Here is a 71,648-nt window from a genome sequence, read left to right as displayed (position 1 = left end):
GGTTTGTCCTTTCGACGTCGGTCTTCGACTCAGCTCTGGTCAGTTTAGACAGGTTTGTTGTGGGTGGATGTGTCCCATTATCTGCTTCAGGCTTGGGCTTGCTATTGCTATGTTGGAATTCCGCTAAGCTTGCAGGTGGATGCCATGTTCTGAAACTGTCTTGTGATTCTGCACGGTCTACAGATTTAACAGGTGGGACAGATACTGGTGCAAAGGTAGACTGATTCTGATCATTTTGAGAGCAAACATATTCACTAATACGTTGCAATCTAAGCCTGTCTTCTGACTCAGATTTCACATTTTCTACATTTCCATGCATTTCTGCTACATCTTCTAACACCTTCAGCGATGGCTGCGTCTGCTTCACGATTAAATGTTAGCACTTCCATCTCTGTATCAATTCTAGCGGCTTCCAACTGATTTTGAGCTTCTCTAGTTTTCCTTTCTGCTTCTCTAGCAGCCTTTTCCAGTTTTAATTTAGCCTCCTGGCTAGCATATGATGCTCGTACCTTAGCAGCTTCTGCTTTAGCCCTGGCACGAGCCGCACTTACAGATGATGCTGATGTCACGTTGCTCCTGGTATTTGATACCGATGACTTGTTGCTTGCTGCCATCACGAACACGTAGGACCATTGAGTGCCGCCTTTTCACTGTAGTGTTCTGTTGCAGAGTGTAGCAACTCTGATCAAACACCAAGCTAAACCTCTGTCAATGAATACATGAGTCCAAGTAGAGTTGACTTTTTCCTCAGAATCTTCATTTGACAAACGGTGAAAACTGTAGTTGAAAAGAAATACAGAATAGAAAAAATGATCGTTTACATAAATATTGCATCACGAAATAACTCAAAATGTGACCTTACACCTTCGTGTTAGCTTTAGCAATAGTAATGATCATCAAAACTGCCTTTTTTTTAACATGTACAAATCATCCTCCATGAATCACAAATAAAATATAATTTTTAACAAATACCGCTATTTATGCCTTTTTAACACCTTCATCATGAAATATATACACTTACGGCGTTGCCTGAACAATGTTCCCAAGTGGATGGCTGTGGATAAGCCTCAGAGCAAGACTGCATGTCACTCTCCCTCTTAGAGCAACCAGGAAGAGGAATTAAAAAGGAAATGAAGCAATACAGGTAACCCACCAGGAAGTGAGGTTATTAGCAAGTTCACCTTCAAAATTAAAGCTTCTTAACATTTTTAACTCTTTTTACTGTTCTTTTTAACTTAAATACATACAAAAGAATTATTTTGAAGCAAACATTAAAGATAAATGACATAAATGCCTTTGAGGCATCACAAACAGAGATTGGAAAAACTTTAAGACTTTAGAATTGAAAGTTAAGAAAAAACAAAAACTTTACCACAAATTAAACAATACAAATGGATGAGTCTAAAAAACACTGTCTTGGAGGGAGTTGTACTATAGACAAAGTCGACTATTAAGAGACACCTTCATGAAAGAAAACTCTTGCTAATTGCAAACGACTGGTTACACTCAAGGACTTGAAGACTGGATAACACTTTACCAGAAAAAGACTTAAAAGGCACAGTTCCGATGAAGCTTTATCAGTATGATGAAATATGAAATGTGCACAGCTTTACTCTCTGCTCACATTCAACCAAGTGCTGCAACACTGATTAGACTGCACTTCACAGTTCAAATGGATAATGGCCCAAAGAAAACTCTAAAAACCACCCAAGACTTTCTCATGCAAAGAAGTAGAAACTTCTTCAATGGTCAAGTCACCTTATTTCATCTCAACAGAGCATGCTCTCCTGTTATTAAATACTAAACTGAATGCAGACAGACACACAAACAAGCAGAAACTGAATTTGGACTCAGTAAAGGCCTAGTGGAGCATCTCAAGGGAAGGCACAGAGAATTTGGTGCTCTCCATGTCTTCAAGGCATTAGGTAGTGATGGTCTACAGAGGGTTTCCATCCAAATATTTTTTTTTAAATTACCACATTTAAAGTTATTTTGGCTTTTCCAAATAAATGTGGGAATCTGAAAATGAGGGACAATCTCTAAATATAACTGTGTTTTGTAAATAGCTGATACATAATTGAACCATCACTATATCGTATGCCCTTCAAAGATAAGGAGTTATGTGGGCCTTAAGGGTCACTTCAGTCACAACTATTTTTTTAGTGGAAATGTGTCCATTTAGTCCAGCGCATGGTGTTGTTTGTCATTGATCTTTAATATTTTTTTTAATATCTCCTATTTTGCAGAACTTTGAATGTGAACATATAAAGCTTAAAAATCATTATTCAAAATTGTTGTACTTTCTATGCACAGGTTTAATTAAGTTTAGGTCAGCAGGGACGAAAAGGAGACGACCACAATAATCATAGAAGATGGCCCTCCCCAGAGGGCGACGTCGCGGAGCGCTCCGAGTCAAATTACTAATTATTACTTTTCTTTTCCTCACTACTCTATTGTGTTGAGTTAAGACAAACACTGTAAAAGCTTTCTACAATTGGGCATCGTTGCCCAATTTCAGAAATGGGCAAGGACACGTTTGCGATCTCTCTACTTGAGCAAAGCATCCCGTGGACCCTCCAGGGATGCTGCTAGAAGTTCGGTGTTGTACGGCCCAACAGTAACAGACTGTGGAGATCCCCATAGCTGCTGATGGCAGCACAGATAGGTACGTTTCCACCACGCTGACCAGGCAGTTCAATAATGGCATGCTGACCTATGACATTGCAACCTTTTTTTTCCTTTTTGCTAGATTCAACATGTATGTTGTCTTCTATAATCCACTGCTGTATTTCATGCAGTCGAACTGCATTATTCTGACGGACCATATCCACAATAAGTGTCTCTTTCCTCATTGCCTTGCCAAACAAAAAGTGGGCACATCTTTTTTTCTTCTTCTTCTTCTTTTCCAGAATTCTAAGAAAAAAGTCAGAATTCTGAATTTTTCTCAGAATTAAGGAAAATAAGGAAAAAAAGAAAAGATGTGCCCACTTTTTTTTTTTTTTTTCCAGGGTTCAATCTTTAAAAACATGATTTTTTTGTAAGGATGCATTAGGAAATTTCCTCTTTTTTGGACATATCCTCATTTAAATAAAGAAGCATTATTGACATTTTCACTCTATCACAACTCTGCGTGTGTGTGTGTGTGTGTGTGTGTGTGTGTGTGTGTGTCCTCAGTGAACTGTATCAGTCTCTGCAGTATCTTCCAGCTGCAGCAGTCACTTCAGTTTCTGTTCAGTCTGACTGAGGGAGGTTTTTGTACGACTGTTTTTCACTGTGTGATCACCCACTGACTGTTAGGATAGTGCTGACCTACACAGTAATAAACTGCTGCATCTTCAGCCTGGACTCCACTGATGGTCAGAGTGAAGTCAGAGTTTGATCCACTGCCTGTAAAACGAGCTGGAATCCCTGATTCTCGAATGCTAGCATGGTAAATGAGCAGTTTAGGAACTCCTCCATCTTTCTGTTGGTACCAGGCTAAAAGATGAGAACTGCCAGAAACATAAACATTCTGACTGGTCCTACACTTGATGTTCACAGTTCCTCCCACAGCAGAGCTCACTGCTCCAGGCTGAGTCACTGTGATCTGTCCTCTGGACTCTGAGGACACAGAGACAAAAACATAAAGCAGCTTCATGGTTTTGTGGGCTTCATTTCAGAGGGACAGATGTTGATAGAGGAGAGGAGTTTGATTCTCTGGACTTTACCTGTGAAGCAGCAGCAGAGGAGAGTCCAGATGAGGACGCAGATCAAAGTCATGTTTTTGATGAGGAGGATTTCTGTGGCTTCTGTTGTGATGAAGGACAGCTGTCAGTCATCCAGTGTTCATCTCTCAGGACTATAAACTCTCCCAGAGCACTGGAGCATGGTGCTGCTGATGCAAAGTGCCTCTATGGAAATCATCTGACTCTCCAACAGGACTGCATAATTAGTCTTTGCAATGTGAATTCACAGGTTTTCAACATGTTTTGAGATGTAACTGGGTTGGTAGTTTTTTTGTTTGTTATTATTTTATTTATTAATTCATATATTATCTCTAAGTCTGCTCAATCTGGTAATGTGGATTAAAAGCAGAATTAAACATTCATTCAGCTACTGCTATAAAAGTGATCAATGACACCATTGAGGCAATGAACCTTTTGGTGTGACTTTTTTCCTAGACTGACTCCAACACAGACTTGGACCAGGCTCATAATGCTGTTTAATAATGGATCAATCAAATTAACATACCACTGAATAAAGGTCTCAAAGTCAGTTTTCTAAAATCTGGAATGTATTTGAACAGACTGCCACAAGGATACGTCTTTGTTTTTTAAAGCCATTTCATGGACAGATAAGACCTGTTAATTAAACACATGATTGATTGATTTTAAGTAAAATAATTGCATGTATTGTTAATTAATTACTATCCATATGAGGTCCAAAGAGATCATCACCACAGGAAATAACAAAATAAACATAAGAGCAGAAACTTTAGGACTGTCCGAATCAACCACCTGGTTCATTCGTAAAAGGAATAAATGCATTGGACAGCACGATACTAAAAAGGCCTGAAAAACCACAGAAGAAAACTAAAACTGATAATGACAGAATGCTTAGTTAAGAAAAAAAAAACATTCCCTTGGAGAACTTGGATGCAGTTCTCCTTGGTCGCTCAGCACTCAGTGACGCTGACACTGCTTTGCACCTAACAGCTTAAAGGCCAGGGTCCTCAGTTCCCCCTTGGGACCTGGACCTTGTCCTTGGCGCCCTCCATTTGAGCCCCTGGAAAGTGCTGAGTTGAAGTGGCTATCGCTTAAGACTGCCTTCTTTCTGGCCCTAACTTCCACCAGATGAATTAGTGAGCTGGAGGCGCTGTCGGTCCACAGTGACTGTTGTAGGTGGCTGCCAGATGGGAAGGGGGTGGTCCTCCGGCCCAACCCTGCCTTCTTGAAGAAAGCCCTCTCGGACTTCCACCTCTCTCATTCAGTTGAGCTGCACTCAGCTCCCACTGAAGGTTTGGACTAAGAGGCTGCTGGCTCTGTGGCCCGTCCGAGCTGCGGCACTGTATGTTGCATGTACCCACTCGATTCGGACAACGGACCAGCTGTTAGTTTCATTCCATCCCGGGATTCTGGGAAGCCCCCAGTCCAAGTCATCAGCTGTGTCAGCCTGACTGTACTGAGAGTAATTAATAGTAATTAATACTGTTGGATTTGAAGGTAAAATCCACAGACTGAACTTGTGGCCTTCACGTTTCTACCCCTCTTATGATCGAAAATCATGTGGGTCATATGTGTGTGTGTTTATTTGGGTGACTCTGTCATGGTCCTGGGTCATGTGACCCAGGATTCTGAGTTTCTTGATGTTTTCTTATTCCTTTCAGTCTAGTTTCATTTCAGTTTATCGAGTTACATTCTGTCACGCCTGGGTTACAGTTTTAATTCATGATTTTTCAAGCTCCCCATTTGTCTCATCCCTGTGTGAAGTTTTCTGTGTTAAGTCTTCGTGTGTTTATCTGTCATGTTTCATGTCCAAGTTTTCTTTGTTTGTCTAGTTCCAGTCATGTCTGGGTCTCGTTATGTTTCCCGTTTTATTTTGAAGGATCCTTGTGTTTTGTGTTTATTGTATTTAGCTTCACGTCCCCTGTCCTGTCATTATGTTAATTGTTGTCAGCTGTTTCCCATGTGATTCCGCTTCCCCTGATCATTCCTTATGTGTACTTAATCCGTGTGTTTCTGCTCAGTCGGTGTCAGATCGTCTGTTAACCTCACCACAGTCTTCATAGGTTTACCTCATTGTTTCGCTGTGTGTCCTAGTTTACTCAGTGTTCATAGTTTTGTTGTAGTTCTTTCACTGAGTGTCACAGCCTTCTGTTAACACAGTGTTCATCGTCTCCTTAGTTTCCCTAGTTTTATGTTTTTTCTTCTGCAATAAAGGCTCGCTTTATTTTTGAAACTACGTTTTGTCTCCACCGTGTCTGCATCTGGGTCTACCTCATTCTTCACACCGGCGCACCCCTCCGTGACAGACTCTTCCCATCAGAGGATGTATGTGTGGGTGTTTCTCTCTCGTCCCTCACAGGTGCCTGCTGAGTGGTTGGGTTGACTGATTCCTGTTCCCAAACTGTGTACAGAAATCTGTACATTACAGAGAGTGCAAGCATGCACATTTTTTGTTTTCATCAGCCAAAAAGTTTACTGATCCTTGAGAAAATTATGTAACTTTAATAAATATATGTTATAACTAGGGACCGAAAGTGCTTAAAATCTCAGAGAAGCGGTGTAGGTGAGGTAGAAAGTCATTAGGATTACATGTTACATATCACACATTGACTCACTTTGTCTTAGATAAGTGTATGTGTGTGTGTGTGTGTGTGTGTGTGTGTGTGTGTGTGTGTGTGTGTGTGTGTGTCCTCAGTGAACTGTATCAGTCTCTGCAGTATCTTCCAGCTGCAGCAGTCACTTCAGTTTCTGTTCAGTCTGACTGAGGGAGGTTTTTGTACGACTGTTTTTCACTGTGTGAACACATGCTGACTGTTAGGATAGTGAAAACTCTGACAGTAATAAACTGCTGCATCTTCAGCCTGGACTCCACTGATGGTCAGAGTGAAGTCAGAGTTTGATCCACTGCCTGTAAAACGAGCTGGAATCCCTGATATTCTCTCATGAGCACGCTTAATGAGCAGTTTAGGAACGTCTCCATCTTTCTGTTGGTACCAGGCTAAATGGTGATAGTTGCTAGAAACATAAACATTCTGACTGGTCCTACACTTGATGCTCACAGATCCTCCCACAGCAGAGCTCACTGCTCCAGGCTGAGTCACTGTATATTGTCCTCTGGACTCTGAGGACACAGAGACAAAAACATAAAGCAGCTTCATGGTTTTGTGGGCTTCATTTCAGAGGGACAGATGTTGATAGAGGAGAGGAGTTTGATTCTCTGGACTTTACCTGTGAAGCAGCAGCAGAGGAGAGTCCAGATGAGGACGCAGATCAAAGTCATGTTTTTGATGAGGAGGATTTCTGTGGCTTCTGTTGTGATGAAGGACAGCTGTCAGTCATCCAGTGTTCAACTCTCAGGACTATAAACTCTCCCAGAGCACTGGAGCATGGTGCTGCTGATGCAAAGTGCCTCTATGGAAATGATCTGACTGAAAACAACAAGTAGTTGGATCAAATAGTCGATGCTGTTTATCAATTAATCAGTCAGTTTATGAAAATGTTTTCTTTCTTGTGTTTTAGGACACATCCAGACATTGATGGATGTGTGGGATTTTTAAATTTGGGTATTTTCTGCAATCTTTTACAAAAACATGTCCATTGACTGAGAAAGGCAAGAAAATGTTTCATGATCAAACCAGAGCAGTACTTTGTGATATAACCCCAAGTGTTGCCAAATGCCAACAAAACATGCAAACAATGTCTGAAGATAAAGGCTCAGACATTCGTCCTTGTAAGACAAAATCTGATTTCCTCTTGTTCACTTAAAAAAAAAGAAGAAAAGAAATGTTGTACTTGTCTACTCAAACACATGAACAGAGTGTGCTGCCACTGCTGGGGTGCAGTAGCTCCACCACCCCACTAGGGGGAGGAAGCGGGTTTGTGTACTCAAGTTTCTCTAGTAAATATAGGAAAAGTTCATGGAGTCTGGCCAAGTTGATACCAGCACACAAAATATTAGCTCTGAAGTTGGCTGTACTGGAGCATGAGAAATATATGCTTGTAAGTACGATTATATTCTGTGTTCATGTTAAGCATGTGATGTAAAATGGGTTGTTGACTCTCATATTTGAAGCCGGCATGTTAGCTGCACTGCCGATGCTAATTGTGTTAGCATGTCAATAGGAAATTCCATTGTGTGTAAGCATCAAGCTAGCGGGATTTGGAGTTAACATGTTTTCATTTATTTTTCTTGGTTATACCAGCTATAGTTCAAGTTGCTAAGTCTTCAGTCTGTACTTTGTAATGTGAGAAATATATTATGTTCCAGATGTATGTTTTAATATGCTTTTCTTATGTTTGTAGTTTTACAGTGCCTTCATTAGGGAGACAAATAAACCCTGCAATGAGAACTGGAAGCCTTTGCCTCTCCTTTTGAAGAACTGTTTATCTATCTGCCAAACTGGGCATCAACGTACAGGGAGGGCAGAACAGTAAAAAAGCATCATTCTCATCAGCCAGATAGTTCTCTAAAAGAAAGGATGGATGAGACACTGGAAACAAGGTCAAAAGTGTCCAGTTCTTTACGTTCCAGCCAGCTTACATCATCATCTACTGCTGCCGCCAGAGCACGAGCAAAAGCAGAAGCTGCCCGTGCTCAGCTCTCCTTTGCTAAGCAGGAAGCCAGCATCCTAAAACAACAGGCCGAGCAGCTTAAAAAGAAAGCAGATCTGGATGCAGAGCTACACGTACTCAAATCGCAGAAGGCAGCTGCAGCAGCCCTAGCTGAGGCTCAAGCTTGGGAAGCATCTGTGCAAGAGAGTGAGCACCCACAACAGCCCCAGCTGGACGGCATGCAGCAAATCAGCCCATTAGAACGAGTCCAAGAGTATGTGCAGCAACAGTCAGAACTCGGCGACGATCTGCAGACTCCACAAGTTAATCATCCAGAACTCCTATCTTCTCTGGTGGCACAGCCAGCCACGGCCATCGATGCAACACCAAAAGCTCACAAGGAACCAAGTATCCATCAGCCCAGTAGGAGCAACAACCAAGAATTCACACCTTTGCCAGTCTTCCATGCTTTGAGCCCAAAGAGAGAATCTTGCAACTGGAGCTATGGAGGCGAGCCAGCAAACTATGATCGATATCACCATCCTCAGTCTAAGGTATGGACACCCACACCTGTAAGGAGTAGTCATGCTGACACGTCTGATCTAACGAGATACCTGATACGGAAAGAGATGATCAGCTCAGGCCTGCTGAGGTTTGATGATCGACCAGAAAATTACTGGGCTTGGAAGGCTTCCTTTCTAAGTTCAATTCAAGATCTGGGTGTAACACCTCAAGAAGAGCTAGACCTGCTATCCAAATGGCTCGGGCCACAATCAGCAGCACAAGCCAAGCGAGTCAGGGCTGCGTACATAAACAATCCCACTGCAGGTCTTCAGATGGTGTGGCAGAGACTCGAAGAGTGTTTTGGCGCACCAGAAGTCATTGAACATGCACTTTTAAAGAAAATCCAGGATTTACCGAAGCTGACGAACAGAGACAACCAGCGTTTGAGAGAGTTGGGGGATCTTCTGCTAGAACTTCATGCTGCAAAGACAAGCGGTCATCTCCCAGGCCTTTCACACCTCGATACAGCCCACGGGGTGAATCCGATTCTGGAAAAACTCCCATACAACCTTCAGGAGAAGTGGGTTGCAGCTGCCTCGAGGTTCAAGAGAGAGAATGCAGTGTCTTATCCTCCATTTTCCTTTTTTGTGAAACTTGTGAACGAAGAAGCTAAAATTCGTAATGACCCGAGTTTTTCGTGTGTAACCGGTGCCAACGCCAACAATCCTAGAATCGAGACAATGACACAACAGAAGTATCGTTCACATGTCTCTGCTAAGAGGACGGAGATAGCAAGTAATCTGGCAGCCAGCCCAAACGTTCCTACAGGCAAGAACAACTTGGACCCCGATAAACAGTGTCCACTACACTGCAAGCCTTACCCTCTCAGAAAATGCCGTCTTTTCAAAAGTAAGACCCTGGAAGAAAGAAAGGCATACTTAAAGGACAAGAACATTTGTTTCAAGTGTTGTTCTTCTGTGCAGCACATGGCCAAAGATTGTCCTAAATCAGTGCAGTGCACAGATTGTGGTAGTGAAAGACATATCACCGCACTACACCCCAATCCTCGTCCTCAAAATGCAGAGAGCCTGGTGGCTAGTGAAGGGTATGGCGGGGAGGAAAGAGAAGGAGAAGCAAGTGTGGCTGACGTGACATCAAAATGCACAGAAGTATGCGGAGACTCAGTTGGTTCAAGGTCATGCTCTAAGATATGTTTGGTCAGAGTGTATCCTGCTGGGCAACCAGAGAAAGCTGTCAAGGTGTATGCTGTTCTAGACGAACAAAGCAATCGCTCCTTGGCTAAAACATACTTTTTTGACATCTTCAGCATTGAAGGACAGCTTGAGCCGTATACACTGAAAACATGCTCAGGTGTTGTGGAGATAGCAGGGAGACGAGCCCGTGACTTCATTTTGGAGTCCCTTGATGGCACCACTCAGCTTCCCCTGCCTACTCTCATTGAGTGCGATATGATACCTGATGATAGGACGGAAATCCCATCCCCAGAAGTCACTCATTTCTACCCACATCTGAAGGCAATCAAGGGAAAAATCTCAGAAATTGATCCAGAAGCGGACATCCTCCTTCTCCTTGGCAGAGACATTCTGCGTGTGCACAAAGTCAGAGAACAGCATAATGGTCTCCATAATGAACCATATGCTCAACGACTCGACCTTGGTTGGGTGATCGTAGGGGAAGTGTGTCTGGGAGAAGTGCATAAGACATCCAACATCTGTGTATACAAGACCAACATTCTACCAAATGGACGAGCTTCACTCTTGAGTGCATGTCCAAACAATATGCTAGTCAAAGAAAAGCTTGGTTGTCACACCTCGAACCTAAGTCTTCAAAGCTCTGCACAACACTTGAAAAGTAAGGAAAGTGAGTTTGCCAGTCAGGTGTTTCAAAGGACACAACATGATGACGTCCCGGCAATGTCAATCGATGACGAGAGTTTCTTGAAGACATTGATGAACAAGTCTATAAAGACAGTTACAATACTTGGGTTTCCCCATTACCCTTTCGGTCACCACGAAACCACCTTCCCAATAACAGACCTCAAGCTTTAAAGCGTCTTGCATCTCTTCGGAGAACTCTGGAGAAAAAACCACAAATGAGGAAACACTTCATCGATTTCATGCAAAGAATGTTTGTTGAAAAGCAAGCAGAGCCGGCCCCTCCATTAAAAGAAGGTGAGGAAAGGTGGTATCTACCAATATTTGGGGTTTACCACCCACAAAAACCTGACCAGATAAGGGTAGTGTTCGATTCAAGTGCCAAACATGAAGGGGTTTCCCTCAATGATGTGCTCCTGAGTGGACCCGACTTGAACAACACTCTCCTTGGGGTTCTGATCCGCTTCCGCAGAGAACCTATAGCAGTTACAGCGGATGTGCAGCAGATGTTCTACTGCTTCAAGGTGTGCGAGGAACATCGCAACTTTCTGAGGTTCTTATGGTATGAAAACAATGATCTCCAGAAAGCAGTGAAAGAGTTTCGAATGACAGTACATGTATTTGGCAACAGTCCATCACCAGCAGTTGCCATTTACTGCCTCAGACGAGCTGCTAAGCAAGCAGATGACTCCACTACCAGTGCAAGGGAGTTCATCACACGCAATTTTTATGTGGATGATGGACTTGCATCTTTTCCTAATGAAGCAGAAGCCACTGGTGTCCTGCGCACTGCCCAAGCGATGCTAGCTAAATCAAACATTAAGCTACACAAGATTGCATCGAACAGCAGCAGTGTTATGCAAGCATTCCCACCAGAAGACTTGGCCAAGGATTTGAAAGATCTAGACTTAGGAGTGGAGTCACTACCTCTTCAGAGGAGTCTAGGTCTAATTTGGAATCTGGAAACAGACAACTTCACCTTCTGTGTGTCGAAGGAGGAGAAACCCTTGACAAAAATAGGGATTTTGTCTGCAGTGAACAGTTTGTTTGACCCTTTGGGATTTGTAGTGCCAGTCACAGTGGGAGGAAGACATTTAGTGAGAAACCTCTCCATTGAACAGTATGACTGGGACACACCATTGCCAGCTTCAAAACAAGAACACTGGAAACTCTGGAAAGACTCTATGAAAGACTTAGATCAGCTCCAGATCCCAAGACTATATGTTCCAGTGTCTTTGTCTACACAGACTCAGCACAGAGAGTTGTGCGTGTTTTCAGATGCATCAGTCATGGCTATAGCTGCTGTGGCTTACTTGAAAACAATTTCTGCAACAGGAGAGATCCACGTGGGATTTGTTATGGCAAAGGCAAAGCTGGCCCCACACCCAGCGCACACCGTGCCCCGTCTTGAGCTTTGTGCTGCGGTTTTGGCAACTGAAATGGCAGTCTTCATCCAAGATGAAATGGATATTGACATTCATTCTGTGACGTACTATACTGACAGCAAGATAGTACTGGGCTACATATATAACACCTCACGCAGGTTTTATGTCTATGTGTGAAACAGGATAGCACAGATCAGAAAGTCGTCTTGTCCAGATCAGTGGCATTACATCACCACTGAAGAAAACCCAGCAGACCATGGAACTCGGCCAACAACTGCTGCAGCTCTCAAAGGCACCAATTGGTTCACTGGACCATCATTTCTATTGGGCCCTTCAAAACAACTCCTTCCCCAGAGTGATGACTTTGAGCTGATACATCCGGAGGTGGATCCAGAAGTTCGCCCTGAAGTAACGACCTTCAGCTCAATGGTTAAAGAAAGCTCGCTTGGAGCTCAAAGGTTTCTTACATTTTCCACTTGGAGAGCTTTGACTCGTGCAGTCTCCACACTAATCAAAAAGGCAAGGAGTATTGCAGATACACATGGTGGCAACACTGGGGATGAAGAAGAACAAGCAGTAAAAGTGATCATTAAAACTGCACAACAAGATGCCTTTGCAAGGGTGTTGCAGTGTCTAGCCAAAGGGGACCGAATCCCAAAACAAAGTCCACTGCGAAAGCTGACACCATTTCTGGACAAAGATGGGCTATTAAGAGTTGGCGGCCGTATGTCCTCAGCCGATATGTCTTTTGATGATAAACATCCTCTGGTCATTCCCAAGACGCACATTGCTACATTATTGGTCAGAAGATATCACGAACAAGCTGCGCACCAAGGACGCCATTTCACGGAGGGAGCTATTAGGTTGGCAGGACTTTGGCTGATTGGGGGGAAAAGGCTTGTATCTAGTGTGATACACAAATGTGTAACCTGCAAAAGGCTGAGAGGTAAATTGGAGGACCAGAAGATGTCAGACTTGCCATCTGAAAGACTTTCACCAGATCCACCATTTACTCATGTAGGGTTGGATGTTTTTGGACCTTGGATGGTGACTGCCCGAAGAACAAGAGGAGGGCATGCAGGAAGTAAACGATGGGCAGTAATGTTCACTTGTTTGACTACCAGAGCTGTTCACATTGAGGTTATAGAGACTATGACCACTACAAGCTTCATCAATGGGCTCAGACGTTTCATTGCCATAAGAGGGCCGATCAAAACAATCAGATCAGATCGGGGAACAAATTTCACTGGAGCCTATAAAGAACTCAGACTTGACACATCAGATTCTGAGGTGAGGAATTACCTTAAAAGCAACAAGTGTACTTGGATATTCAATCCTCCCCACTCTTCCCACATGGGTGGGGTGTGGGAGAGGATGATTGGTATCGCTCGGCGAATCTTAGATGCTCTTCTTCTGAGGCTGAATCCATCGTACCTCACACATGAGACACTTGTCACCCTGATGGCAGAGGTTACCGCCATTATAAATTCAAGACCATTGGTCTCAGTGTCTTCTGACCCAGAAGCACCGGCAGTTCTCACCCCATCAATGTTGTTGACACAGAAACGAGATACGTTGACTGCTCCCTCTGGGAATTTTGATGTTAATGATCTGTCCAACAAACACTGGAAAAGGGTCCAAGCACTCGCTGATGCATTTTGGAAGAGGTGGAAAACGGAGTATCTGACCACGCTTCAAACACAGAGAAAGTGGACAACAGAGAAGCCAAACCTTCAAGTGGGAGATGTTGTACTGATGAAGGATTCGCAAGTAAAAAGGACTGAGTGGCCTGTTGGACTTGTGATTAAAGCCTTTCCTAGCCAAGATCATAGAGTACGTAAGGTGGAAGTGAAGGTAGTCAAGAATGGCACTCCTAAAGTGTATTTGCGGCCAGTGTCGGAGGTTGTTTTACTACTACATCCAGGGAATGGGTAGTGGTATAATTCATTATACCAGACGGGGAGTGTGCTGCCACTGCTGGGGTGCAGTAGCTCCACCACCCCACTAGGGGGAGGAAGCGGGTTTGTGTACTCAAGTTTCTCTAGTAAATATAGGAAAAGTTCATGGAGTCTGGCCAAGTTGATACCAGCACACAAAATATTAGCTCTGAAGTTGGCTGTACTGGAGCATGAGAAATATATGCTTGTAAGTACGATTATATTCTGTGTTCATGTTAAGCATGTGATGTAAAATGGGTTGTTGACTCTCATATTTGAAGCCGGCATGTTAGCTGCACTGCCGATGCTAATTGTGTTAGCATGTCAATAGGAAATTCCATTGTGTGTTAGCATCAAGCTAGCGGGATTTGGAGTTAACATGTTTTCATTTATTTTTCTTGGTTATACCAGCTATAGTTCAAGTTGCTAAGTCTTCAGTCTGTACTTTGTAATGTGAGAAATATATTATGTTCCAGATGTATGTTTTAATATGCTTTTCTTATGTTTGTAGTTTTACAGTGCCTTCATTAGGGAGACAAATAAACCCTGCAATGAGAACTGGAAGCCTTTGCCTCTGCTTTTGAAGAACTGTTTATCTATCTGCCAAACTGGGCATCAACGTACAGGGAGGGCAGAACACAGAGTTTCAGAGAATCTTCACCCTGAAAGAAGTTTTAGAAAGTTACCTGTCAGCAAATCAAAGAACCGCTTACATGTAAGCAACAGGACAGAATAGAAAAATTTCCCCCAAAAAAGAACCTGCACATTTGAACATGGCGTCAAAAATGAAAGACATTAAAAAATCAGAGGAAAGGTACAATTTGCAAAACCTATTTTAGAGTTTTGTAAAACTCAGTACAAAAAAACTTGCAGTGATTCACATTGATGCATGATGCTGACCACAGGATGCAAAAGTTAAACATGACCACAGCGCAGAATCATTCATCTCTGTTTTAATTTGATATTTTTATAACAGGACAACCTGTGAGGCTGGAAAGACTTCGGTTTCATGCCCTGAACAGGTCACTTTCTGTTTGGTGATGTAGTGTCTGCAGTGTTGGGAAGGTTACTTTTAAAATGTATTCCACTACAGATTACATGCCCCAAAATGTATTTTGTAACGTATTCTGAATACTTTGGATTACTTAATATATGATCATGCTTTTTACAACTACATGAATGCACTATTGCTGTGTGATTTATTAGTGTTACTGAAGGCTACTTGCCGTACCAATAACAACTCGATTTTTACATCTTAATATAAATGAGTAACAGTAGGTGGACATTAGGTAAGTCTGCACTTTTTGCAGTGATCTGCAAACGCATATATAAAACAGGTCCGCAGCTCCAAACTGTAGTAAAGGGACCTCTGGCTAATCCGTCGGGTTCGTGTCGGGCTCGTAGCTGAAAACTAGCTTTACTTTGTTGTCTGGGTCAAGTTTGTAAGAGACAGAGAGAGGCGTTGAAAGGCTGCTCCAGCAGAACTTATTGTTTCGGAGGAAAACACGAACACAGTGTCCAGTCGAGTCTTAATAGCTTACTTACAACTGGGCTCGTCAGGCTCTCTGTTTGGCTGCTGTGGTTATTATTATATTTACATGCTTCCAGCTCCCTGCATCAAAATAAACTATTTCCAGCAGTGCAATATGAGTTCTCAGCATCCCAGAAACGACACAGAAAGTCATAAAGTCAAACATAATTTTTAAAAACACCAGTATAGGCTCATAAGGCCACGATGGTAAAAAAAAACTACATTTCCGCAAAATGACGTCACTTCCGGTTTCGGGCAGGACATGGAGGACATGTGATAGTTCACGCTGATGGATGTAGGAAGTGTTACAAACAGCTGATCGGATCGGCAAAGCGTGTTTCTGGAATATTATGTTTTTGTTGCTGCAAGTGCTTTTTATGCAGTTTTTGCAAAGCTGTATGTGGAAGGAAACTGTGACCTAGGACAAGCTGATGGCATAAGATGTAAGTACAACTCCTCCGGTTTCATATGCAAAAAAAATTATTGCGCTAGCTTACGTGGTTGCAGTGCTACCGGGATTTAAAAATAGTTACGCAAATTGGAGCGTGTCCGCTCCGACCGGCTTTAAAGGGTTAAAGAGGGCTGCTATTCATCTTTAGAGACACGTATCAGTGCCCCACTGAATGTCCTCCCTCCCTCAACTGCTTGGGAATTAAAAAGGTGTTGGCTCATCGTGTCTGCAGACTTTGTTGATTATATTTCTATGACATTATTCTGCAGTGACAAAGTGAGATATGTCACAACAAAAGAGCGAAAACTGAAAAAGTGTTTGTTTACATTGTTGAGTTAACACCGAATATAAAAGCTTCAGTGCTCTTTGGTACGGATTCTCCAGTTTTTTTATTTAAAAGTATTATAATTACGATTTTGATTATGTCCCCACATTCGGTGTCAATGATGGTGATGATACTGGAGGATAAACGTGAGCTCTAACACATCTGCTCAAATTTACACAGCTTTCCCATCACTTCATTGTAGGGGTCGAGTTTTTCTTTATTTGTTACCTGTCTATGAATCTACAGTGTTCAGTTGAGTCACATTCCAAATATGCTGTGAAAAACTCTTTTTAAATGAGTCGTGCTGGAGTCAGTCAGATGATTTCCATAGAGAGGCACTTTGCATCAGCAGCACCATGCTCCAGTGCTCTGGGAGAGTTTATAGTCCTGAGAGTTGAACACTGGATGACTGACAGCTGTCCTTCATCACAACAGAAGCCACAGAAATCCTCCTCATCAAAAACATGACTTTGATCTGCGTCCTCATCTGGACTCTCCTCTGCTGCTGCTTCACAGGTAAAGTCCAGAGAATCAAACTCCTCTCCTCTATCAACATCTGTCCCTCTGAAATGAAGCCCACAAAACCATGAAGCTGCTTTATGTTTTTGTCTCTGTATCCTCAGAGTCCAGAGGACAATACACAGTGACTCAGCCTGGAGCAGTGAGCTCTGCTGTGGGAGGATCTGTGAACATCAAGTGTAGGACCAGTCAGGATGTTTATAACAACAACTATTTAGCCTGGTACCAACAGAAAGATGGAGGAGTTCCTAAACTGCTCATTTACCATGCTAGCACTCGAGTATCAGGGATTCCAGCTCGTTTTACAGGCAGTGGATCAAACTCTGACTTCACTCTGACCATCAGTGGAGTCCAGGCTGAAGATGCAGCAGTTTATTACTGTCAGAGTTGGCACTATCCTAACAGTCAGTGGGTGTGCACACAGTGAAAAACAGTCGTACAAAAACCTCCCTCCGTCAGACTGAACAGAAACTGAAGTGACTGCTGCAGCTGGAAGATACTGCAGAGACTGATACAGTTCACTGAGGACACACACACACACACACACACACACACACACACACACACACACACACACACACACACAGTAGTACAGGTCCTCCATCTTTTTTTTACCCAAAAAGGGTTTAATTTGTGAGAGTAAACTTGTGCAGTGTAAACAGTAAAATGTAAACCTTGCAGCAGTTAAGGAGTGAAAGGCCATTTTTGTTGAAACACTTGTTTCCTGGTTAAGAGCATTGCTTAGAAACTCGTCTTTGGTTTACTTTTCATTTTCTGTTTGGGAAGATTGGGGAACATAAGGACCTGTTTTCTTGTTTTGGCATTGCTCACATCCAAAACAAATAAACTCCTCTATACCAAAAACGAACCTTCTTATCAACTCACATGATCTTGTTGTGCAAATAAAGTCATCCTGTTTTTATTAAGCTGTATATTTTCAAACATGAACATTGTTAAAATGATTTGGTCGATGTTTCATCTTTCACTTTGTTATTCTCCTGGTGTTTCATTTGTTCAACTGTGATGCTAAAGTTCAAAAAACAAATCCCAGAATTGTTTTCAGTTAAGCTAAGCAGTGCCTTCATGTTCTAATTATCTTTAACATTACAGGGCTCTAGAATAACTTTTTGCCTTGGTTGCACTGGTGCGCCACTTTTTCAACCGCATCGCTTAACACCGCGGTTGTACATGTGCCCTTTTTTGGGGGGGAAATTGCTGTCCATACAGACAATATTGATTTGTAAATGATTAACTAACAATCTTGTTCTTGTGCTTAAAGTGCTTTGGCACTCTTTGGCCATAAGAATGCAGAGATGGCACCGGGTGTTATGGCACGCCGTCTTTCTCTCGGTTCTGCAATGTTTGCATATTGTGTTCTTAGTGGTGTCCCTGCTAGCTTTGAAAACCCACTCCCTGTTGGTGTATGAGCGACAGACGCTTTTTAACACCCGTGACTCACTGCTGATGCTCCACAGTGTTAGCGAGCGATCTGAAGGAATCCCGCCGCCGTGCTGGAGGAGCAGCTTCGCCGTGATCGCTGCTCTGCGCTTCCACAGGCCCCGCTGGTTTAGAAACTTATTCCCGTTAATGACAAGGAAGCAAGATGAACAGCAATTTTACTTGCTAGCAAGGGAGGCTGGTTGGAACCAGGCTCTTGGAGCTAAACGCTCCTCACCTGTCTGCTAGCCAGCATCAAATAAACAGCCTTCCTTGCAGCTTTTTATTCTGAGAACACAAACACCACTCGTTGTAAAACCCCCCTATGGTCACAAAAGGTTAAAACACTGCGTGTGTGTGTGGGTGTGTGTGTGTGTGTGTGTGTGTGTGCGAGTATGTGAGTGTGTATGTTTGTTTGGTGGTGCGTTTGTGTGACCTCCTGCTTATCAAAAGGGTCATAAAAGCAGGAAGCTTACTAACCAAGAAAACAGAACCCTCACATAGGATGTCCCTATAATGAAACACTACAGCCTCCCCCACCAACAAACAGGCTGGAGAGGTGGTCAGAGACAAAGGAATGTCTTTGACCATGCTGCTTGAACTAAGTCTTACACATTTAAGTAACACAATGACAACATTTAACAATTTGACTCCAACAGTCCCCCCCCTTTTTGTCAACTTTGTACTTAAATTTCCACTTATGCACCCTTGTGTTTGACAGTTCAGTATAGGCTTCATTCACACACAGCTCCTCACATCATTCACTTCCTACTGCTGCAAAAGTTCACAGTTCATACATGTACGAAACGTGCTTAGCAATTATCCTACTTCTCATTCATCTCACACACAGTAAACTACATCCTGCAAGGAAACAAATGAATGTCAACAGTCAAAAACAAGAATCAACGTTCTCAAAAGAATATGCCACTACAATCCAAATGTTTGCAGACATAGGCATTCAAACACATCCGTTGGTTTTTGGTTTGTCCATGTGGCTTCCAGCTATCTTCAAAGCTGTAGCCTGGTCAACACTCCTCTTTATGACCCCTTTCAAACCCCCAAATCTTCTCACTGTAGACACCCTGTGGGGTGATAGAGTCACCTGGTGAATCATCTGCATTTACAACTCCTCTCCTTTCCTGTTGTCACTGCAGAAAAAGTTTTTTATCTTAAAAATATTCTGCAATTTTGCATAATTTTAAAAAAGTTTACATTTCTTCAGTATTGAACAGCAGAAAATAGGCTTTCTTGTCCGAGGTCATTGAAGTAAAAGAAAAAAAGAAAAAAAAAGACAGAGGCTGACAGCGCTGTAAACAACAGTAGACTGGTGGGTAATAAGCGAAGAAATAACGCAGAAAACAGAGATTTGAGACGGGAAACTGTTCTTGAAGTACACAGAGAGAGAGCTGTGCATGAAGTGTGATTTTTATCTTGGTGGAAACAAAACAGTAAAGTAAGAGGGAATTCATGACGATGTTTATCAGATGTGAAGCATAGTTTGTTGCTTCTTTTGCTGCTGGTTCAGTCAATTTTGCTTGGAGAGAGACAAAACCTGCAGCTCAGAATCAGCACAAAAAAGACGTAAACAGCGCGGACCCGACGCATCAGAATCAGTGAGCTGTCGGCTTTCAGCCCGATGGCGTGTCCGTCTACGTGCCGTCGTGTGAGAAAGCAGAGAAAGCTGATTCTGATGCGTCGGGTCGCGCTGTGTGTTTACACTGTGTGTCTTTGTGTGGAATCCGTTTACCTGCTCTCATTTACTGTTTGGTGGTTGATAAAATACTTTTGTGATCTTTAACCTGAGAGTCCGGCGTTTCTGGGAAAATATATTTATGTTTAAAACTCGATTTAAGATTTAATGAATCAATGTCGCTTTATTCAAGCTACTCACCTCTCTCTATCTGCCTGTACGTTCAAACATACAGACGGACTACATGAATATCTGAACTACGACCAATCAGAGAGGTCCCACCCCTGATTATCTCTGATTGGTTTAGACCACGATAGGAGCATAATGTGTGTCGGTTGTTGACCACAGGGAGAGTTTCAGAGTTGCAGAGAGTATTTTTTTATTTATTTTTTACTCGAATAGTTGGTCGTCCTGCTGCGACCTGAGATTATTTTTAATCGCACTTGCGACCAAATTGGTTGCACTCTACAGCCCTGCATTACATTCAATTTTTCTAACTTAGCTTTGCTCCAGTGGTAATTAGAGTGAAAGGACTTGAAACTCAGAGTTTTACTCGTGTCTGTAAAACAAATTATTCATACCACCTTTACTTAACAGGAGCTTTACTGTGATAGTTTTAATACATTCTTCTATATTTAGTATGGTTTTAATATTTTCGTATTTTAAATTACGCAGGATATATGATAAAACAATAATTTACTTGCAAAGAGTTTTAATTTCTACACAAATACTTTCATTATGTGGAAAAAAAGTATTTGAGATGGAATTGTTTTATTTGATCTGAGAACAAAAAGAAATTGTTCATTGTTAATATATTTAGATCATATAAACAATATACAGGTACATTTAGCAAAGAAAGTAAGAGAGAAAAAATACTACAGACGGGCATCTGAGGGTGAGGGGAGCGTGCCAAGCTCCAATCGACAGCACAGAGGGAGTTCAATGATGGCATCATGATTCTGTGAGCAGCACAGAAACCAGAAGCTAGGGTGGTGATGGGGAATGACCGACGGCAATTTCCTATGAACATCACCTAATGCTGTGTCACTGTGCTAAGGATACTTTGACAATCTGAAGAGGGTCTTCCTTTGTGTCATTGTTGTTGTCATTTGCATCATGACCACTTCTACAAGACTGCTAAAGTGATTCAACAGGTGGGATCATAACAGCAGTAAAACAACTGGATCCAATACCCTTTCCGAGAAAGGTTTTCTGCAGAGATAAAAAGGACAATAGAGGAGTCATAAGTGTTCCCCCCACAGGAAGAATGCCTGAAGTGAGGCGATGAGGGTTGATAGAGGCCATAAAAAGGGGCTCTATCATATAATCATATATGCTTAGAGGTATCAATTGTATAATGATAGAGGTCTGATCCTTGGTAGTCTGCAAAGACTCTTCCAGAGTGTTCTGGCATGCACACACATCCTAAGGTCATGAGTGAGGTCGTACCTTCTTTATATAGTATGGGAGGACACCTACTCTGTATCTGTTTAACTATAAGAGCCTTTTGTTTAGGTGGACCGCTGGACTCCTGGCACCAGCTTACACACACACACACACACACACACACACACACACACACACACACACACACACACACACACACACACACACATACAGTGCCTTGTCTTTGTAACCAAGGGGGGTTTACGAGGGGAGTTACTATTGTATTGTGTGAACTGTTTTCCCAATAGCAAGCGGAGGCCGCCGTTGGGGTCATTTTGTGGTAGACACCGACGAGGCCTCCATTGCAAATAAATCGATCGATCGCTGACTGTCTCGTTTTCTTCATGATGAATTAGTCTCTAAACCAGCGGGGCTTGTGGAAACACAGACCCAACAACACCCAGATAGAAGACTAGTATTAATAACTGACTGCACACTTATTTCCACACTGTCATCCTCGAGTAGCTTTGAGGGAACGATGTCTTGCCCCAAAGACATTTTGTAGGTTTGGTGGCTCCTTAGAGTACGAGGACCTGGATGACTGAGAACCTTCACAGATCTATTTTCAAGCTGAGCTCAAAGGTCAAAGCCAAGCTTTTTTCAATACACTGCTCAGCTTTCTTTATCATAATCGTACACATCATGGTTTTGGGAGCTTCATTTCAGAGAAATAATTTTTGCAAGATGAGAGATTGTTTCTCGAGACTTTCTCCAACTTTTCCTTGCTGTGCAAAAAATGATGGTATTTGTTTAAGAGATCTACAGTGTGTGTGTGTGTGTGTGTGTGTGTGTGTGTGTCCTCAGTGAACTGTATCAGTCTCTGCAGTATCTTCCAGCTGCAGCAGTCACTTCAGTTTCTGTTCAGTCTGACTGAGGGAGGTTTTTGTACGACTGTTTTTCACTGTGTGTGCACACACTGACTGTTAGGGCAGTAAAAACTCTTACAGTAATAAACTGCTGCATCTTCAGCCTGGACTCCACTGATGGTCAGAGTGAAATCTTTGTGTGATCCACTGCCTGTAAAACGAGCTGGAGTCCCTGATATTCGCTCATGAGCCAGCTTAAGGAGTAGTTTGGGAACATTTCCATCTCGCTGTTGGAACCACTGTAAATAGTGGTTGTTGTTATAAACATAAACATTCTGACTGGTCGTACACTTGATGCTCACAGTTCCTCCCACAGCAGAACTCACTGCTCCAGGCTGAGTCACTGTGATCTGTCCTCTGGACTCTGAGGACACAGAGACAAAAACATAAAGCAGCTTCATGGTTTTGTGGGCTTCATTTCAGAGGGACAGATGTTGATAGAGGAGAGGAGTTTGATTCTCTGGACTTTACCTGTGAAGCAGCAGCAGAGGAGAGTCCAGATGAGGACGCAGATCAAAGTCATGTTTTTGATGAGGAGGATTTCTGTGGCTTCTGTTGTGATGAAGGACAGCTGTCAGTCATCCAGTGTTCAACTCTCAGGACTATAAACTCTCCCAGAGCACTGGAGCATGGTGCTGCTGATGCAAAGTGCCTCTCTATGGAAATCATCAGACTGACAGAAACAGGCAAGTTAGAATAGAAAGCCTTTTTTTGTCACTATAAAGTTGTACAAAGAGATACAGAGAAAATAAGACAAAGACACAAAGTTGCAGGGGGAGAAGTGCCAGAAACACATTATATTAGATTAATATTTCAAACATGACAAAATGCTGATCTTACAGCAGCAAAATGATTGTATCTCTACAGTTTAAACATTTCTTATGCACAGAGTGGATAGTCAAAAAAATTGAATCATCACAAATACATTATTTTATATTTATTACTTTAATTTTTTAGTCTAATATAATTCTTATTGTCACGGTTTCTGAGGCAAGCTGCATGGTGTTATGAATGAAGGACCCAAGATTCAGGCACAGGCTGTGATGCGAGTGAGCTTTTATTCCAACAGGTGAAAACACACAAAAAAAGTGAGGATGGCGAAAACAGAACTAAGGCTACGTTCACACTGCAGGCGAAAGCGCATCAAATCTGCTTTTTTTGACCCCGTCTGCTGACAGATGGAGAGAATAGACAGACTGTTCCCTGTTTGTGAAGGACTGCTAGGAAAGTTTAACATAACTGTCTGTCCTGAATCAGTCTTATTAGGTAATGTTCAAATAATGTGATCATCCCAGTGTTTCCAGTGTGGGAGAAAGTACTCAGGGCCTTCAAGTTACACACTATGAAAGGCAGCAACAAGTTTAATGTTCAGAAACCTAAAGTCTGTATCAGCAGCAGAATGGAGCTAAAAATAAATGTTTGTTTCAGTTCTATGAAGCTTTGAGTATTTTGGATCAGTAGCTGCTGTGTTTGTTGCATCATATTGCTGTAACTGTTTATATGCTTTATATATTCTGAGCTAAGTTGATCTATAGTGTTACATCATATTCTATAAGGATGTTATGTGTTTGTAGACTTTCTGCCCAGTTTGACCCATTTAGCAGAAGTCAGCCTGTTTAAGGCTCTGATATCTATTCTGTATGACTTACAGCAGTTATGACATGGTCTGATTTTCTCACCCAATAAAGGAATATTTCATATATCAGTCTACTCTTCATTCTATCAGACACAGTTATCACAGCTCGTACATTTTCTTTTTACACATATATGTAAGCATTGAGCCAAATGTAATAATGCCAACATATTAAATGAACAATAGTTGTCTCTTGTATATAATACATCTGTATATACACTGTCACAGATACTTGTCTTTGAGTGAAGAAATGAATGACCAACAAGACATTTTTCTCCTTCATTTCTGTCACACAAAGCTGTATGTAACGTTTCTCGCGGTTAGTATCATGGTTGCTAGGCAACCTGAACAGCGCGACACAGGCTAGACCGTCCCATTTCACAAGACTCTCACTTCCGCACTTCTCGTACTCATAGTACGCACCGTAGTGCGCGTACTTCAAGCGTGCAGACCCTGAATTGGGACACAGCCACGGGCTTTACACAGAGACCTGACTGAACTGGAACAGAGGGAGCATGGGAACCAAACCTAGGAACTAGAAATCATAGCAACAGACATAACCAGAATAACCTAAAGCATAAGATAATAATAATTAACACAAAACACTGGGTCACATGACCCAGGACCATGACACTTATAGCACTAGAATTAAATAATAAGGGAAGGATTCTGGATCAGCATCATGATGAAAACTTGTGGCCGTAGTATATACAGTATTCTGGAGAAGGTATAAAATGTCACCGTATGTGTGTGTGTGTGTTTTATGTGTATGGATTTTTTAAATTATTACTCATCATATATTACTGTCTATTAAACCTGATTTTTTCATCCCCATGATAGAACAGAGAAAACCCAACTCAGGAGTGGTCCAAACATTTATAATTCTTTATTCAATCATCTTCCGGAAGAGAGAGACCCCACACAGCCCAAAAGCCAGTTGAAAAATCTCTAGAAATCTCTGTACCAGTTGTTGTATAGCAGAGGTGCTCAAGCATAAAAACAATAATAAACACAATGCTTTGGTTCTATAACATTTTTCTATCATTACTTTATTTTGGATTAGGTGGATGAGCTTTTAAGTATGGATAATTAAATAATAGATTAATGAAACACCAGAGTGTGCCCTGTTCTGAGATGTACAGCAAGTGGAGAGTGACAGATGAGATGAGAAGGAAGAGTGACTCACAGGCAGAGCCGAGTTCATTTCCCACAGTTTTGTTGTTTAATGCTTCCGAGCGCTGTCACCAATCTTTGCATTTTATTATCATCTCATAACACTTCTTTAATCAGCTACCATCTCTGCTGTGGACTTTTTACTGTCTACAGTCTCAAAGCAACACAGACCTCCATCACTATCTGCAGCAGGAGCAGCAGCAACCCCTCAACAGCAACAGTGTTGTTGTTATTCAGCCTGGTTCTATGTGCCCTTTTGAACTTTGAGCACCCGTCCCTTCCAGCATCTCTGCACGGCCCTGCTCAGAATCATTCATCTGTTTTAGGTTGACATTTTATATGTTTTGTAGAATAACAGGACAAACTGTGAGACTGGAAAGACCTGAGTTTCATGCTCTGTTTTGTGACGTAGTGTGTAATGCTCAGCAGTATTATCATTTTAACTGGTTCTGTGCGCGATCTGAAGACACTAAGTGTTTGTGAGAGAACATAAAACTGTTTTGATGCATTTGTGAGGATTTACCTGATGAGTTTTAAGTTTTGTGATTGTAGCTTGAAAATTAAATTTAATGTTTAGAGTTATGAGAAAGAAGGTGGAAGCATTAAAGCGATGTATCTTAACAGTTGTTAAATGTAAATGACCAAATTGGATTATTGGAATATAGTTTTATTGTGTTTCGTTGTTTTTTATGTAAAAATTATAATATTAATATGTTATGAAATTATGATTTAAAGAATTCATATTGTTGAGTTTGTTTGTTTCAGAGTCAGAGAGCCGTGTCTCTCTACAGTCAGAGGTTTTTGTACGGCGCCTCAATGAGTTTGTATCACTGTGGTACACGTTCGGTGGAGGAACCAGACTGGATGTTGGACGTAAGTCAGCCTTAGAGCTTTTTTTTTTTAATGTAATTTTCTTTTCTTTAATTTCATTTAATATGAAAGGCTAGGAAACTTTTTGTGTAACTGAATAATTATTTTATTCATAAATTTTGTCCTAAGAAACAAAGTCAGCTTTGGAAATGAATATTCAGACACTCAGGACGATTTCCAATGAAAATCTGGGATGTTTCATATTATTAATTATTATTTCTAGTTCTGATGGTAAAGTTGTATTTTGAGGGCTTGTAGGTTTAGTTCAGTCTAACAGAGTCAGAGAGCCGTGTCTCTCTACAGTCAGAGGTTTTTGTACGGCGCCTCAATGAGTTTGTATCACTGTGGTACACGTTCGGTGGAGGAACCAGACTGCAAGTTGGAAGTAAGTCGAACTTAAACCTCATTTACTTTAGCAAATTTCTTTCTTGTGGTTATCTTAACTTTTCTGTTCAGTGTGCCAGAAAAAACCTCAGGAAAATAGTTTTTAGATAAATTTTCATGAAGAAACAAAGTTAGCTTCAGAATAAATGTTAAAATGAATATTAAACACAATATAAAACATCAGAGTGGACTTGAGGATATTTTACATATACATACATCTGGTTAAGTCTCGAGAGCTTTTAGTTTTAATCCAGTCTGTTAGAGTCAGAGAGCCGTGTCTCTCTACAGTCAGAGGTTTTTGTACGGCGCCTCAATGAGTTTGTATCACTGTGGTGGACTTTTGGTGGAGGAACCAGACTGCAAGTTGGAAGTAAGTCAGTCTTAGAGCTTTTTTTTTTTAATGTAATTTTCTTCTCTTTTCTTTAATTTCATTTAATATGAAAGGCTGGGAAACTTTTTGTGTAACTGATTAATTATTTTATTCATAAATTTTGTCCTAAGAAACAAAGTCAGCTTTGGAAATGAATATTCAGACACTCAGGATGATTTCCAATGAAAAAAGTTAAACTGCACAGAGTGAAGATAAAGATCTCTGGTGTTCTTATTGTATCATATCATTTAAAACAATGTAAGCAATAAAAAAACACACATGAGGTAAGTAGTGGTATTGAGTTTCTTATCCAGAACAAGCTGTTTATTATGAAGAACTGATGACGTTGAAGCTTAACATCTTTTAAAATTGTTGACACATCTTTGTTTTGTTTTGTTTTTTTATTTCCAGTGTAGTTTGAACATATTTCAGCTCAAACTGTGTGATGATTCTCTCTGTGCTGATATGCATGAGAGGTTTCTTAAAGGGAAGTGAAACAATGTGTGAGTGAATGACTGGTGGAGCAGAAAAAACACCTGACAGAAACTTCTTAACGGAGAAAATCAAATTGTGGTTCATGTCCTCTAACCTGATTGGTGTTTCCTAGGTGATACCCGCCCCGCCCTGAAGGTGCTGGGTCCCTCCAATGAGGAGCTGAAACAAGGGGAGGCTACAGTCATGTGTCTGGCCAACAAGGGCTTCCCCTCAGACTGGAGTCTGTCCTGGAAGGTGGATGGCAGTGGCAGCATCAGCTGGGAGGAGAGCAGGAGCCCCGTGGTGCAGGAGAACGACGGCCTCTACAGCTGGAGCAGCACCCTGAGGCTCCCTGCAGACCACTGGATGAAGGTGGGCTCTGTGACCTGTGAGGCCACCCAGGGCTCCCAGACTCTGGTCTCAGAGCCACTGATGAGAGACCAGTGTCCCCAGTCCTGAACTATATGTGACTTTTATGCTGGTCTTACTTTCACACTGCATTCTGTAGCTTTTTTTCCCCAATTTCTTCTCTCATTGTTCATTGCTTTGTTTAAAGTTTAAAGTTTGTTTAAAGTTTTAAAGAATAAAAAAATATCTACATTAAATAAGAATCGAGTCTTTGTCTTACTTTTGTGGTGATGTGAATTTTAAACTCTAAATAATGATTTCCAGGGTTCTAATTGGAAACCAGTGTGCTATCTGTAGTCAATATGAGTCAGTAGAATTAAGCCACTTTCAATACATGAAGTAAAGCAAAGTTTATGTTAAAGAGTAAGTGCGAAGGGGAATTGAGAGACACTGCCATTACTAAGCAGGATATTAAAGACATTACATATATGCAAATTCATTGCATGCTGTGTAATGAAATGTTTCAGCATGTTGCAGTTTGTTGTATGAAACACTGACTGCGCAGGTGGAGCAGAAAAGCGCTGTATAAGAATGAGTCTATTCTCGTGATCAGTGTTGGGGTAGGTATTTTAAGAAGTCATTTAATATACAGAGTTTTTTTTGTTAAAAGTATTCAGTACGTTATTTTGGTGTGTTTTTTTTTCTGTAAAATCACCTGAAACACAACATGTCATAACTGTCATTGAACAATATGAACTTGTAGGCTACAGTCTCTCACACCAACATAAATCCCTATCCTAATGACGACACACATATTTTCTTTCTCTTGGCATTTAGGTATATGAATACCTGTCAAGGGTCCTTGACATACAGGTCTTCGACTCGGAGGACAAAAATTAATGTCCTGTGTCTTAGGAGGGCAGGATTGCTTTGCTTTTTCATTATACGATGCTTTGCAGTATTAGTTTTGCCTAACAACCTGTTTTTGACTCCTACATTGTCATTAATGCAACCGCTCTACATAACAGTGTAACTGATTATAAATCTTTTATTCATGAACCTACACATTACGGTTTATTTACTAGTTGTATGTATTTTAACAGAGCAAGAGGTGGACCACACGTTTGAAGAGCTGCTGGTCTTTATAACTGGGGCTGACTTACTTCCACCACTGGGGTCCTGCAACATAGACTTTTATGATCAGGAGTCGGGGATACGCATCGATGTGCAGCTTATCCCTGTATCTTCCGAGACGTGTTGCATACGAGGATCAATTTAAAGATCTTATGAACACTGCATTAAAAGCATTCCTGGGATTTGGAAAGCTGTAGCTGCATTTACATGAACTGATGCTGGAAAGCTGTGGTTAAAACCTGTGGCCTTTTGGGAGGAAGTTGTGTTATTCTAAGTGTTCTGAAATGGGATTGCTCCTGGGCTTCTTCAAAATTGTACATTTTAAAAGTGTTTAGTATAAAAGTTTTTTGTTTTTACAAATGTGACTGTATATAGTTGTATTTATAGTCCCGTTAAGACAGGTGGGGTATGCATGCAACAAGCCATGCACCAAAAAGTGATGCTCAGAAAATGCTTCAAGTATTGGAAGGAAAATAACAATTCATCTAGAAATGTTCTTTTGAAAGGTTGTTGTGCAGTCATGTTTGAGTATTCGGTTATAATGTACTGCATAGTTTCTTGTTGCTGCGTTGTGTTTGTGTTGTTGTTTTAAATGTGCAATAGCTGCCTAACAAACTTTGAACTGAAAGACGCTGACTTTTGTAAAATAAAAGTATTGTAATGTCAGTTCTCATGGTGTCTTGTCTCTTTACCAATTAAAGTTCAGGCTCACCTGTTACTGTCAAATACTGGTGTTGGGATCCACTGACGAGGGCTGTTCAGTACACAGGTATGTGCTTAAGTCGAGGTAAATGGTTCAATAAATTTACCTTCATCTGTTCTCAAACTGAGAGCTCAAGATTCCATCTCAACTCAATTTGTTCAACTGCTTTCAGGAACAAAGCAGTTTTAACTCCTAAGTTTAAAGTCAGAGTTGGTTAACTCTGAGATTGGCAGCTGACCTTTGACTATAACCTGTTTAAATATTAATAACTCAATTTGAGGAATGTGAACATGTGTCAGTGCTATTATTAGAACACATACTAATATACACAGAGGGTAACGAGGGAATACACCACAGAAGGCAGACACAGCTGAACCTAATCAGACATGACGAATACACTCACACAGAACGCAGAATCCAAATAAAACAGGGAACCAGAGAATAGCTCTGAGACACGGGTTGACAGAACATAAGGAACAGAGGGACGAAGAGATGCGACTGGAAAACAGAAAATAAATGAAACGAATCATATTAATAATCAAAAACATGAATAGGAAGTCAACAGGTCTTTGGACCATGGCAGTGTTGAAGAGCAAAAAAGAGAAAATCTAAAAACCTGAGAAAGAAAAGATGGAAATTTGATCATTTGACTGATTTGGACTTAAAGTTTCTATTTGAAGTATTTGCTAAATTGTGCAGATAATTATGACTCACTGACTTTTGGTGAGTTCATTTAGTGTCAGATTTTTTTTCTTACAGAAATATGATTTTTGATAATGATCGATATTTAGAAATTGAGATTTATTTGAGCTGGTATGAAGCAGAAGTCAAAGGTCACAAATGATGATTGTTAAAAAAAATGATATATTTCCAACTTTGTTTTCCTTTAGCAACAATGACATTTTCAGTGTGTGTGTGTGTGTGTGTGTGTGTGTGTGTCCTCAGTGAACTGTATCAGTCTCTGCAGTATCTTCCAGCTGCAGCAGTCACTTCAGTTTCTGTTCAGTCTGACTGAGGGAGGTTTTTGTACGACTGTTTTTCACTGTGTGAACACAAGCTGACTGTTAGGATAGTGAGCACTCTGACAGTAATAAACTGCTGCATCTTCAGCCTGGACTCCACTGATGGTCAGAGTGAAGTCAGTGTTTGATCCACTGTCTGTAAAACGAGCTGGAATCCCTGATACTCGATTGTTAACATAGTAAAAGAGCAGTTTAGGCACTCCTCCATCTTTCTGTTGGTACCATGACAGGTCAACACCACTATCTACTCTACGACTCGTTTTGCAGTTGATGCTCACAGATCCTCCCACAGCAGAGCTCACTGCTCCAGGCTGAGTCACTGTGATCTGTCCTCTGGACTCTGAGGACACAGAGACAAAAACATAAAGCAGCTTCATGGTTTGTGGGCTTCATTTCAGAGGGACAGATGTTGATAGAGGAGAGGAGTTTGATTCTCTGGACTTTACCTGTGAAGCAGCAGCAGAGGAGAGTCCAGATGAGGACGCAGATCAAAGTCATGTTTTTGATGAGGAGGATTTCTGTGGCTTCTGTTGTGATGAAGGACAGCTGTCAGTCATCCAGTGTTCAACTCTCAGGACTATAAACTCTCCCAGAGCACTGGAGCATGGTGCTGCTGATGCAAAGTGCCTCTATGGAAATCATCTGACTGACTTCAACAGGATTTCATCAGAAGCAGTCATCACAATGTGAAATCACAGGTGTCATTTCGATCAGTCAACATGGTTTGAGAGTCATTTGTAAAATCATCTAAATGATATGATTCATATTTATTCAGAAAAGTATATTTTAACATCCCCTGGTCTAGTTTTGTTTTGGTTGCTGTGGCTCTAAGTCAGCACAGACTTGGATCAGTCAAATAATGCTGTTTAGTAATGGATCAATCAAATTAACATTTTACTGAAATTCAAAGTAAGTTCTCTAAATTTGGTCCTGTATTGGAGCAGATAACATGTGGATGTCTTTGCCACAAGGATACTCCTCTTTTTACTTATTTTTTTCAGAGGCTCAAAAATAACTGAGCAATTGAGGACGAATGAGGACAGAATTCATAGTTTAAGGAAAAAAACTCTACCACAGCTTAATTTTGAGTACTTTACACGTCATATTCATTAGTCTAAAATACTCTCTAAGGGGGAAATGGACTGGTTTTTCTATAGTGCTTTTCTGCTCATTCACCCATAAAGAAATACAAGAACAATTTGTATGCTTTTCCTACTGGAATGCTTTCTATACAACATTCAAACACATTTAGACTGAGATGGATGCATTGGATGGATGCTTCTGAGCTACAGTAGCCCCAGGTGGCTGTATCATAGTCTAAGTCTACTACCAAGAGATCAAGAGTCATCTTCATGAAAGGAAACTCTTACCAGTTACAAACTGCTGGTTACACTCAAGAACTGGAAGACTGGATTAGACTTTGCCAGAAAAAGACAGAAAAATCAGGAACAGTTCCAAGATGAAGTTTTATCAGCATAATTGGAAAAGAAAATGATGAAGAAGGAAAACTGATCTGAAGCATATCACATCATCTGTCAAGGATGTTGGAGCCAATGTTACTCATTGGAGTAGTTGGAAAGTCATTGGACAGCACTTCACAGTGCAAATAGATGATGACCCAAAGAACACTGACAACCCAAGACTTTCTCAGGTGAAGAAATGGTCAAGTCACCTTTTTTTTGGTCTCCTATTATTAAATGGCCACAAGGCTCAAAACGTGGGTTTAGTGTCAGGGATACAGTTAATTTAAGATTTAAGCTAGGTGTTAGAGTTCAGGATTCATTTTTAAGGTTAGGGTAAGAGGCTGGGGAAAGCATTATGTCAACTAGATGTCCTCACTAAGATATGAAACCCAGTGTATTTCTTTGAGTGTGTGTACTCAGTCAACTGTATCAGTCTCTGCACTTGAGAGAGGTTTTTGTATGATGGCTTTTCACTGTGTGAACACATACTGGCTGTTAATGTAGTGCTGACTCTGACAGTAATAAACTGCTGCATCTTCAGCCTGGACTCCACTGATGGTCAGAGTGAAGTCAGAGTTTGATCCACTGCCTGTAAAACGAGCTGGAATCCCTGATTGTCGAGTGCTAGTAAAGTAAATGAGCAGTTTAGGAACTCCTCCATCTTTCTGTTGGTACCAGGCTAAAAGATGGTAGTTGCTCCAAACACGAACATTCTGACTGGTCGTACACTTGATGCTCACAGATCCTCCCACAGCAGAGCTCACTGCTCCAGGCTGAGTCACTGTGATCTGTCCTCTGGACTCTGAGGACACAGAGACAAAAACATAAAGCAGCTTCATGGTTTTGTGGGCTTCATTTCAGAGGGACAGATGTTGATAGAGGAGAGGAGTTTGATTCTCTGGACTTTACCTGTGAAGCAGCAGCAGAGGAGAGTCCAGATGAGGACGCAGATCAAAGTCATGTTTTTGATGAGGAGGATTTCTGTGGCTTCTGTTGTGATGAAGGACAGCTGTCAGTCATCCAGTGTTCAACTCTCAGGACTATAAACTCTCCCAGAGCACTGGAGCATGGTGCTGCTGATGCAAAGTGCCTCTCTATGGAAATCATGGAAATGCCCTTGTCCATTATAAAAGGTTTACTCTGTGTTCAAGAATCAGTGATTTGGTATTTCTGTCTGCTGTAATTACATCTTTTTTTCCTCTTTCTCTTTTTAATTAATCCATTGAGTTATTCATAAACTCAGCAATTTGTGTTTTGTTGATTATTTTTAAAAGCATTTTTTTAAAGTTTTACATTGTGCATCTTATGCTGAGCAAGCTTTGGTTGTGAGGATTGGGCAGGCTATTCTGTGACGTACTTAAAATCTGGTAATACAGATGGTAAATATTTACACGAAGAAAAGTCATCATTTCTTCATCTTGCTCTGTACTACACTATAAAGATTACAGCATAAAAACATAAGCAGCACATCGTCAGAACTTATACTGAATCTTTGCACCAGACCATGTGTGTTACTCATGACCATTGATCAGTGGCTGTTGATTAATGGTCATGACAATTTGCATATTAATGATCAAGGAACTGACCTCCCAGCCCATTGTTCCTTCAGTGGGCTGGTTTCAGTCATTATGCAAATGTCCTGTTTCTAAGGTTGGAGAAACCTGCAGTCAGCTGAGACTGAAGAAGTCACCTGGATGAGTGACGAAACGTTTCTCCCCCTGAAAACATTACGTCCAACACTACTTTGTGGGTTTTACTTACCTGGATGATTGAGCGTGCATCAAGACACCATGTGTGTTAGTGCCTAATTATGAATAATATTACTCAGATATTGATCAGTGACAAACAACAAAAGGCTACAGTTTCAAATATTTTAGACTCTCTGACTGGTGAGAGTAAAATGCTGAATTTGATTGCTCAAGCAGAGTAGAAAAGTGTTGTATAAGAACCAGTCCATGTACCATTTACCATTGCTTCCTCTTCAGCCCGGACTCCACTGACAGTCAGAGTGAAGTCAGAGTTTGATGTAAAACGAGCTGGAATCCCTGATGTTTTAGTGCTAGTGTAACAAATGGAAAGTTTAGGAGGATATTCAATCCCTCTGTTGAGGCTAGGCTAAACAGTCTGATAATTAGACCTTATGACTGGTCCGTTTGATGGTGACAGTGTCCCCCAGAGCAGAGCTCACTGCTCCAGACTGAGTCGTGGTGACCAGGACTCTGGTGCTACTAATGTACAGACACTCTCTATGGAAATGCTCTGAATCCAACTGGGACTTTTTTTGTGTCTTTATCAGTAGATCAATCATTTTTATAGTATTAAGGGAACATGTTTTAAAACCTCTGGCATTTATACTAACTCAGTTCAGGCGTTTATCATGTTGTTACATGGTTGACAAAACAATCAGATTATTTGACTATTTATTGCAAATATGTGTAAATGTATTTTTAATATAGCTCCCGTATTAAGAAAGTGAATAATATTACTAATCTTTCTTGTAATATAACCATGAATAAAGTCCGTAAAACCTTTATAAATGTACCTGCACTGAAAAAAACTACTCAGGAGGTTTTCACTAATTCAGTAATTGCCAGTACGAGAGGTCAAGGGAGCCACAGGCTGAACAAGGAGTCCTGTCTGGCTTGGTTAGCCCATGGGACTCCAGAGGCAGCTGATAGGTACCAACAGGCCAAGCAGAATGCAGCTCGAGTAGTGGCTGAAGCAAAAACTCCGGTGTTGGAGGAGTTCACAGGGCCATGGAAAAAGATTCTGGCAAACATATACACTGTATATGTGTATGCAAAGTATACACAGCTATTGTGGCACACCCAAAATGTGTGTCCATTTTTGTGTTAATCATTTAATTTAATTTATTAATTTATTTTTTTTGTTATTTTCCGTGACTATGAGGACTCAAAATGATTTTGGAAACATGACTAATTTCTGTAGTATATTATATTGTGACATGGACTGTACAGAAGGACAGAAAAACTGGACGACACCACAGGTGGAACTATTGATTTCAAGGTGCACCACAGTTGCTTTGGTGAGGTGGACTTCCGCCCTACTCAGATGCAATCTGGAAGGCAAACCAAGTGCACTGTGTCTTCATTGCTCTTGAACTTTACCTGTATTTCAAGGGATTTCATCTTTGTTTTTGTGGCAACATTCCTGGGGCACGTAACACTATACTCTCTGCTCACATTTAACCAAGTGCCACAAAACTCATTCGACAGCACTTCAGCGTGCAAATGGATAATGGCCCAAAGAAAACTGACAACCCAAGACTTTCTCAGGCAAAGAAATAGGATATCCTTGAATGGTCAAGTCACCTTATTTCACCTCACCAGAGCTTGCTTTCCTGTTATTAAATACTAAAGTGAATGCAGACAGACACACAAGCAAGCAGAAACTGAATCTGGCTTCAGTAAAGCCCTATTAGAACATCCCAAGGGAAGAAAAACTCCATTTTCTCCATTGGTTCTCCGTTGATTCTAGCCTTTAGGCAGTCATTGTCTACAAAGGATTTAGATCCAAGTATTGAAAATAAATATTCTATTCACAAATATCTTTGTTCAATTACATGTGTACCTCTGAAAATGAGGGAAAATGTCTAAATATGGCTGTGATTCCTAAACCGCTGATACAAAATTAAAGCATTTTTCTGTCTTGAATATATTTATGTGCTAATGGGACAAATAAGTAGCCATGAACATTGTATTTTGATTGTTATACATCAGAAAATTGTGAAGCTTTCATTTTGACATCTGGATAGACAGGAAAGCCTTTATTTTGACATGTGCATAGACAGTATTAAAACCCAATTCTTTGATCCCCATGATAGAACCGAGAAAACCCGACTCAGAGTGGTCAAAACATTTATATCTCTTTATTCAATCATCTTCCGGAAGAGAGAGCCCTGCACAGCCCCAAAAGCCAGTTGCAGAAACTCTAACATTAGAATTTAAAAATGTGTCTCATGTAGGTGTTATTTTGGTCCTTTACACGTCACACGTAGTTTCATGTTACTAGTTCCTCTTTTTGTCTGGGTTCCTGTTTTTATTTATATGCTTGTATAGCTCTACACTAACTTCCTGTTAACAGTCTGGCTGAGCCCTGAGTTTATGAGTCAAAAGTGGCCTTGCTTTACAAGCTTTTATTACTAGCATACATAAAACAATATAATAAGAAAATAAGCACTAAGAATATATTAATTACATGACAACAGGAAGCAGGAAGTGCAGAGAACAGTGGCAAAAGCAAGGCTACACCTTTGAAGTCATTTGTGTTGAATCCAGAACAATCTTTCAGAGGAGTCCTTCAGAAAGCAATGGTTGTAAGTTCTGTCAGTTCTTTCTAATATTAGGCAATTAATGATGGTGTTTTTGTGACATTATTTTGTACCTTCTTTGAAGTGTAGTAGTTATAGGTCGTAGCCTCTGAGCTAATGATATAAATGTACGCTCACCCACTAACTGCTTTTTTGTTGTTGTATTAATATCAGATTGTACAGGGCTTTGAAGCGTGATGTCACAGGAGGGGCGTGGCCAGGATTTTAGGTCAAGGTGCCATTTTAGCAGGGCCAAACAAAGGGCGAAAGCACACGGATAATGTCAGCCACGGTTCATACTTGTCGGTTGTAATGTTAGATCAAACGATCTGGAAAATTGTCTCTCTTTTTATCGTTTCCCCTCCTGGAAGCAAAATGAGGGAGCTCATGTATCGGCTATTACCAAACGAAGACGTCAGGCCTGGATGGCGGCGGTGAGACGAGATGATATTGAGTTCTCTACCATCCCCAGATTTCTGTTGGTGTGCTCCCAACATTTTTATTCCGGTAAGTTGTAAACAAATTCATATTGCTCTCAATAGGCTTTTAGTTTTATTTTCAATGCACTGAGGTCATAGAAAAATAGGACAAACATCCTAATGTGTGAAGTGCGTTCTGTTTATGGAGTACCTTATTATTTGGCATTATTTCAGGTAAACCAGCCTATGAAACAAATCCAGACTCGATATAAAAACGGGGTCAGCATAATGTTAGACTTTAAGTGACACACAGTATGTTAAGGAGATTCTGCAGTTCATTTATGAATGTATAATCTCAAGCTGACTTATCTTTGTCTGAACGACAACATACTCACAACGTGGCGGCTTAAAAATGGCCAAATCTTGTCCCCAACCATTTGTGAATTGGATGTGCGCCTTCAGGGATTTATAATTCCAAAAATGATTCGCCGTGTATGCACTGACTCCACAGACAAGGTACGAGAAGGTATCAGGGCACGACAATGGTGGTAGGTCTTCAGGGTTTGTACTCCACTGCCGTATTTCATACGGGTCCACCCACGCACGCTATTTTTTCCCAGTACAGTCCCTTGTCTTTTCAGCTGATTTTAAACATGGTTCTAATAATCGTCCTTCCGACACAGTGCGTTTGTTTTGATTCATGGCCTGCTAAAATGGTGCTGTGCTCCCACAATGCATTGCAGCGTTACATCAACTCCAAAGCCCTATATCTACAGGATACTTATTTTGTAGTCTCCTATGTTAGTGCCTAACTATACTTACCTGCTGATTAAATGATTATCCAATAAGACTTTTTTATGTGTTTTTTCTAGTTTCACTCCAGTTTAACTTGATTGCTATGTACAAAGCAATGACTGTAGAAAACATGGACGACGCGACAGCTCCACAAAAATGAAGCCAAAATGTCTCTATCGCCCCCTGGTGTCTGGCCGCAGTATAGGTCATAAACCTCCATGGAACTGGGGTCACACTAAAATAAATTAATTCTCCTCAGATAAATTTTTTCCAAAGATTCTTTCTTTTATTATCAATAGTTCCCATCATGCTGATTTATGTCCAAGGGTCTCCTTTCCCATAAGTTTGATTCAAATTCCTACCACAGTGATGTTAAACTGGGGTGTAATGTCATCATAGCAGCTTTGACTGGCAGCTACAGCAGATAGAGCGTAGGCTCTGAGAGGAGAGCCAGCATTTACATTACAAAACGACAACCGACTGTTTTAACCTGACAGCCTGAGGTGTTCTTCAGTAAACTGAACTACCCAACAGAAGGACCCGAGGCCCCGCCGTTCTTTTTCGGTAAGTTAAATGTGTTTGTAACCTAATCCGTAACTAACGTCCTTAGCTCGGTCATGAAACTTAGCTAGTTAAGATTAGTACTCGACTGTCGGAGACACTTGTTTTGTAAAGTTCGTTTAGCTAAACCTGCATGCACTCGATGAATATATTTTTAATTTAAATTTTAAAGACTTTAGACCAACTCTGCACTCCAACATGATGTCTTTATTTTACACTGGTAAAATAAAACACAGGCTGAAAGAACCATTAAGGAGATCTGCATTTTGGCAAAAGCTGAAAAAGGAGATTTAAATTTGTACAGGTTATTTTTATGTTTGTCCAAAGTTACATGAATGTGTGTGGTAGGTTGTTGTTGGTGTTGCTCACCTGAACCAGACAGACTGGTTCATGAAGCAATGCTGGGACCTGGTTGCCACGGAAACAGTCTCACCAGACTACGAAGCAAGTCTAAAGAAGAAAGAGTCTTTAGTGTCTCTAATGAGCTGTTTGTTCTGAGGAGAACTCACAGACAGGAGAGTCAACGAATGCAAGGAGTGATTAGAAAGAATCTGAAGAACAACGTTTCAATAACAGCTTTTTCACTCATGTTCATGTTTGATGATATGTTTACAGTAAAATCTTAAATTCACAGGTGTATTGTTTTTATTTTCACCCTCGCTGATAATAAACATTTTCAGATTTTTGTTGCTTGTTATAAATGTTGTGGCTTTGCTCCACTGCTAAGGTCAAAGGTCATGACTAAGATTGACCTTGGTTTCTGTTACTGGCCCACGTTTGTTCTTTAGTTAATTAAGCACAAATTTGTGCTGAATGTCGCTGAGAGAAAATCTGTGTGTGTGTGTGTGTGTGTGTGTCCTCAGTGAACTGTATCAGTCTCTGCAGTATCTTCCAGCTGCAGCAGTCACTTCAGTTTCTGTTCAGTCTGACTGAGGGAGGTTTTTGTACGACTGTTTTTCACTGTGTGAACACCCACTGACTGTTGATGTTATGGAGACTCTGACAGTAATAAACTGCTGCATCTTCAGCCTGGACTCCACTGATGGTCAGAGTGAAGTCAGAGTTTGATCCACTGCCTGTAAAACGAGCTGGAATCCCTGATTGTCGAGTGCTAGCAAGGTAAATGAGCAGTTTAGGAACTCCTCCATCTTTCTGTTGGTACCAGTGTAAATAGTGATGTGGGCTGCTGTAGTAAACATTCTGACTGGTCGTACACTTGATGCTCACAGTTCCTCCCACAGCAGAGCTCACTGCTCCAGGCTGAGTCACTGTGATCTGTCCTCTGGACTCTGAGGACACAGAGACAAAAACATAAAGCAGCTTCATGGTTTTGTGGGCTTCATTTCAGAGGGACAGATGTTGATAGAGGAGAGGAGTTTGATTCTCTGGACTTTACCTGTGAAGCAGCAGCAGAGGAGAGTCCAGATGAGGACGCAGATCAAAGTCATGTTTTTGATGAGGAGGATTTCTGTGGCTTCTGTTGTGATGAAGGACAGCTGTCAGTCATCCAGTGTTCAACTCTCAGGACTATAAACTCTCCCAGAGCACTGGAGCATGGTGCTGCTGATGCAAAGTGCCTCTCTATGGAAATCATCTGACTGACTTGGATCAGTCTGACGATGCTGTTTATCAGGAACATTTCAATCCATCGTAGTATTGAGCAGATATATCAGTTTGTTCTTCAGAATATTCTTATTCCAAAATATTTTCTATTATTTAAATGTTTTGTTTTATGGTTCATTGATGGATTCACATGTTTATCATAATATTTAGTAAGAATATATCTCGATTAATTAAAAATATGAATTAATGAGGTCACAGGTTCATGCTGTAGAGTAGCTGAGCTTAGTCTCAGAGAGTGAGGAGCTCAGACATGTGGAGGTACAGTCACTGCTCTTTGCTTCAAAGGACTTCTTATAAAACACAAACAGACACAATCAGCATCTTTTAAACGAGGCTGTTATCTCTGACAGCACTACCTATAACACCTCTTTCTGTAGCTATGATCACAACCATGTGACATGTAACAGCGGGGCAGATCAAGCATCGTTGTTCACTGCTGTTGATGTTTTTTTAATCACAAATTACAAACAATTACACAACTGAATTCCAGCTTTATTCAAATGAATAAAACTAAGTAATAAAACCCATCATGATAGAATCTCTGTTATCATCACGGACACTTTAAGTTCAAGAACATGTACCTGGATAAAAGCTGCTGTTGGAGGTAAAATCCACAGACTGAACTTGGGACCTTCACATTTCTAATTCTTACAGAATTTAATGAGCAGAAACAAACAACTGATTGTTTAGAATTTATGATTGTTCAGCACTTTTCTGCACCTTACTGAGTGCTTACATTTGAGTCTTTCATGCTACTCTGTATACAAATCTGTACATCTGTGTCCATAACAGAGAGAGACAAAATGGGTATGTTTGATTTGCCTTCTGTGGCGGAGGTGTGGTCCTTGGCTCATCTGCAATGGAGGAGTGGTACAGTGAGCTCAAGGGGGCGGTACCGGGAGGCAGGTGAGCCACAGGTGGTGGCGACTGACTGATGACGCTGTCTCTTTCTGTTCATCTATATAGTGAAGACAGAGTCGAGCAGGGACGGGGAGAGCTGGACTGGAACAGACTGTGTTCCTTGAGTTCATAACTGTCAGTAAAACGCAATAATAGTGAGCACAATCATCGTGTGTGTTGTGTACTTTTACACCTTTCTAACAATCCTATTTATGTGAAGTTGGGATAAGGTTCCAAGAAACCTAAAACCTCTGTGAAGCGTGAGTGAGGTCAAAGGTCATGAAGCTCAAGTGTCAGCATTATAAGTTAGCTTTTAAGGAACTCCTCCATCTTTCTGTTGGTACCAGGCTAAAAGATGGTTGTTGTTCCAAACACGAACATTCTGACTGGTCCTACACTTGATGCTCGCAGATCCTCCCACAGCAGAGCTCACTGCTCCAGGCTGAGTCACTGTGATCTGTCCTCTGGAAAGTCATTGGACAGCACTTCACAGTGCAAATAGATAATGACCCAAAGAACACTGACAACCCAAGACTTTCTCAGGTGAAGAAATGGTCAAGTCACCTTTTTTTTGGTCTCCTATTATTAAATGGCCACAAGGCTCAAAATGTGGGTTTGGTGTCAGGGATACAGTTAATTTAAGATTTAAGCTAGGTGTTAGAGTTCAGGATTCATTTTTAAGGTTAGGGTAAGAGGCTGGGGAAAGCATTATGTCAACTAGATGTCCTCACTAAGGTATAAAAAGCATTTATTTGTGTGTGTGTGTGTGTGTGTGTGTGTGTGTGTGTGTGTGTGTGTGTGTGTGTGTGTGTGTCCTCAGTGAACTGTATCAGTCTCTGCAGTATCTTCCAGCTGCAGCAGTCACTTCAGTTTCTGTTCAGTCTGACTGAGGGAGGTTTTTGTACGACTGTTTTTCACTGTGTGAACACATCCTGATTGTTAGGATAGTGAAAACTCTGGCAATAATAAACTGCTGCATCTTCAGCCTGGACTCCACTGATGGTCAGAGTGAAGTCAGAGTTTGATCCACTGCCTGTAAAACGAGCTGGAATCCCTGATACTCGAGTGCTAGCATAGTAAATGAGACGTTTAGGAACTCCTCCATCTTTCTGTTGGTACCAGGCTAAAATATGGTTGTTGTTCCAAACATGAACATTCTGACTGGTCGTACACTTGATGGTCACAGTTGCTCCCACAGCAGAGCTCACTGCTCCAGGCTGAGTCACTGTATATTGTCCTCTGGACTCTGAGGACACAGAGACAAAAACATAAAGCAGCTTCATGGTTTTGTGGGCTTCATTTCAGAGGGACAGATGTTGATAGAGGAGAGGAGTTTGATTCTCTGGACTTTACCTGTGAAGCAGCAGCAGAGGAGAGTCCAGATGAGGACGCAGATCAAAGTCATGTTTTTGATGAGGAGGATTTCTGTGGCTTCTGTTGTGATGAAGGACAGCTGTCAGTCATCCAGTGTTCAACTCTCAGGACTATAAACTCTCCCAGAGCACTGGAGCATGGTGCTGCTGATGCAAAGTGCCTCTCTATGGAAATCATCTGACTGACTCCAGCATGACTTCATAAGCTGTCATCACATTGTGAATTCACAGGTGTTATTTCAATCGGCCAACATGTTTCAAAAAAAATGTAAAATAGTATAATTATAATTTTTTGATCTGGGATGCACTTTCGAGGTCCAAGTATTTTTGTTTTTAGTCTGTTATTTATTCATTCGGGATCTCTAAGTGTTCTCCTTAACTACAAACTGCTGCAGCAGATTAAAAACAGAATTAAACATTCATTCAGCTACTGCTATAAAAGTCATGATGAATGATATCTTCAGGGCATTGAAACTTTTGGTGTGACTTTCTCCTGGACTGACTCCAACATGCTGTTGTCAGGGTTCCTGGGTCGTTGACCCAGCATTTTCAGTTTGTTTCATGTCTGGTTTATTCTTTGTTTTCACTCCCTGTTCTTTGTGCCAGCCTTTCCCTGTGTGTTACTTCAATTATGTTCAGCTGTTCACTCACCAGTCTCCAATCAGTCATCATTCAGCCAGTGTGTTTAAGTCCTCAGTTTCCACTCACTTACTGTCTTGTCATTGATGTTGTCACTGCTGTCTACTCTGCATGTTTGCCTTTCAGTTCAGTCCAGTCAGCCAGTCTTCTTCCCTGCTCTGCTCGTGCGTTCATCCTGCCATTGCAATAAACTCCCTTAATCCTCACCACGAGTGCTGTGTTTGGATCCCCTCTTCTTCACATCCACACAGCAACCCCTGACAGCTGTTTAGTAATAGATCAATCACATTAATATAATCAAGATCACAAAGTCGGTTGTCTAACTTTCTGATTGCATTTGAATTGAAAAGGTCTGTAGATTTTTCCCACAAGGATTTTTTCGCCAGACACTCAAAAGTAATTGAACAACTGTCTACTACAACCCATTTCATGGAGATATAAGACTTGTTTCCTCATTATTCAAAGATAAGTTAAAAAGATGAAGTATTTTCAGTTCAAAGTTAGCATAAGGTTCATGAAATCGTCAATCAGCTAATATACTAAACTTTAAAAACCACCCAAGACTTTCACAGGCAAAGAAATAGGATATTCTTCCATTTTTAAGTCACCTTCTTTCACCTCAACAGAGCATGCATTCCTGTTATTAAATACTAAACTGAATGAAGAGAGACACACAAACAAGCAGAAACTGAAGTTGGATTCAGTAAAGGCCTAGTGAAGAATTATGTTGTTGAGTTTGTTTGTTTCAGAGTCTGAGAGCCGTGTCTCTCTACAGTTTTGTTTCAAAATAGCTGATAACTATTCACTGATAGCTGCTAACATCTGCAAACAAATATAATTCTATAAAGTTGTTCTATATAGTGTGTAACTGTTAATATAGAGGGTTATTAAATTTATTGCTAATGAAATTGTAACCCAGTGTTAAAAACGGGATTAAAGGCATAAATATTGATACTCTTTTGATTAAAATACTCATTTCACAATGGGAATAAATATTGATAAAAAGCAATTAAATATAATAAATGCTGATAAAAAGCATGTAAAGATAAGTTTAATCAATATGTGGATAAATGGTGTGGAGGCAGGACTGACCCTCCCCCAATCTGTGTGTGCTGCTCGGACACCTGTGTGTGCCTTCATGTACCAATCAGCTACGCTAGAGATACAGATGGAAGGAGAAAGAAGCTATCTGGATAGTAAAAGCCTTTTTGGTGAAAGTACTTGGAGAGTATTAGTGAATTCTGAAGGCCATGCAAGCACTGTGAAGCCCTGTATAGCATTTGCTGCTTTACAGGGGGCCTGTCTCAATATGCGTACTTGTAAGGGTCTGAACAGAGTTTCATCATGTTATTGTTGCACTATTATGTTCCGCCACATGTTGTTATTACATGGGTTGATTAAGGTAAACATTAGGCTGACATCTGGGGCCAGAGCTGAAACTCTTCTGGGCCAGCACAGGACCACCATTGTATCTGCAGCTGGCCTTGTGCTGGCCCATGTGTGGGCCACTTCTGGCAAACCTGATCTGGGCCACCAAAGGGCCGTCATTCTTTGCGGTATGTGGGCCATGTCTAAGCACATTGTGTGGGCCAGATCAGGGCCATAACAATTTTACTGTGTGGGTAATAGTTTATGTTACACTTCTTTTGCTCCAAATCACATTTTATTCACTGCTGTTGTGTTTCTACATCATTGTAAATAAAGTCATTGTCCACACCACAGCTCGGAGTATGTTTTGGGTTCACTCCACGCTCTGGTGACAGCCCTGACACTTGATTAGATGTCATGGCTTTGTTCCACTGCGGTTATCAAAGGTCATGACTAAGATTTATCTTGGTATCTGTTACTGGCCCACGTTTGTTCTTTAGTTAATTATATATTTGCAAGTTGAAAACAACATGCATGAGATAGCAGTGGGACACATATTTGTGTTGAAGGGCTTTATTTTGTGTGTGTGTCCTCAGTGAACTGTATCAGTCTCTGCAGTATCTTCCAGCTGCAGCAGTCAGTTCAGTTTCTGTTCAGTCTGACTGAGGGAGGTTTTTGTATGACTGTTTTTCACTGTGTGAGCACCATCTGACTGTTAATGAAGTGTTCACTCTGACAGTAATAAACTGCTGCATCTTCAGCCTGGACTCCACTGATGGTCAGAGTGAAGTCAGAGTTTGATCCACTGCCTGTAAAACGAGCTGGAATCCCTGATTGTCGAGTGCTAGCAGAGTGAATGAGCAGTTTAGGAACTCCTCCATCTTTCTGTTGGTACCAAGCTAAACGGTGATTGTTGTTCCAAACATAAACATCCTGACTGGTCCTACACTTGATGCTCACAGTTGCTCCCACAGCAGAGCTCACTGCTCCAGGCTGAGTCACTGTATATTGTCCTCTGGACTCTGAGGACACAGAGACAAAAACATAAAGCAGCTTCATGGTTTTGTGGGCTTCATTTCAGAGGGACAGATGTTGATAGAGGAGAGGAGTTTGATTCTCTGGACTTTACCTGTGAAGCAGCAGCAGAGGAGAGTCCAGATGAGGATGCAGATCAAAGTCATGTTTTTGATGAGGAGGATTTCTGTGGCTTCTGTTGTGATGAAGGACAGCTGTCAGTCATCCAGTGTTCAACTCTCAGGACTATAAACTCTCCCAGAGCACTGGAGCATGGTGCTGCTGATGCAAAGTGCCTCTCTATGGAAATGAACTGACTGACTCACACAGGGACTTGGATCTATCACCTCACATGTTATTGAATATAAGTATTTTTTGAAGAATGGTTTGGGGTTGAACTTAACTTAACCTGGACAGATTTGTGCCCAGTGAAATGAAAGTCCTTTGCACCATTTAATCACATTTAAATCGTCTGTCTGGACTAGTGATGTGCGAATCATGAACGAATCGTTCAATACTCGAGAATCACTTTACTGCCTCGTGAATCATGATTCACAACCCCAACTGACTCACTGACTCATCCCTGTTGCTGTTTGCAAACTAATTTCATTAGTAGAAATATATCTAGCTTATAATTAAAATTGTTGGAAAAAAACAACAGCCAGTTATGGTTTAGGGCACGGATGGCTTGGGGATAGAAGCTCCTCTTGAGTCTCTCTGTCCTTGCCCGGAAGATGCGGAACCTTCTACCAGATTGCAGAAGTTGGAACAGTTTGTTGCCAGGATGGGACGGATCCTTCAGTATCTGCGCTGCTCTAGTCCGGCATCTCCTGGTGTAGGTGTCCTGAAGCGGGGGGAGAGCAATCCTGCAGCAGCGTTCTGCTGTACGGATCACTCTCTGAAGAGCTTTTTGGTCCTTCACACAGCTGTTCCCAAACCAGGATGTGATGTTCTGTGTGAGGATGCTCTCCATAGCTATTTGACACATTTGAGGAAAATACTAATAAAATAAAATAAAAATAAATAAAATAAATGTTCCCTTTAGAAATCTTAAATTTGTTTTGCTCTTTTTTGCTCTATAAAAATAGTTGTTTTTCTTTTTCAGTCACTCATCTTAGCAGTAGGATTTACATGAAAAGAGAAACAAATTAAGTTTGAGTGAAAATGTACATTTTTTGCACTCTCTGGGAAACTGACTCAGTGACTCAAAAAACCCGATTCATTTTGGTGAGTGACTCATTCAAGCTCGATTCAGTAAAAAGAATCAAACTTACCATCACTAGTCTGGACTCTTGGGGTAACTCTTGACTCTGCATTGATTTAGTTTAAAATCTCAAATCTCTCGTTCTGTCTTGTTTCTTCCCTTAAATTGCTAAGTTAAGGACCGTTATGTCATCCTCTGAACTGGAAATTGTTATTCATTTATTTCATCACTGTAATTAATTGTTCACATCTGTAAGAATAAAGTCGCTCCAATGTCCACAGTGTTGTTCATCCAGCTGCACTGGCTCCCTGTTGAACTCAGAATCAGACTCTTGAAGTGGACTCTGTCTTCATGAGTTCTTCCTGGGCAAGCAGCAGCTTACATCATTAAACTGTTTCAGCCATACAGCCACAGCAGGTCCCTGAGCTCTTGTGATCAGGGTCTGCTTACTGTACATCGTACGAGGCTGAAAACTAAAGGAGACAGAGCTTTTACCACAGTGACCCCAGACTCTGGAACTCTCTCCCTCTGAGTCTGAGATCTGTGGACGCAGACGCAACCAAATGTCATGTTATTAGACTTGAATTTAGTAAACTTTGTTCTTTAATGCTCTGTTATTTTGTTGTGAAGCACTTTGTGATCCTTGTCTTGAAAGGTGCCACATAAATAAAATCTGACTTACTTACTTTTGTCATATGGTTGATCGATGGATCAGATTTTTTTTTTTTTACAATATTGCACGTGTTAACATTTTTTATACGTAGGATTAAAATGAGTAAACAATATGGAAAAATTAAAATAAAGGCTGTGTAATTTTACTAAAGAATGATTCATCAGCTGTCAGAATTACACAGGGAGTGAATGATTTGTTGAGTTTGTTTGTTTCAGAGTCAGAGAGCCGTGTCTCTACAGTCAGAGGTTTTTCTACAGCGGCTCAGTGAGTTTGTATCACTGTGGCACACGTTCGGTGGAGGAACCAGACTGGATGTTGGACATAAGTTTATTCTGGTTTACTATCAAATACTGTCTTTATATTAAATATCATTAAACAATTTCTTTTCTGATTTTTGAATGAGAGAAAAGCTCAAACATTTACAACAAGATTGATGCTGGAATTTTTTATCATCCTCTTATTTCATGGAGGTTAATTCAGATCTGCTCTGTGAAAGTGATATGTCTTCACTTCAGTCAAATTACAATTGGAAAAAATCAAAAGAAATATAAATATGATCTCTGATGTCTTTAGTCTGTCAAGTATTGTTTGAAATTACTTTGAGTTTATGTGAACTTTAAAAATTGTTTTAGATATACATGAAGAGCATTTTGTGTCGCTGAATTAATTAATTTATTCTATTTCTTTGTTTCCAGTTAATATTAATGTAAGTCATGTACAATATTGATGATTTTAAACTTGTTTTGTAAATGTTTCCACATCTGTTTCTTTTATTTCCAGTGTAGTTTGAACATATTTCAGCTCAAACTGTGTGATGATTCTCTCTGTGCTGATATGCATGAGAGGTTTCTTAAAGGGAAGTGAAACAATGTGTGAGTGAATGACTGGTGGAGCAGAAAAAACACCTGACAGAAACTTCTTAACGGAGAAAATCAGCTCTTACAGTAAAGGTGTCCCACTGTCTGTGGTTTGATTGACAGCTGTGTGCTCCCTGTGCTCTAAGCTGATTGGTGTCTCCTAGGTGATACCCGTCCCGTCCCTGACCGTGCTGGCGCCCTCTAGTGAGGAGCTACAGCAGGGGACTGCAACAATCACATGTCTGGCCAACAAGGGCTTCCCCTCAGACTGGAGTCTGTCCTGGAAGGTGGATGGCAGTGGCAGCATCAGCTGGGAGGAGAGCAGGAGCCCCGTGGTGCAGGAGAACGACGGCCTCTACAGCTGGAGCAGCACCCTGAGGCTCCCTGCAGACCGCTGGATGAAGGTGGGCTCTGTGACCTGTGAGGCCACCCAGGGCTGCCAGGCTCTGGTCTCAGAGCCACTGTAGAGAGACCAGTGTTCCCAGTCCTGACCTGACTCAACCTGATACTGGTTTAATGCTCTCATTCTCAACTCTGTAACTGTCTCTCCATCTTTCTTTTTTAAGAACAAATAAAGACTAAAACTGTTATTTTCTTTCTCATAATGACAACATTCATGTTTTAGGTAATAAAGATGTTTTGCAACGTGAATTTTGGTTGAATCAGACATTTAATTTTATTCAAATCTACAAACCTGCACTTGATGAATATATTTTTCATTTAGAAGAATTTAGACCAACTCTGCACTCCAACATGATGTCTTTATTTTACACTGGTAAAATAAAACACAGGCTGAAAGAACCATTAAGGAGATCTGCATTTTGGCAAAAAGAAGTTTAAAGTTGTACAGGTTATTTTTATGTTTATGTAAATGTGTGTGGTAGGTTGTTGGTGGTGTTGCTCACCTGTACCAGACAGACTGGTTCATGAAGCAATGCTGGGACCTGGTTGCCAAGGAAACAGTCTCACCAGACTACAAAGCAAGTCTAAAGAAGAAAGAGTCTTTAGTGTCTCTAATGAGCTGTTTGTTCTGAGGAGAACTCACAGACAGGAGAGTCAACGAATGCAAGGAGTGATTAGAAAGAATCTGAAGTACAAACTTTTAATTTCATTGATGAACAAGGAGTGTCACGGCCCGTGGCTTGGCATCCAGGGAGCCGTGGGAGGCTGCGGTGGCCACACCCTCGGGCTGGGCTGCCTCCAAATCACCTGCATCTTATCTGAGGCAATCACCGGAGGACTACTTCAGCCAGCTCTGACGGCTTCTCCTCGCCAGTCTGTAAGTCTCCTCCCAGTGTGACCAGCATTCGGCGTGGAAGCCTGTGGCCTGCTGTCATCCTGCCTGACTGCCTCCCTCCCTAGGATTCCCTTCTTGGACACCTCTCCCCTCCAAGCTCCACGGTCCTGCTCTACCTGTAAGCCTCAGCAACTTATGAAGTCTAGCTGTTCATTTTTTGACAATCTGCGTGCTGTTAACTGTGTCTCCCCTTTCTGTTGCAGTTTCCCCATGGTCCCGATTACGGTGCTCCTGGGCTCCACGCTCCTCGTTTTCCCCCATGGCATGAGCCTTAGTTTGGGTCCAAACAGGAGAAGATTAAATGAATGATGATATGAACAAACAATTGAAAAAACGAAACACCTTGAGTTCAAATACAGCTTTTTCACTCGCGTTCATGTTTGATGATATGTTTACAGAAAAATCTTTAATTCACAGGTGTATTGAACACAATGCGATAGCAGTAGGACATTGTTGACGAATCACTTTATGTTGTGTGTGTGTGTGTGTGTGTGTGTGTGGTGTGTGTGTGTTGTGTGTCCTCAGTGAACTGTATCAGTCTCTGCAGTATCTTCCAGCTGCAGCAGTCACTTCAGTTTCTGTTCAGTCTGACTGAGGGAGGTTTTTGTACGACTGTTTTCACTGTGTGAACACATTCTGACTGCTGATAACATGAAAACTCTGACAGTAATAAACTGCTGCATCTTCAGCCTGGACTCCACTGATGGTCAGAGTGAAGTCAGAAGTTTGATTCCACTGCCTGTAAAACGAGCTGGAATCCCTGATACTCGAGTGCTAGCAGGTAAATGAGCAGTTTAGGAACTCCTCCATCTTTCTGTTGGTACCAGGCTAAAAGATGGTAGTTGCTCCAAACATGAACATTCTGACTGGTCGTACACTTGATGTTCACAGTTGCTCCCACAGCAGAGCTCACTGCTCCAGGCTGAGTCACTGTGATCTGTCCTCTGGACTCTGAGGACACAGAGACAAAACATAAAGCAGCTTCATGGTTTTGTGGGCTTCATTTCAGAGGAAAGATGTTGATAGAGGAGAGGAGTTTGATTCTCTGGACTTTACCCTGTGAAGCAGCAGCAGAGGAGAGTCCAGACTGAGGACGCAGATCAAAGTCATGTTTTTGATGAGGAGGATTTTCTGTGTGGCTTCTGTTGTGATGAAGGACAGCTGTCAGTCATCCAGTGTTTCAACTCTCAGGACTATAAACTCTCCCAGAGCACTGGAGCATGGTGCTGCTGATGCAAAGTGCCTCTCTATGGAAATGAACTGACTGACTTGGATCAGTATGCCGATGCTGTTTATCAGGAAACATTTCCAATCCATCGTAGTATGAGCAGATATATCAGTTGTTCTTCAGAATATTCTTATTCCAAAATATTTTCTATTACTTATTTAAATGTTTTGTTTTATGGTTCCTTGATGGATCACATGTTTATCATTAATATTAGTAAGAATATATCTGGATTAATTAAAAATATGAATTATGAGGTCACAGGTTCATGCTGTAGAGTAGCTGAGCTAGTCTGCTGTTGGAGGTAAATCCACAGACTGAACTTGGGACCTTCACATTTCTAATTCTTCCAGAATTTAATGAGCAGAAACAAACAACTGATTGTTAGAATTTATGATTGTTCAGCAATTTCTGCACCTTACTGAGTGCTTACATTTGAGTCTTTCATGCTACTCTGTATACAAATCTGTACATCTGTGTCCATAACAGAGAGAGACAAAATGGGTGTATTGATTTGCCTTCTGTGGCGGAGGTGTGTCCTTGGCTCATCTGCAGGGGAGGAGTGGTACAGTGAGCTCAAGGGGGCGGTACCGGGAGGCAGGTGAGCACAGGTGGGTGGCGACTGACTGATGACGCTGTCTCTTTCTGTTCATCTATATAGTGAAGACAGAGTCGAGCGGGGACGGGGAGAGCTGGACTGGAAACAGACTGTGTTCCTTGAGTTCATAACTGTCAGTAAAACGCAATAATAGTGAGCACAATCATCGTGTGTGTTGTGTACTTTTACACCTTTCTAACAATCCTATTTATGTGAAGTTGGGATAAGGTTCCAAGAAACCTAAAACCTCTGTGAAGCGTGAGTGAGGTCAAAGGTCATGAAGCTCAAGTGTCAGCATTATAAGTTAGCTTTTTAGGAGTTTCTCCATTTTTCTGTTGGTAACAGAACACGTCATTACCTTCATCTACCCCATGATTGGTTGTAAATCTGAGGGTGATGGAGACCAATTAACGTCTTTTGATGAAATAATACACACTATGTTTGTTGACTCCAGAAACACCAACAGTGACATCTGGAGGAGGTTCCCCACATGTTTTGTTTTTTTGGGGTTTTTTTGTAATGTGCGTTACACGTGTGGCATGCCACTATACTGTGGAGAACAACAGTCACTTATGGGGAAAAACGCTCGTCCCAAACGAGTTTAAAGGTATTTGAGTCTCAAAACGTGGTTTTAGTGTCAGGGTTACAGTTAGGTTATAGTTAGGCATTCACTTTTGATGGTTAAGGTTATAGTAAGCAGTTAGGAAAAGCATCATGTCAATTAGATATCCTCACTAAGATATGAAACCCAGTGTATTTCTTTGAGTGTGTGTACTCAGTCAACTGTATCAGTCTCTGCACTTGAGAGAGGTTTTTGTATGATGGCTTTTCACTGTGTGAACACATGCTGGCTGTTAATGTAGTGTTCACTCAGACAGTAATAAACTGCTGCATCTTCAGCCTGGACTCCACTGATGGTCAGAGTGAAGTCAGAGTTTGATCCACTGCCTGTAAAACGAGCTGGAATCCCTGAATATCGAGTGCTAGCATAGTAAATGAGCAGTTTATTAACTCCTCCATCTTCTGTTGGTACCAGGATAAAAGATGGTTGTTGTTCCAAACATGAACATTCTGAACTGGTCGTACACTTGATGCTCACAGTTCCTCCCACAGCAGAGCTCACTGCTCCAGGCTGAGTCACTGTGATCTGTCCTCTGGACTCTGAGGACACAGAGACAAAAAATAAAGCAGCTTCATGGTATTGTGGGCTTCATTTCAGAGGGACAGATGTTTGATAGAGGAGAGGAGTTTGATTCTCTGGACTTTACCTGTGAAGCAGCAGCAGAGGAGAGTCCAGATGAGGACGCAGTTCAAAGTCATGTTTTTTGATGAGGAGGATTTCTGTGGCTTCTGTTGTGATGAAGGACAGCTGTCAGTCATCCAGTGTTCAACTCTCAGGACTATAAACTCTCCCAGAGCACTGGAGCATGGTGCTGCTGATGCAAAGTGCCTCTATGGAAATGATCTGACTGAATACAACAGCTACTTGGCTCAAATAGTTGATGCTGTTTATCAGTTAATCAGTTTTTCACAATGTCCACTGTAATTTATTTCAAAAGAACGATTTTTTTGGAAAGGAGATTTCCTCACCCCAATCCAAGTGTTGGCCAATCAGGACTGTGCAGGGTGCCAGTTTAGCTCAGTGGGTGAGCAGGTGACCACACGCCACATGGGAGGAGGCAGCAGCCTGGATTTGAGTCTAACCTGTGGCCCTTTATTGTGTGTCTTTCCAACTTTCCTGTCTGTCTTCACTGTTTTATTATCCAATGATGGGAAAAATGCCAAAAATGCCAAAAAAAACCCATGCTAACTATAAGACAGTGTTGCCTGAAGATAAAAGCACACACATTTGTCCTTGTAAGACACAATCTGATTTTGTTCACATAAAAAAAGAAAAGAAATACTGTACTTATCTACTCACAAACACATGAACAGAGTTTCTGAGAATCTTCACCCTGAAAGAAGTTAGAAAATGACCTGTCAACAAATTAAAGTGCTGTTCACATGTAAAAAATAGGCCAGAATAAATAGAAAAGTCAATGTTTTTCAAACTACACCTGTGCATGTAAACATGGCCTCAAAAGTGAAATTTTTAAAAATAAAGGAACAATTTGTAAAAGTTATTTTAGAGTTTTTAAAAACTCACTCAGTACAAAAAACCTTGCAGTGATTCACATTGATGCACGATGCTGACCACAGGTTGGAAAAGTTAAACATGACCACAGAGCAGATATCACTTGTTAAAATGTTTTGTAGAATAACAGGACAACCTGTGAGACGGGAAAGACTCGACTTTCATGTCCTGAACATGTTATTTTCTATTTTGTGATGTAGTGTGTAATGCTCAGCAGTATTATCATTTTAACTGGTTCTGTGCATGATCTAAAGCAGTCTTTCTCAAACTGTGGTTCACATACCACAAGTGGTACTTGGGCTCTCTCTGGTGGTACGCGAGAAATCTCCATTTTTTTTTAAGATTAAATAATATACCATTGTGGAGGTATGCAAAGACGACACGAGCGTTCCCGAGGCTCTTCTGGGAGCCGGAGTCAACCAGAAAACGTCTCCCCGAGCATGAGTCCTCCATGAAGTGCCGCCTTTCCTTATCGCCAGCGGTCACGGCCGCTACAGAGCACAGGCGGGCTCATTTCCCTGGGCCTTAAAACTGCAAAGGCGGCAAAGCGCTGTCACGCTGATGGTAAAAACACAACCCTTTTCGATGACACCGCAATCCCAACCACTATCGATGAGTTGGAGGCCCCTGGGAGAATCGGTGGGGGCGCGGGAGTTGCCGTCGGTGAGTCAGGAATTATCGTCTCGATGCCAAAGCTCCTGGTAGCCAGGAGAATGCGATCCACTTCTGTCTGCAAGTGACTGGGAACGCTTCACACCCAGCAGCGGGGAGTTGTCAAGGCCAGCTCAAGGAAGACGTGAGTGAAGAGGAATCCACCGTCATCCGTTCCTAGCAAGGACAGCGTGCTCTCCATGAGTTCGAGAGCGGTACCATCACCCAGGCCAGAGAGAGAGAGGAGTTTCTCAGCCCGCTCTGCATCGGAGGGGGAGTAGCGCCGCAGCAGCAGCGCCTTCAGAGCGGTGTATTTCCCTTTGATAGGGGGGGATCCCGGAGGAGGGTCATCACATGGCGGGTGGACAGTAGATCCAGCAAGTATTTTGTGTTGTCGGCCGAAATGCCATGAAGAGCAAACGGAGTTTAGACGTGCACAAACCATGAAGGAGGGTCATGAAGCCAAAACTCTGGCAGCTTAACTGACACAGAAAAATTAAAACATACAGCTCTGCTATCACTTCTGACATAAATGAAGACAGAAAACTAAATAACAGTGGCGTTTGTAGGGTTACTGAAGTTGCGCTAGCTACACAGCTGTGGTTAGCATAATATAAACGCAGTGAAGCTGGAGGATGAACTTTTTTCACTCGATGAGGGTTCCCGATGGTTAGGAACAAATGTAACTGCATGGCAGGATGCTGTTAACGGACCAGACTTCATTGAGGAGAACAACTGCAATATAAGGTTACTTATTATAATATAGTGCTGCATGGGCTGGGCTGTAGTTACATTATAAGGTTTAAAAAACTGAGCTTTAAAATGAATTGTGATGATAAAACCGAAAGAGGCCGACAGTGATCACTGACTTTTTTTAGGGGCTTGTTTAGATTAAATGGAACAAAATAAAAAGCGTTAATGTTACGGCCGAGAGGGCCAGGCGGTGTGTGTGGACTCAAACGCAGACACAGAGGTAGGCAAAACAGTGCTTTATTTACAGTGCCTAGTTTAATTACAATGCAGGAACTATAAAGGCTACGAACTGTGAACTACGAAACATGAAACTCAGACAGTGTGCTATGACTAGATGCAAGAGTTTAAGTACAGATCCTGGGGAGGGAAAAAGGGGCGGCGGCCTGGGTGGAGTTACACAGAGTCACTATAATGAGAAGAGACAGCCAGTCAGTGGCAGTCCAGTGAATCACAGCCATTTGATTAAACTATGATGGTTATGGCTTATGCATTGCAGGGACAGGCGTCGCGCAAGGAGGGTGTCTAGGGGGTCCGGGTGAGGAGTGGTGGGGAGAGAGTCCGGAATATACTTGGAGCAACGGCCCTGGCAGGGAGGCAGATGAAGGACCACGATGAAGGGAGTGCAACCTGATAGCAGAAACCCAGTGTCCAGACAGAGATGCATCTCTCCTGTTTGTAAAGCGTGACAAGCAGGTACTAAGACAGGGAGAAAACACTGAGTAGAAATGCAGATGTTAGGGAAACTCTCAAGAGCTTGGCGGCCTAGAACTAACGTGGGTTAGCTGAAGATCTGGCAGAGGTCTGTTGTGAGTGCTGGGCCCTATTTCAGGAAGCCGGTTTAGAAAACTCAGAGTGAAAAAACGATGCTCAGGGTTGAGTAACCCCGAACTGTCCAACTCGGAATATTCGGTTTCAGAAAGGCTGATAACAATTAGTTCAGTCAACGCGGAGTTGCTTTAACCCCAAGTTAAGCGCGCGCACGAGGATACATAAAGCCCTGATTAGTGGAGCACAGATTAAGCAAGTCACCATGGAGACGGAGGGAAAGAAGGCGCGGTCGATGTATCTTACAGCGCTTGAGGCCGAAATTCTGATGGCAGCATATGCCGATAACATGCAAATTTTGCGGAAAAAAAGTAACACAGCCTCAGCTGCAAAAGAAAGGGAGCATGCATGGCAAAACATAGCCGACAGAGTCAATGCGTGAGTGTTAATTTAAACATTGATCTAGGGATTTCCACCCATTTAACACGTTATTCTATTCTATTTTATTTTATATTTCATACATTTTATTTTGTGATGTGATTTGAGCGCAGGTGCAACCCAACAGGCCCCAAACGTTCCTGGCAGCAAGTAAAAATGAAATATAAAAATATAGTCCAAACAGGTAAGGTGTAATTGTATTATGAGCCATAGTGCTTGGTCTGTTTGTCCGATGTAAATCAATTGCAGTTAGAGGCTACATTAATTTTCTTTCTGTAAGCACTTATTGAAATTATCTGAGCACATTACAAGTACATATTTGCTTACTCTGTATGCTCAAATGTGACCCGTTATAGCCACTAGAAAAAGAAGCGGAGGCCCGAAAAACAGGTGGGGGTCCTCCACCACCACCACTCACAGAGGCTGAGCAGTTGGCTTCCACATTTGTGATAATGTTGGCAGCATCACATATGATCTTCACAGTGCAGAGAACACAAATTAGCATCCATTACTATAATGAAATAATTTGTTAGTTTGAAATGCTACAGGGAGCTATGTACCTGTACATTAATGCTGTGGAAAGACTTCCTGTTCACATAGTCTCCTTCATTTACTGAAGGAGCAATGATTGGAATGTGAGTGCCATCTATACAGCCAATCACGCCTGGGAACCGTGAGAATAAATGTAAAATTTAAGTAGTAGTTCAAGTATCACCACATCATGAATTAAGTTTCATTCATCCTGATACCTGCAACTTTGTGGAATCCCTCTTTGATAAATCTTGTGGGTCTATGACCGGGGAACACCACAGACGAGTACAGGAGACGTTTCAGTGCAACTGTAACATTCCTGACTGCCCAACAGACGGTAGCCTTGGAAACGTGCTCAGCGTCACCAATATTATACAGAAAGCTCCCGTTTGCAACAAACCGAAGTGCAATACAAATAATATGTACAGAACTGAGAGGATGTCTGTGATGTGTCACATGAGCAATATTAGGCCTGAGGATGTTATTCAAATAAATTATAGATTGTGCTGAAAAACTGTAATGTTCACACAGGAAATCATCAGGAAATGATAAAATGTCCAAACACGCTCTAATCACTCTCTCCCGGCGGAGAGCTCTGCGGAGAATTTGGGCTTCAACATCTACTGACTGTTCAAGGAAGGAGCATGCCATGTCTGACACTTCCTACAGTCAGGTTTCCGACAAAGAGGCGGAGAAGGTCAGGGTTAGTTGAAGTAAACCTGCTAGGGGGCAGGTTTACTTCACGGAGTGTGTCGTCATAGTAACTCACTCAGAATTAATCTAAACTCGCTTTGTGAAACCGAAAACCCAGAGTTTTCGTTAACCCAGGGTTTACTTACTCAGAGTTTGCACTAAACCGGCTTCCTGAAACAGGGCCCTGTTCTCAGCTGCATTTGAATAAAGCACCAAATCCACACTTTTAAGTTTAAATTTCAAAACTAACATTTTAACTACTGATTTTATCTATTGTTCTGATTTTATCTGTTTTGATTTTATATACCATTTTGTTTGTTTGTTAATTAGTTTGCTTGTTTTAATCAATTTTAAATCATGCTTTTTATTTGTTTTTGTTTCTAATGTCTCTGTAAAGCACTTTGAATCACCTTGTTGTTGAATTGTGCTATACAAATAAACTTGCCTTGCCTAACGTCCTTAGCTCGGTCATGAAACTTAGCTAGTTAAGATGAGCACTCGACTGTCGGAGAGAAACTTGTTTTGTAAAGTTCCTTTAACCAAACCTGCATGCACTCAATGAATATATTTTTAATTTAAATTTTAAAGAATTCAGACCAACTCTGCACTCCAACATGATGTCTTTATTTTACACTGGTAAAATAAAACACAGGTTGAAAGAACCATTAAGGAGATCTGCATTTTGGCAAAAGCTGAAAAAGAAGTTTAAAGTTGTACAGGTTATTTTTATGTTTATGTAAATGTGTATGGTAGGTTGTTGGTGTTGCTCACCTGTACCAGACAGACTGGTTCATGAAGCACTGCTGGGACCTGGTTGCCACGGAAACAGTCTCAAACTACAAAGCAAGTCTAAAGAAGAAAGAGTCTTTAGTGTCTCTGATGAGCTGTTTGTTCTGAGGAGAACTCACAGACAGGAGAGTCAACGAATGCAAGGAGTGATTAGAAAGAATCTGAAGAACAAAGTTTCAATAACAGCTTTTTCACTCATGTTCAATGATATGTTTACAGTAAAATCTTAAATTCACAGGTGTATTGTTTTTATTTTCACCCTGGCTGATAATAAACATTTTCAGATTTTTGTTGCTTGTTATAAATGTTGTGGCTTTGCTCCACTGCTAAGGTCAAAGGTCATGACTAAGATTGACCTTGGTTTCTGTTACTGGGCCACGTTTGTTCTTTAGTTAATTAAGCACAAATTTGTGCTGAATGTCGCTGAGAGAAAATCTCTAGTTGTGTTGCGTGTGGGTGGGTGTGTGTCCTCAGTGAACTGTATCAGTCTCTGCAGTATCTTCCAGCTGCAGCAGTCACTTCAGTTTCTGTTCAGTCTGACTGAGGGAGGTTTTTGTACGACTGTTTTTCACTGTGTGAACACATACAGACTGTTAATATAGTGCTGACTCTGACAGTAATAAACTGCTGCATCTTCAGCCTGGACTCCACTGATGGTCAGAGTGAAGTCAGAGTTTGATCCACTGCCTGTAAAACGAGCTGGAATCCCTGATGCTCGAGTGCTAGCATAGTAAATGAGCAGTTTAGGAACTCCTCCATCTTTCTGTTGGTACCAGGCTAAAAGATTGTAGTTGCTCCAAACACGAACATCCTGACTGGTCCTACACTTGATGCTCACAGTTGCTCCCACAGCAGAGCTCACTGCTCCAGGCTGAGTCACTGTGATCTGTCCTCTGGACTCTGAGGACACAGAGACAAAAACATAAAGCAGCTTCATGGTTTTGTGGGCTTCATTTCAGAGGGACAGATGTTGATAGAGGAGAGGAGTTTGATTCTCTGGACTTTACCTGTGAAGCAGCAGCAGAGGAGAGTCCAGATGAGGACGCAGATCAAAGTCATGTTTTTGATGAGGAGGATTTCTGTGGCTTCTGTTGTGATGAAGGACAGCTGTCAGTCATCCAGTGTTCAACTCTCAGGACTATAAACTCTCCCAGAGCACTGGAGCATGGTGCTGCTGATGCAAAGTGCCTCTCTATGGAAATCATCTGACTGACACAATGAAATCCTTCGTTCTTTTTCTGTCTGAATTAATGATGTCTTTTCTGTTTTTGCTTAGTTTCCTATTAATTGATATTATAAATTACTCAAAATTTAATTTGCAGTTTATGGATTACAGTTACAGTTAATGTGTAACCTGCCCCTTACCCTGGGACAGCTGGGTAAAGCTCCAGCCTCTCCAGAATCCTGTCAGATAAGATCACAGATTGAAATAGAAAGTGTGACATCAATATTTTTTATAACTTTCATTTGATGCTTTTTTTTTTTTAATATAACTTTGTTGGCCCAACAGCTAATTTAGGAAATTATATAGGTGACTCATAACCGAATGATCAGTCATTCAGTGTTTAACAGAACGGCTTATTCATGTATTAATGTCAATAGTAAATGATCAACTGTAATGAATATTATCCGTAGTGTCCATCTTAACACAAGGTCACTCTTCTGAAAAGAAAAACAAATTATCATCAAGAGAACTAAAACCATGAATAACAATAATCAAGAAATATAAATTAAACACAGAACACTTGGTCACAGACCCAGGGCCGTGAAAGCTATTTTTGTCATGGCTGGGGCGGCAGTCGTGTGGAGGGTGAGAAAGGAGTTCTCCTGAACCTCCAGCTGACGAGTCTTGGGGCTGGACGGGCTCCTCGGGCCCCCCCAGCGAAAACAGTCTCAGAACCAGCAGGTGCGGGGACCTCTGGCGGGCGCAGGACAGACTGCAGCTGCGCGGAGCACCGACCCTGCTCAGGCAGCGACAGCCGGGTGCAGTCCTCAGCTGGGTTCTTAGCCTCCAGGGGTCCAGAGTCGGCTGAGGGCTGTAATTTACCCTCTGGTGAGGCCCTGGGGCAAGTAAGTCTCTAAACTAGCCAGCTGTTGAGGAATGGTTGCAATTTTAACGTGTTTGTCTCTCTGCAAAAAATACGTACTAGAAAAAGAGTCCAAAACCGGAGGCACAGACGCAGCCTCCCGTACAGAGGGAGTCAGTGAAGGCGGGGATACCGGAGGCAGAGCTAAACGAGCTTGTGGCTGCGCAGCTAAACGAGCTTGTGGCTGCGCAGCTAAACGAGCTTGTGGCTGCGCAGCTAAACGAGCTTGTGGCTGCGCAGCTAAACGAGCTTGTGGCTGCGCAGCTAAACGAGCTTGTGGCTGCGCAGCTAAATGAGGTAAAGACAGCTGAGCAGGAGAATGAACAGGCAACAAACAGTTCTCCTTGTCATCTGCTGCACAAAACAAAGCCCCTGAATAAACTGTCCCACAGTCCAAAACAGAAAAAGGGTCCTTCTCACTCACCACAGCCGGCAATTCTGAAGTCCTAATATCCGGCTGTGGGGTGACGCGCCGGTGGCGCGATCGTCGCTTCCTCCCTGCCGATGGCTCTGGCGGGCCGGGCAAAACCTCCGGCGGGCCGGAGCAAAACCTCCGGCGGAGTCTGTGGATTCCCAAGCTTGCACCACCCCCCGGGCTTTATGCAGGTTGCGAATTAAGTCCGAAACTCCCTTGAGCTGACAGAGGTAGGGATTTCCTTCCAGGATTGCCTCGATGGCTTTTAACCCCACCACTTTTGCCCTTGCGTTGGTGGTGTGAGTTACCCAGTCCATCAGGCGTTGGATGCGTGCGAGGTCGCTCTCCACAGATAAAGCTGCTGGATCCATCTTGTGGTCGAGTCGTACTGTCACGGCTGGGGCGGCAGTCGTGGGGAGGGTGAGAAAGGAGGATCCAATAGCAGACAATGGCGGAGGTGCAAGTGGGTTTTATTTACAGTGCACAAAACCAAGGTGTGGGCAGAACCGAACATAAACCTAAACTGGGAAAACTCATACAAAATGGAGGACATGGAGCGAGGAGCAGAGAGACACGAAGAAACATGGACTAATGTAGACTACACGGGAGCTTCACAGAGAAAGACAGACATGGCATTAAACAGACGACACGACAGAGAACACAGGAAAACACAGGGCTTAAATACATGGGGAGTAATCAGGGAATGGGCCACAGGAGGGAGACACAGCTGGGAGCAATTAGTCTAACGAGACAGGGGAAAGGTAAAACTGAACACACTGACATGAGACATGAACTTTCAGAATAAAACAGGAAACTAACAGACACAGAGAACCAGACAGGACACTGAACTTGACAGGCAGACTCATGAGCAGACACAATAACACCATGGACAGACAGAGAGAACACAGGCAGGCATGAAACAAAAACACTAACACATAGCAAACCTAAACAAAAGACAAAACAGAACAACCGAGAACAAAGAATAATATAAAGAAACACAAAACACCGAGTCCTCAGACTCAGGACCATGAAAGCTATTTTGATTGAAAACATATATTATGTTAATTTATAATGACGCAGAGTTGGTAAAAGAGGAAGAATTTATAGATTATCTGGGATGAAGAATAGTTGAGTTCTTTAAAATAAATAACACAAAAACATCTACCTTCATTGAATGAAAGCATTGAATAAATAAAAATATTTATATTTTTATTGAGATTCATAAAAAGCTTTATTACTTAAAGAAGTACAACAAATCAGACTGCTTATGTAATGGAGTTATTTCTAGGAAAACGTCTGTCAGAAGATTTGAAGCAAATGCTTAAATTTACAACACGTGTTCTTTGGTCAGAGTGGCAACCCAGGTAACTGTTGGTATGACAATATATATTATAATGAGGTTGTTATTACACATTATGTTGAAAACAGCAAAGCTTTTGGAGAATTTCACCAGCCATTTGTACAGTACTGCACTTAAAACAACACAGAAGAGCTACTGATTGAAGGTGTTAACTACAATTTCAAATGGAAACAGAGGATAGCTGGATTCTGAAATAAACACTGGATGCTGGGAAATGGTGCAAAGTAATTGAACGACTGTCTACTACAAACCATTTCATGGGGAAACAAGATTATCTTTGTAACTCATCTTGGAATAATGAGGAAACAAAGTATTTTGAGTTCAAGAGGTGAGCTTGCATGTATCAGCATGAGGTCCAGGAAATCATCAATCAGCTGAAAAACTAAATCAAACATAGAGAAAAAAAACTTTATTACTGTCAAGTTACACTCAAGAACTGGAAGACTGGATTAGACTTTGCCAGTAAAACATGTAAAAGGTCAAAAACAGTTAAAAGATGAAGTTTTTTCAGCATGACTGGAAGAGAAAATTACAAAGGAGAAAAACTGATCTGACGCAAATCACAACATCTGTCAAAGATGGTGGAGACAAAGTTATGGCACTGATGGTTTTGGCTGTAAGTGTAGCTGGGCCACTGGTATTTACTGATAATGTTACTGCTGATAGAGGTAGCATGTCACAATCTGGGAGGCAGATCGTCTGGAGGAGGATTTGGACCCAAACACAAGCACGGACGACAGCGTAGCTGTGAGCAAGTTTATTAACAATGAAAGGCATTTTCCATTGACATTTGTTCACGCCATACCCGTTCCTGTTATGTGCTTCGCTTACGTTAAATAAAACTCACTCCCTGAATCTGAGTCTGCGTTTGGGTCCTTCCAATAAAACCCGCAGCTGTGACAGGGAGCTTTTGTAGTGATGTATCTTAACAACTATAAAATGTAAATTCTCAAATTATAATTTTGGAACTTTATTTTATTGTGTTTATTTTATTTTAAAATTATACTATTAATATGTTATAAAGCTATAATAAAAACAATTCATATTGTTGAGTTTGTTTGTTTCAGAGTCAGAGAGCCGTGTCTCTCTACAGTCAGAGGTTTTTGTACGGCGCCTCAATGAGTTTGTATCACTGTGGTGGACTTTTGGTGGAGGAACCAGACTGGAATTTGGAAGTAAGTCGAACTTAAACCTCTTTTATTTTATCAGATTTCTTTCTTGTGGTTATCTTGACTTTTCTGTTCAGTGTGCCAGAAAACAAAAATCATTAAAATAGTTTTTAGATCAATTTTCATGAAGACACAAAGTTAGCTTCAGAATAAATGTTAAAATCAATATTAACAAATAATATAAAACATCAGAGTTGACTTGAGGATTATTGAGATATATATATGTCTGGTTAACTCTTGAGAGCTTTTGGTTTTAATTTAGTCTGTTAGAGTCAGAGAGCCGTGTCTCTACAGTCAGAGGTTTTTGTGCAGCGGCTCAGTGAGTTTGTATCACTGTGGTGGACGTTTGGTGGAGGAACCAGACTGGATGTTGGAAGTAAGATTATAATGTTTTTAAAGAAACTACATCGAGGTTTAAATGTTAGCTTTATAACAATGAAGTATTCATGTAGAGGTAATATTATAACCATTATACACTGGAGGCTGACTCCATCAGCTTTAATTAGATTTTATGTCGACATTTCTGACATAAAGACGATGCATTGTGTAAATAATATAAACTGTCATCAGCCTGTGATTATTTTCTAGTTTTAAATCACAGTCACTGTTTCTAAGATGAATTAAATGTAACTGTCCTCAAGTTAAACAGAGTGAAGATAAAGATTTCTGGTCTTTTACTTAGTCAGTAAAAATGTAGAATTTACTTAGAAATCATAAAAGCACTACAATAAATGACTGAAACTCACATGAGGTAAGTAGAAAACTTGTGTATTATACAGAACGGAGGTTTTTGAAGCTTAACATCTTGTATAATTGTTGCCATATCTGCTTATTTTATTTCCAGAAGTTAAAGATGGGCATTTGACAGTGTGCAGCACGTCTGGTGTTTCTGTTGTAGCAGATATCATTTCAAATGTCATTAAAATCATGTAAGCAGTAAAAGAAATTAATCCACATCATTCAAGTAGTGCTATTAAGTTTCTTATCTCCAACAAGTGATGTGTTATAGATAACTGATGAATTTGAAGCTAAAATTGTTTTTTGTAAATGTTTCCACATCTGCTTCTTTTATTTCCAGTGTAGTTTGAACATATTTCAGCTCAAACTGTGTGATGATTCTCTCTGTGCTGATATGCATGAGAGGTTTCTTAAAGGGAAGTGAAACAATGTGTGAGTGAATGACTGGTGGAGCAGAAAAAAACACCTGACAGAAACTTCTTAACGGAGAAAATCAAATTGTGGTTCCTGTCCTCTAAGCTGATTGGTGTTTCCTAGGTGATGCCCGCCCCGCCCTGAAGGTGCTGGGTCCCTCCAGTGAGGAGCTGAAACAGGGGAAGGCTACAGTCATGTGTCTGGCCAACAAGGGCTTCCCCTCAGACTGGAGTCTGTCCTGGAAGGTGGATGGCAGTGGCAGCATCAGCTGGGAGGAGAGCAGGAGCCCCGTGGTGCAGGAGAACGACGGCCTCTACAGCTGGAGCAGCACCCTGAGGCTCCCTGCAGACCACTGGATGAAGGTGGGCTCTGTGACCTGTGAGGCCACCCAGGGCTCCCAGACTCTGGTCTCAGAGCCACTGATGAGAGACCAGTGTCCCCAGTCCTGAACTATATGTGACTTTTATGCTGGTCTTACTTTCACACTGCATTCTGTAGCTTTTTTTTCCAATTTCTTCTCTCATTTTTCATTGCTTGGTTTAAAGTTTAAAGTTTGTTTAAAGTTTTAAAGAATAAAAAAAATCTACATTAAATAAGAATCGAGTGTTTGTCTTACTTTTGTGGTGATGTCAATATTAAACTCTAAATAATGATTTCCAGGGTTCTTATTGGAAACCAGTGTGCTATCTGTAGAAAGTCAATATGAGTCAGTAGAATTAAGCCACTTTGAATACATGAAGTTAAGCGAAGTTTATGTTAAAGAATAAGTGCGAAGGGGAATTGATAAGAACTTAGAGATTATGATTTTATTACTGAGAATATTGAGCGACACCGCCGTTATTCATGCAAAGTCATTGCATGCTGTTTAATGAATGTTTCAGCATGTTGTAGCTTGTTATATAAAGCAATTTGAGTTCTCAGGTGGAGTAGAAAAGCACAATATAAGAATGAGTCAAATGATCAGTGTTGAGGTATCTTAAAGTATTCTATTATGCAGAGTACTTTTTTAAAGTAATGCAGTACATTATTTTGGTGTTTTTCTGTAAAATCACCTGAAACACACCATCTCATAACTATCATTTAACAATAAGAACTTATAGGCTACAGTCCCTCACGCCAATATAAATCCCTATCCTAATGAGGCCACACATACAGTGGCTTGCAAAAGTATTCGGCCCCCTTGAACTTTCCCACATTTTGTCACATTACAGCCACAAACATGGATCAATTTTATTGGAATTGCAAGACAAAGTTATCAGACTAGTATTGAACAGCAAAAAATAAAAAACTCTACAAACCTGAGAAAATTGGACTTAAAGTTTCTATTGGAAGTATTTTTATAAGTTATGCAGACAATTGTGACTCACTGATTTTGGTGATGTATTGTGTTTTTTTCTCTTTCTTTAAGAAATGTTTTCATAATGAGCAATATTCAGGAATTGGTTCACATGTATTTGAGCTGCTATGAAGCAGAGGTCAAAGGTCAAAATTTGATTGACTGAGATACAGATAGATTTCCAACTTGTTTAGCAACAATAACATTTTCACTCTACCACTCTGTGTGTATGTGTGTGTGTGTGTGTGTGTGTGTGTGTGTGTGTGTGTGTGTCCTCAGTGAACTGTATCAGTCTCTGCAGTATCTTCCAGCTGCAGCAGTCACTTCAGTTTCTGTTCAGCCTGACTGAGGGAGGTTTTTGTACGACTGTTTTTCACTGTGTGAGCACAAGCTGACTGTTGATCTCATGATAACTCTGACAGTAATAAACTGCTGCATCTTCAGCCTGGACTCCACTGATGGTCAGAGTGAAGTCAGAGTTTGATCCACTGCCTGTAAAACGAGCTGGAACGCCTGAATATAGAGTGTCAGCATCATAAATGAGCAGTTTAGGAACTCCTCCATCTTTCTGTTGGTACCAGCCTAAAAGATGGTTGTTGTTCCAAACATTAACATCCTGACTGGTCCTACACTTGATGGTCACAGATCCTCCCACAGCAGAGCTCACTGCTCCAGGCTGAGTCACTGTGATCTGTCCTCTGGACTCTGAGGACACAGAGACAAAAACATAAAGCAGCTTCATGGTTTTGTGGGCTTCATTTCAGAGGGACAGATGTTGATAGAGGAGAGGAGTTTGATTCTCTGGACTTTACCTGTGAAGCAGCAGCAGAGGAGAGTCCAGATGAGGACGCAGATCAAAGTCATGTTTTTGATGAGGAGGATTTCTGTGGCTTCTGTTGTGATGAAGGACAGCTGTCAGTCATCCAGTGTTCAACTCTCAGGACTATAAACTCTCCCAGAGCACTGGAGCATGGTGCTGCTGATGCAAAGTGCCTCTCTATGGAAATCATCTGACTGAAAACAACAAGTAGTTGGATCAAATAGTCGATGCTGTTTATCAATTAATCAGTCAGTTTATGAAAATGTTTTCTTTCTTGTGTTTTAGGACACATCCACACATTGATGGATGTGTGGGATTTTTAAATTTGGGTATTTTCTGCAATCTTTTACAAAAACATGTCCATTGACTGAGAAAGGCAAGAAAATGTTTCATGATCAAACCAGAGCAGTACTTTGTGATATAACCCCAAGTGTTGCCAAATGCCAACAAAACATGCAAACAATGTCTGAAGATAAAGGCACAGACATTCATCCTTGTAAGACAAAATCTGATTTCCTCTTGTTCACTTAAAAAAAAAAGAAGAAAAGAAATGTTGTACTTGTCTACTCAAACACATGAACAGAGTTTCAGAGAATCTTCACCATGAAAGAAGTTTTAGAAACTTACCTGTCAGCAAATCAAAGAACCGCGTAAGCAACAGGACAGAATAGAAAAGACTTCCCCCAAAAAAGAACCTGCACATTTGAACATGGCGTCAAAAATGAAAGACATTAAAAAAAATCAGAGGAAAGGTACAATTTGCAAAACCTATTTTAGAGTTTTGTAAAACTCAGTACAAAAAAACTTGCAGTGATTCACATTGATGCATGATGCTGACCACAGGATGCAAAAGTTAAACATGACCACAGCGCAGAATCATTCATCTCTGTTTTAATTTGATATTTTTATAACAGGACAACCTGTGAGGCTGGAAAGACTTCGGTTTCATGCCCTGAACAGGTCACTTTCTGTTTGGTGATGTAGTGTCTGCAGTGTTGGGAAGGTTACTTTTAAAATTTATTCCACTACAGATTACAGATTACATGCCCCAAAATGTATTTTGTAACGTATTCTGTTACATTACTCAATGAGAGTAACGTATTCTGAATACTTTGGATTACTTAATATATGATCATGCTTTTTACAACTACATGAATGTGATTTATTACTGTTACTGAAGGCTACTTGCCGTACCAATAACAACTCGATTTTTACATCTTAATATAAATGAGTAACAGTAGGTGGACATTAGGTAAGGCTGCACTTTTTGCAGTGATCTGCAAACGCATATATAAAACAGGTCCGCAGCTCCAAACCGTAGTAAAGGGACCTCTGGCTAATCCGTCGGGTTCGTGTCGGGCTCGTAGCTGAAAACTAGCTTTACTTTGTTTTCTGGGTCAAGTTTGTAAGAGACAGAGAGAGGCGTTGAAAGGCTGCTCCAACGGAACTTATTGTTTCGGAGGAAAACATGAACACAGTGTCCAGTCGAGTCTTAATAGCTTACTTACAACTGGGCTCGTCAGGCTCTCTGTTTGGCTGCTGTGGTTATTATTATATTTACATGCTGCCAGCTCCCTGCATCAAAATAAACTATTTCCAGCAGTGCAATATGAGTCCTCAGCATCCCAGAAACGACACAGAAAGTCATAAAGTCAAACATAACTTTTAAAAACACCAGTATAGGCTCATAAGGCCACGATGGTAAAAAAAAACTACATTTCCGCAAAATGACGTCACTTCCGGTTTCGGGCAGGACATGGAGAACATGTGATAGTTCACGCTGATGGACGTAGGAAGTGTTACAAACAGCTGATCGGATCGGCAAAGCGTGTTTCTGGAATATTATGTTTTTGTTGCTGCAAGTGCTTTTTATGCAGTTTTTGCAAAGCTGTATGTGGAAGGAAACTGTGACCTAGGACAAGCTGATGGCATAAGATGTAAGTACAACTCCTCCGGTTTCATATGCAAAAAAAATTAATGCGCTAGCTTACGTGGTTGCAGTGCTACCGGGATTTAAAAATAGTTACGCAAATTGGAGCGAGTCCGCTCCGACCGGCTTTAAAGGGTTAAAGAGGGCTGCTATTCATCTTTAGAGACACGTATCAGTGCCCCACTGAATGTCGTCTCTCCCTCAACTGCTTGGGAATTAAAAAGGTGTTGGCTCATCGTGTCTGCAGACTTTGTTGATTATATTTCCATGACATTATTCTGCAGTGACAAAGTGAGATATGTCACAACAAAGGAGCGAAAACTGAAAAAGTGTTTGTTTACATTGTTGAATTAACACTGAATATAAAAGCTTCAGTGCTCTTTGGTACGGATTCTCCGGTTTTTTAATTAAAAAGTATTATAATTACGATTTTGATTATGTCCCCACAGTCGGTGTCAATGATGGTGATGATACTGGAGGATAAACGTGAGCTCTAACACATCTGCTCAAATTTACACAGCTTTCACATCACTTCATTGTAGGGGTCGAGTTTTTTCTTTATTTGTTACCTGTATATGAATCTACAGTGTTCAGTTGAGTCACATTCCAAATATGCTGTGAAAAACTCTTTTTAAACGAGTCGTGCTGGAGTCAGTCAGATGATTTCCATAGAGAGGCACTTTGCATCAGCAGCACCATGCTCCAGTGCTCTGGGAGAGTTTATAGTCCTGAGAGTTGAACACTGGATGACTGACAGCTGTCCTTCATCACAACAGAAGCCACAGAAATCCTCCTCATCAAAAACATGACTTTGATCTGCGTCCTCATCTGGACTCTCCTCTGCTGCTGCTTCACAGGTAAAGTCCAGAGAATCAAACTCCTCTCCTCTATCAACATCTGTCCCTCTGAAATGAAGCCCACAAAACCATGAAGCTGCTTTATGTTTTTGTCTCTGTATCCTCAGAGTCCAGAGGACAGATCACAGTGACTCAGCCTGGAGCAGTGAGCTCTGCTGTGGGAGGATCTGTGAGCATCAAGTGTACGACCAGTCAGAATGTTTATAACAACAACTACTTACACTGGTACCAACAGAAAGATGGAGGAGTTCCTAAACTGCTCATTTACCATGCTAGCACTCGAGTATCAGGGATTCCAGCTCGTTTTACAGGCAGTGGATCAAACTCTGACTTCACTCTGACCATCAGTGGAGTCCAGGCTGAAGATGCAGCAGTTTATTACTGTCAGAGTTATCATGAGATCAACAGTCAGCGTGTGTTCACACAGTGAAAAACAGTCGTACAAAAACCTCCCTCAGTCAGACTGAACAGAAACTGAAGTGACTGCTGCAGCTGGAAGATACTGCAGAGACTGATACAGTTCACTGAGGACACACACACACACACACACACACACACACACACACACACACACACACAGTAGTACAGGTCCTCCATCTTTCTTTCACCCAAAAAGGGTTTGTGAGAGTAAACTTGTGCAGTGTAAATAGTCATTTTAAACAGTAAAATGTAAACCTTGCAGCAGTTAAGGAGTGAAAGGCCATTTTTGTTGAAACACTTGTTTCCTGGTTAAGAGCATTGCTTAGAAACTCGTCTTTGGTTTACTTTTCATTTTCTGTTTGGGAAGATTGGGGAACATAAGGACCTGTTTTCTTGTTTTGGCATTGCTCACATCCAAAACAAATAAACTCCTCTATACCAAAAACGAACCTTCTTATCAACTCACATGATCTTGTTGTGCAAATAAAGTCATCCTGTTTTTATCAAGCTGTATAATTTCAAACATGAACATTGTTAAAATGATTTGGTCGATGTTTCATCTTTCACTTTGTTATTCTCCTGGTGTTTCATTTGTTCAACTGTGATGCTAAAGTTCAAAAAACAAATCCCAGAATTGTTTTCAGTTAAGCTAAGCAGTGCCTTCATGTTCCAATTATCTTTAACATTACAGGGCTCTAGAATAACTTTTTGCCTTGGTTGCACTGGTGCGCCACTTTTTCAACCGCATCGCTTAACACCGCGGTTGTACATGTGCCCTTTTTTGGGGGGAAATTGCTGTCCATACAGACAATATTGATTTGTAAATGATTAACTAACAATCTTGTTCTTGTGCTTAAAGTGCTTTGGCACTCTTTGGCCATAAGAATGCAGAGATGGCACCGGGTGTTATGGCACGCCGTCTTTCTCTCGGTTCTGCAATGTTTGCATATTGTGTTCTTAGTGGTGTCCCTGCTAGCTTTGAAAACCCACTCCCTGTTGGTGTATGAGCGACAGACGCTTTTTAACATCCGTGACTCACTGCTGATGCTCCACAGTGTTAGCGAGCGATCTGGAGGAATCCCGCCGCCTCTGGCATCGGTGCCGGAGCAGCAGCTTCGCCGTGATCGCTGCTCTGCGCTTCCACAGGCCCCGCTGGTTTAGAAACTTATTCCCGTTAACGACAAGGAAGCAAGATGAACAGCAATTTTACTTGCTAGCAAGGGAGGCTGGTTGGAACCAGGCTCTTGGAGCTAAACGCTCCTCACCTGTCTGCTAGCCAGCATCAAATAAACAGCCTTCCTTGCAGCTTTTTATTCTGAGAACACAAACACCACTCGTTGTAAAACCCCCCTATGGTCACAAAAGGTTAAAACACTGCGTGTGTGTGTGGGTGTGTGTGTGCGAGTACGTGTGTTTGTGTGTATGTGAGTGTGTATGTTTGTTTGGTGGTGCGTTTGTGTGACCTCCTGCTTATCAAAAGGGTCATAAAAGCAGGAAGCTTACTAACCAAGAAAACAGAACCCTCACATAGGATGTCCCTATAATGAAACACTACAGCCTCCCCCACCAACGAACAGGCTGGAGAGGTGGTCAGAGACAAAGGAATGTCTTTGACCATGCTGCTTGAAATAAGTCTTACACATTTAAGTAACACAATGACAACATTTAACAATTTGACTCCAACAGTCCCCCCTTTTTGTCAACTTTGTACTTAAATTTCCACTTATGCACCCTTGTGTTTGACAGTTCAGTATAGGCTTCATTCACACACAGCTCCTCACATCATTCACTTCCTATTGCTGCAAAAGTTCACAGTTAATACATGTACAAAACATGCTTAGCAATTATCCTACTTCTCATTCATCTCACACACAGTAAACTACATCCTGCAAGGAAACAAATGAATGTCAACAGTCAAAAACAAGAATCAACGTTCTCAAAAGAATATGCACTACAATCCAAATGTTTGCAGACATAGGCATTCAAACACATCCGTTGGTTTTTGGTTTGTCCATGTGGCTTCCAGCTATCTTCAAAGCTGTAGCCTGGTCAACACTCCTCTTTATGACCCCTTTCAAACCCCCACATCTTCTCACTGTAGACACCCTGTGGGGTGATAGAGTCACCTGGTGAATCATCTGCATTTACAACTCCTCTCCTTTCCTGTTGTCACTGCAGAAAAAGTTTTTTAAAGGAAATTGGATCAAGTTGTTTATGATCTTCTCCCCCCTTTTTGAGTCATGTCCACCCATGGCTCAAAACTCCAACCAACTTATATAAGTGTACGTGATGTAAATGTAAAGAAAAGAAAGCCCCTTTGACTGTCTGGCTTTTTCTTCATAATGATAGCCATATTAGGACACATAAAGGCAATGGTTATATATCTATATATTTTAGCACAAATGACAATATAAAAAATATCAATCCTAACAATGCCCATGTGTCAAAGTAACTGAGAATAAAAAACAGAAAACATGAAGGAGATATTCCTGGCCTGGATTTTTATAACAGATAATCTTAAAAATATTCTGCAATTTTGCATAATTTTAAAAAGGTTTACATTTCTTCAGTATTGAACAGCAGAAAATAGGCTTTCTTGTCCGAGGTCATTGAAGTAAAAGAAAAAAAGAAAAAAAAAAGACAGAGGCTGACAGCGC

General features: G+C 41.3%; 2 protein-coding genes and 9 gene segments (V, D, J or C); 4 read left to right on the top strand and 7 right to left on the bottom strand.

The window, feature by feature from the left end:
• Nucleotides 1–3,005: 3,005 nt before the first annotated feature.
• On the bottom strand, nt 3,006–3,759 carry LOC120737790. The segment is given in 2 exon segments: nt 3,006–3,600; nt 3,708–3,759. Coding segments are annotated over 2 exon segments (384 nt in total).
• A 2,746-nt stretch (nt 3,760–6,505) lies between these two features.
• On the bottom strand, nt 6,506–6,984 carry LOC120737791 (the record flags this gene model as incomplete). The annotated part of the segment is given in 2 exon segments: nt 6,506–6,825; nt 6,933–6,984. Coding segments are annotated over 2 exon segments (372 nt in total), but the record flags the coding sequence as incomplete, so codon positions are not given.
• Nucleotides 6,985–7,525: 541 nt separating this feature from the next.
• LOC120737783 lies at nt 7,526–10,856 on the top strand. Its single transcript, XM_040038646.1, has 2 exons — nt 7,526–7,703; nt 8,007–10,856. The coding sequence occupies exon 2, from the start codon at nt 8,183–8,185 to the stop codon at nt 10,826–10,828; it is 2,646 nt and encodes an 881-aa protein (XP_039894580.1). The 5' UTR covers nt 7,526–7,703; nt 8,007–8,182; the 3' UTR covers nt 10,829–10,856.
• A 5,891-nt stretch (nt 10,857–16,747) lies between these two features.
• Nucleotides 16,748–27,656, top strand: LOC120737784. The segment is given in 4 exon segments: nt 16,748–16,799; nt 16,907–17,216; nt 26,634–26,671; nt 27,279–27,656. Coding segments are annotated over 4 exon segments (726 nt in total).
• A 2,725-nt stretch (nt 27,657–30,381) lies between these two features.
• On the bottom strand, nt 30,382–30,850 carry LOC120737792 (the record flags this gene model as incomplete). The annotated part of the segment is given in 2 exon segments: nt 30,382–30,692; nt 30,799–30,850. Coding segments are annotated over 2 exon segments (363 nt in total), but the record flags the coding sequence as incomplete, so codon positions are not given.
• A 7,979-nt stretch (nt 30,851–38,829) lies between these two features.
• LOC120737789 lies at nt 38,830–39,368 on the bottom strand. The segment is given in 2 exon segments: nt 38,830–39,209; nt 39,317–39,368. Coding segments are annotated over 2 exon segments (384 nt in total).
• A 5,130-nt stretch (nt 39,369–44,498) lies between these two features.
• Nucleotides 44,499–45,004, bottom strand: LOC120737788. The segment is given in 2 exon segments: nt 44,499–44,845; nt 44,953–45,004. Coding segments are annotated over 2 exon segments (384 nt in total).
• A 12,914-nt stretch (nt 45,005–57,918) lies between these two features.
• Nucleotides 57,919–58,504, bottom strand: LOC120737787. The segment is given in 2 exon segments: nt 57,919–58,345; nt 58,453–58,504. Coding segments are annotated over 2 exon segments (384 nt in total).
• A 1,891-nt stretch (nt 58,505–60,395) lies between these two features.
• Nucleotides 60,396–64,129, top strand: LOC120737782. The segment is given in 3 exon segments: nt 60,396–60,410; nt 62,771–62,852; nt 63,752–64,129. Coding segments are annotated over 3 exon segments (423 nt in total).
• A 1,182-nt stretch (nt 64,130–65,311) lies between these two features.
• Nucleotides 65,312–65,828, bottom strand: LOC120737786. The segment is given in 2 exon segments: nt 65,312–65,669; nt 65,777–65,828. Coding segments are annotated over 2 exon segments (384 nt in total).
• Nucleotides 65,829–68,175: 2,347 nt separating this feature from the next.
• Nucleotides 68,176–71,648, top strand: part of LOC120737781 (immunoglobulin kappa light chain-like) — a 10,697-nt gene continuing 7,224 nt past the window's right edge. The window contains exons 1-2 of the mRNA XM_040038645.1: nt 68,176–68,200; nt 68,682–68,992. Of these exons, the coding sequence (XP_039894579.1) occupies nt 68,176–68,200; nt 68,682–68,992 (336 nt within the window). The remainder of the gene's footprint in view (nt 68,201–68,681; nt 68,993–71,648) is intronic.

This window comes from Simochromis diagramma, unplaced genomic scaffold, assembly GCF_900408965.1.
Source record: "Simochromis diagramma unplaced genomic scaffold, fSimDia1.1 OVJJ01000240.1, whole genome shotgun sequence".
Taxonomy (NCBI): Eukaryota; Metazoa; Chordata; class Actinopteri; order Cichliformes; family Cichlidae; genus Simochromis; species Simochromis diagramma.
The sequence above is the reverse complement of the archived record's forward strand: the minus strand, read 5'-3'. Positions and strand labels throughout refer to the sequence as shown.

What these genes read in the sequence shown, in the direction of transcription:
- LOC120737783 (XM_040038646.1), top strand. Translation starts at nt 8,183, where the DNA reads ATGGATGAGACACTGGAAACAAGGTCAAAAGTGTCCAGTTCTTTACGT.